The sequence below is a fragment of the Podarcis erhardii genome (genome assembly GCF_964252035.2).
Source record: "Podarcis erhardii genome assembly, chromosome: 2".
Taxonomy (NCBI): Eukaryota; Metazoa; Chordata; class Lepidosauria; order Squamata; family Lacertidae; genus Podarcis; species Podarcis erhardii.
In genome coordinates, this window is record NC_138498.1 from 56,296,666 (window position 1) to 56,368,754 (window position 72,089).

Consider the following 72,089-nt stretch of genomic DNA (forward strand, 5'->3'; position numbering starts at 1 on the left):
AGGGAGTCTGAGGAAGTGAGGTGAACAATGGTGACAAGAAGCTGACCAATCCATAGGTCTGGACAGCAGCCACTTGAGAATTCTAAACCGAGCACTGGAAAGTGGCCAATATAACACCAGTTATTAAAAATGTATTCAGGGGAAATTCTGGAAATTACAGGCCAGTTAGTTTAACATCTGTTCTGGGAAAACTGAAGGAAAGTGGGGGGTTTTAAGGTAGAATTACTAAGAATATAGAAAGACGACTGTCATTTTAAAGCAGAACCAGGATAGCTTGTCTCAGCAAGCTGTACAAGTTCTTTGAGAGTGCCAACAAGCCTATAGGCAGAGGTGATTCAGTTGACATTGTGTGCTTAGACTTCCCAGAAGCTTTTGACAAAAGTCCCTCAGCAAAGGCTCGTAAAAGCAAGGTGAGGTGAGCTCCTCTTGTGGATCAGTAAGTACCGTAAGTGGTGAAGAAACAGGAAGCAGATACTAGTGATAAAAGGACAGTTCTCCCAACAGAGAGAAAGTATAGTCTCCCAAGGATCAATATTGGACATGTGCTTTAAAACCTGTTCACAAATGATCTGTTCTAGACCAGGCTTCCTCAACCTCAGCCCTCCAGATGTTTTTGGCCTACAACTCCCATGATCCCTAGCTAGCAGGACCAGTGGTCAGGGATGATGGGAATTGTAGTCTCAAAACATCTGGAGGGCTGAGGTTGAGGAAGCCTGATCTAGAGCTAGGAGTGAGCAGTGGGGGATCCAGGTTTGCTGATGATACCGGATTGTTTAGGGTGGTTTAACCAGAAGGGATTGTTAAAAGCTCCAAAAGGATCTTGTCAAACTGGGTGAATGGGCAGTAAAATGACCCGCTTGTGGGCTTCCCAACTGGTTGGCCATTGTAGGAGTCTGTGTGGGGCAGTGGTTAGCATGTTAGAGACCAGGGTTCAACTCCCCACATTGCCATGAAGCTCACTGGGTTATCTTGGACCAGTCTCTATCTCTCAGCCTGACCCACCTCACAGGGCTGTTGTGAGGTTAAGATGGGGAGAGGAAATATGCCACTTTGAGCACCTTGGAGGCAAGGTGGGATTTAAATGTAATAGTAATCCCTGAGTCTAAATTTGCCTGACTGTACCACTGGTTCTTTCACAGCATAGCATGGTTAGTTATTATGTGTTCAGCTGCACTTCTTCCATGTAAACAAGAGGGAGTGTGCACAGCAAAATGCTCTGTGACTGACAAGGCTGGATGGCTTGCCTCTCCTACTCTAATGTTGTGAGAACGGCAAAAGTTCAAAATGAAACCTCTAACTTCAGCAAGGCATTTTGGACAGAGGGGTTTTATGGTCCACTGGTAGATAATGAAGAGGAATGGAATCTGTAAAAGGCTGGGCCACACTTATTAGGGAAGGCTTGTCTCAAGCTTTTTCAGCTACATATCCAAAGACAGGCATTTATCACTCTCAAGAACTCCTTGTGTATATGTGAAGGAGGCAAACCAGATGAAATCTTTGTCCTTTCACCTGGGCTTCAGGCCAGCCTTAAAATATCTCTTGTACCACATCCAAAAACAAGGGGGGGGGGGGAATAGAAATGCCAATGATTGCTCTTATTTTCTTAGCTCGTTGAAAGCGGATGTCATTGCAGTGACTTGTGCTTTCAGAAAGACATTTGTTTCAAGGTCTCCATCTCATCCTGCAAACTTTTGATCCTGGTAAGTGATGCTGAATTTTTACTAGGGCTTCTATTCTATTTAATGTGTTAAGTTTATTATTTATTAGATTTAAATCATGTAGAAAGTTGGGGGGGGGAGAGAATCTGCCCCACTTCCCATTCTATTTTCCATAGTCTCCCTTGTTTCTAACTGCACCAATATGTGAAAAGAGGAATGAACCACACATACAACCCTCAACAAATTAATTCCCTGTTTAGCAGTTTGAAGCAAGTCCCTTCCTTCAGGAGTGCCATTTCAGTTTCTGAACTTCTAGCATCCTTTCTTGCATAGACTAGCCAGCCCCCAAATTCCTCAGAGTTTAAAATAATGAGGAACTTTTGCACCTCTCTATTCTTCACTGTGGTCTTTCAAATTTTGCAGAATACTTCTAATTTTTCCTCTTGACTTCCTGCAGTTGAAGGAAGCCTCATAGTGGCTTTTCCATTTGTTTTCCCCACCTCCATCTCAAACAATCTGCAATATGTCTGTGGTTATTAAAGATCACAGCATGGTATACAGATTCAGTTTGGGTGTGTTTGCAGCCTTCTCTCTCTAACCCATGTGCGTCAAGCTTTGAGGCAGACTTCCTCCAGCAAAATGGGGGGGGGGGGGACGGACCTAATCTTTATAAGGCAATAGCTCTGCTTCATATTGGATTATTTTATACCAGATGGAATTTAACTTAATTACACTGTCTGAGCAATGAGAACACAGAACTTTGTGAGTCCCTTTTTGAAAGCTGAGAGAACTGGACTTCAGGCCTTTTATTATTATTATTATATATATCTTTTTTTTCTCATTTGGAATGTAAATTAGAGTTGGGGAGAAGAGCAGACTCACCAGGTGTCCCTACCTTCCAGGGATGTCCCTGATTTAGAGAAGCCATCCCGGTTTCTGATTTGATCCCAGAATGTCCCACTTTACCTTAGGATGTCCGTATTTTCATTGGAGAAATGTTGGAAGGTATGGAGTTATCCAATCCCTAAGCCGTCTGAAGGCAATCCTGTATAGGGAAGTTTTAAAATGTTTAATGTTTATTATTATATTATATATATATTGGAAGTTGCCCGGAGTGGCTGGGGCAACCCAGTAAGATGTGTGTGGTATAAATAGCAAAATTATCATTATGGAATGGGACATCCATAATTTCATCAGAGAAATGTTGGAGGGTACAGGAGAGAAGGGATTCACAGAATTCTGTGAGAATCTCACAAAGGTTTGGCAGCAAAACTAAAAGCCCAGGTTCTTTGACTGATTTTGTCTCCTATGATTTGAGCAAAGAGAAAATTTATCTTCTCTCAAAATGAAGTCACCACTCCAAAGCAAAAACCAAGACCCTGTTCTCTTTCCTTTAGCCTCCTTGCCTCTCTGTAGCTCACATTCCTATTCCACATGGTTTCCACAAGATGAAAAGTGATGGCTTGTTCCCCCTCACCAATCAAAGTCCTTATTCTTTCCAAAGTCACTGACACAATGAAGGGCATTTTGACGCCTATACAAGGATATCTATTGTAGCTTCACAATCACAGCTTTTTCTTCACAGGAGAGCACCTACAAGCTCCTTGTGATACTGGGAAAATATTTACACTGGAACCTACTTGTGAGTCAGACAGAAGGGGGCATCAAACCGCACCCAGATTTTTAGTAACTCATCAATAGACACAACAGCTACTAATCCTCCCTGGGCTTTAATTTTTACCTTGAGAATAGCTTACGGAGCAGTATGATGAACAAAAAGTATTATGTGGGAGAAACCCTGTGACTCTTAAGAAGGGAAGATGGTAGTAAAACTGCTGAGAGCAGAAGCCAGTGAACTACTGGATGGTGAGATGCATATACAGGATGTATTAATCCTCGTAAGCACATTAGCCTGGAAGTGGGTTAAACCACAGAGCCCAGAGCTTGCTGATCAGAAGGTCGGCGGTTTGAATTCCTGTGACGGGGTGTGCTCCTGTTGCTCGGTCCCTGCTCCTGCCAACCGAGCAGTTTGAAAGCACGTCAAAGTGCAAGTAGATAAATAGGTACCGCTCTGACAGGAAGGTAAACGGCGTTTCCGTGCACTACTCTGGTTCGCCAGAAGCGGCTTAGTCATGCTGGCCACATGACCCGGAAGCTGTATGCCGGTTCCCTTGGCCAACAAAGCGAGATGAACGCCGGAACCCCAGAGTCGGCCATGACTGGACCTAATGGTCAGGGGTCCCTTTACCTTTAGTTCCCACTGAAGTCAGTGGGGCTTATTTCTGAGTAGATATGCATGAGGTCACATTACTACTCATCATGTAGTAATAGTGTTGCATGGAGGGGGAATCAATGCACTCTTTTTTCTTTTAGATTTGTTAACTAACTCAGTGGTGCTGTGGGGGCAGGAATTTGGAGCAGACGTCTAGGGGTCACAAGGGGCAGGTGAGCTCCAAAATGCAGCAGGGTTGGATTATCACATTTTGAAGTAAACAAAGAGCAACCCCGCCCAATAAGACCATTAAATCCAGAGTCTGCCCTCTTAACAGCAAACTAGAATAACCTTTTTTAAAAAAAAATTGGGGAAATTTTGAACTAGGCTCATATGCTAGAGAGTATGGTTACTTTACTTGCATTTAATAAGTGTTAGAAAGTTTAAAACTTCCCAAGCTTTACCAATAATGCATTTGTGCTTAGCCTTCTTTCACTGTTATCAATGAACTTATGATGTGGAAATATTTCCATGGAAAAATAAAGCCCTAGTAAAAACTACCACCCCATATCACTGATGCATGCTCATGCACAATCTTGGATTTTTCCACCTCCTCCCCAATCCCATTCCTAACACTTACAGCAGCCTTCTCCAATTTGTTGCCTCTCAGATCTTTGGGGCTACAACTCCCATCAGCCATGCTGGTTGAGGCTAATGGGAGTTGTAGTCCAAAACATGAATACAGCACCAGGTTAGCAAAGGCTAACTTACTGTGAGGACCCTGATGAATGGAATAGAGAACATTCATTTGGAAAGCATTGAAGTAGCATTTCTGCTTTGCCCACCTTATTTCTGATTGCTAGCTGCTTTTTGCAAGTCTGTTCAGCATGTTCTCCACTCCCGAAGTGCTGTACACCACTGCCAATGTACTGGGAAGCAACAGCCCATGTTTTCTGCTCTGTGGGCAAGCACTGCATTTAAGGAAGATAGGGGAAAAAGCTAGCTCTTTATATCGCATACTGGCAAAAGATATCCATGCTACTGAATAAATGGAAAATGTATTCCAGGACAGATTCAAAAACCTAAAATCTTATTCTTCATCAGGCCATTTGAGGACCAGAAAAAACAGACTGTTTCTGGACCTAGGGTTTTTCATTTGCTAACCTGAAAACATTCCTGTGGCTTCTCCCTGATAAAGAGGCAGAATGGGGTTATGAACTGTGGAGTTGAAAGGAAACCAGGACAAGGAGAGGGAGATCCTGGGACACAAGTTCAGTGGAATCTTCTTGGAATGGCATTTCATCTTGAGGGAAGCTTCATTCTGGATTCAAAATGGTGCCCAAAATGGTGCCCAACTGTATCCAAACGGATAAAAACCTCAGAAACCATTGTACCAATTTTCGGTAACTTCAGTAAAGTTTTGAAGGATTCAGTCCACCATCTTGATTCAAAATGTCACCCAATTGTATCCAAACATGGACAAAAAGCTACTCTTTGGTATCAGTAATTATAATGCAAAATCTGGTTATGGTACGTTAAAGGGTGTTCAATTGCATGGCAGAAAAACAACTTTCCAAAATATATAGAAGAAGATACTGGCAGTCTCAAATCACCATATCCTTTCTAACAAGATTTCCATTCATCCTCAGCAACCACTCCCAGTCCCTGCCACCACTGCTCCTTCAGTTCTTTTTCTTTCCCCTCTACTCCTGGCTGGGTTTGCTGCTTCATCCCTCCACCCAACCCATAATCCCTGGTGATTCCAGATGTGGCCCACAGTCTTGGGGCTGTTAGGCAGCAATGGCCACTGCACAAAATCATTATTCTAATCCATTTCTTTTCCTTGAAATATGTTTTCTCCAAACTTCCAATTTAGTACCATAGGTGCTCTAGATGACCCATTTATGGAGCATTCATTCTGATTTTCTTGCACAAAACATATGTGGTGGTTACACTAAGTCCGCTCTTTATTGAGCATTTGTTTTGATTTATTTATGGTACACTTATAGGACAATAAGCACTGTGGTTTTTGGGAGGCTCTTCCTTTTAACAGACACCATAAATAGTTTGTGTTTCCAGGACAGCATCTCATGTTAATTCCTACATCAAATTCTGTTCTGACTACTCCCCCCCCCAATATATTCTGTATGCATTTCTTTTTCCTTTTCTTCTGTTGTACCTTGTCTCTCTCTCTTTTGTAAGCTGCTTTGTGAGCACATAGCTCCGAAAAGTAGCTTTCAATATTTTGAAAAGGCAAATGAACTGGATGAGACAGCTGAAAAACCTGCCTGTTATAAATGAGGATCTGCTCCAATCATGGGCAGGTTCCACATTTTAGCAGGGCCAAATCAGCATCACCAGGTACCTGGCAAAGTCCAAAACCTCTTCAGGGCCCCCACTTCCAGCCCCACAGAACCCATTGGCCTTGCTGCAGCTTTCATTTGTCAATGTCTTCTTGTAACCCTCTCTGGCCCTGGGGCCCAGAGGGAAGGGAAATGAAAGGCCAGGCTTTCTCTCTATGTGGAGATCAGGATTGGGATGTGAGGGAAAGACTGGCTGAGTGAAAGGGGTTGTTGAGGTGGAGAGGGACTCACTGAGGGCATTTTCTCCCAAGGGGTTCCCCAGAAACTGAAGCCAGTAATGTCACTTTTTCCTCAGCTAAGTATATCAGCACCTGGTGGGCAAAATGAGGTGGGGAGTGTTTTCAAGAGAAGAAAGGGCAGCAGGTGGCAAGGGGTACCCGGTGCGCCCCCGCCATCAAACGACCCTTTTCAAAACCAGCCACCACACCAATGCTCCACTTTACATGAGCGTGTCCAGCCTTGGGTGTTTTAAAGAGATGGGCCTGTCACCATCACGTCCAGTTTTGCCTTTATGCCATGAAAAGTAAAGAAGAAGAAGAAGAAGAAGAAGAAGAAGAAGAGGAGGAAATATTTGCCTTCCGCTTGCAAATTTTTACGATCCCGCTCTAGTGCAGTCCACCCTTTCCTTAGCAATGGAAGACTCAAAATAAATACAGATCTCTCTCCGGCTCTGTCGAGTGGGTCCATCTAGTTTAATCATCTGTCTAGAGAGGAAACCCATTAGAAGCATGATTTACTTAAGGGCTGTGTTGTTGCTGCTGCCGCTGCTGCTTCTGCTGCAGTGCCTCCTGCCCGCCAATGACTGTGCTAGCGGATCAGATGAGCCTGTTGTTCTTCTTTACCGGTCCTGCTGTCTGTCAGACGATTGTCTTGGGTTTCCTCCACCCTCCCTCTTCTCCTGCCAGTGTCAACTTGTGGCTATAGATTTAAGGGGTTTGTCTGCCACCGCTCCATCAAACAAGGTCTCTGAGGCAGCTGGAGAGAGCCGGACAGCAGCCAGCACTGAACAGACAGAGCTTTCCCCCCTCTCTGGTAGCAGCACCCTGTTCTGGACGCCGTTTTTGGAAGGCTTGCAATGACCTGATCTGCATGCTGTGACCTGTCACTTCTGTTCTCTGCAGTCGCCGAAGGAAGAGGAGGAAAGCTATATAGCACCCAAGAGAAACTGTACAGGAATCCTGTGGGAGAGGAAAACCGGCATACTGAGCTGGCACACCTCCCTCCCTGTTGTCCAGATTGCTACAGGCAAGGATTCTGCTTCCTGGCAAAAGCTCCCACAGCCGTCAGCAGGTAAGAGGAAAACCATCCGGTGTGAGCCTGGGATAAGGATCCAAGCCAAGAAGGGACTGAGTGAGAGAGGGAAGATAAATGAGGGAAAGCGGCAACTCCAGAAGGAGTTTGTGGTTCTTGCAATGCAGAGGATGCTTCCTGGCTCTAGAAAAGACAGCAGTTGCCAAGATTGTTCTGCATGTTGACATTAAGGCAGTGAATTGGGGCTCTTGGCTGAGCAAGACTTTTATGTGCAAATAGCATGGCCCACAGGTTGGAGGGTGTCAGGGAGTAAGAGTCTTCGGAGGCCAGGAAGTAAAGGCTCCCCTTCCCGTAGCATCAGTCGCGGCAGTGGAAATGATAGGAACTGTACACTGTATATTTGCCTAAGAAAAAGAGGGCTTGCTGGATGAGTTTAGCTTGGATGCTAATTGTCTGCTTAGTGCTTTCCATCGTAGCAGCGGTAGCAATGTAGTTCCCTAGTTGTGTATTTATTTAATTTATTTGAGTAATGCATTTAATAAATATACACTGTTTATTTAGTTCCCTTTGCCCCCATATTACTCTAACTTTTAAGGATACAGATTCTTCCAAGGTAGCTTACAAGTGAAATCAAAACACATTTAAAAAATTGAGCAGACAATACCAAAACATAAAAATCCACCTGGCTTCTTCCCACAGGGCAGTTGATGTCAGTTGGCCCTATGGAGAATGGAGATGGGGTGGGGATGGGGAATCATCCAGCGGAAGCAGAAGAAGACTTGTAACATTACCTTAGCCTGGTCCTCTTTCTCCCACGGGTCAGTTGGTGGTAGGTGGCCCTGTGGGATAGAAGCAACAGTTTAGCTGAAGGAGGCTGGGATGTCTTCACCACCTGCCTCCCACCATCATTCATGCCTCTTCTTTCCTTTCTGCTTGTGACATGCCACAATCTGAGAGTGCTTCCAGACAGGTGTTTATTGTGGGATTGGTGCTGCCCATACATGCAATTTTTTTAAGCACCCAGAAAGCATCATTGGCAGCCTATATCCTCCCTTAACTATTGATTTACCCTTTCTGTGAAAAATCTGGGAAGTTAAAAAGCAAACAAACCTGTTGCCAGTGACCCATTTCTGATATCTGTTTGACCCTTTTGCAATATTAAGCCCTGGTCTGGAAGCACCCTGAGAGATGGGGCTCTAAAGGAGCCTTACGTGTGCTGTTTATGTACTCAACATATCTCCTAAAGCATTGTCTATTTATTTATTTACACAATTTATATAGCACTTAACTACAATCATCTCTACAGGGACGCAGGTGGCCCTGTGGGTTAAACCACAGAGCCTAGGACTTGCCGATCAGAAGGTCGGTGGTTTGAATCCCCGCGACGGGGTGAGCTCCCGTTGCTCGGTCCCTGCTCCTGCCAACCTAGCAGTTCGAAAGCACGTCATTGTGCAAGTAGATAAATACCTTCCAGCAGGAAGGTAAACGGCGTTTCTGTGTGCTGCTCTGGTTTGCCAGAAGCGGCTTAGTCATACTGGCCACATGACCTGGAAGCTGTACGCCGGCTCCCTTAGCCAATAAAGCGAGATGAGCACCGCAACCCCAGAGTCGGCCACGACTGGACCTAATGGTCAGGGGTCCCTTTACCTTTACCTTACAATCATCTCTAGTGCTGTACAAGAAATATTGGATGAGGTGAAGAATTGGGGGGGGGGTTGTTGTTACCGCACTATTTATTGCAGATTCTGGAGTGATTTTATCTGGTCCCCGGTGGCTCTCCATGTTTTAATTGCTGTGTGGTAAAATGTTCGCTCACAGCTTTACACATGTATATAAGGGAGAATGATCTTTCTGGTGTTGTGTGTTTGTGAAGGAAGACCCAACATTTTAATGTTAACTCTCAGTTGGCATTTTTAAAACCAAGACTTACAGACACCAAGACACCACGATGGTGGTGGTGGTGATACCACTTAACGTATGTGCTTCCAAACTGTAAAGCTCTTTACTTCTGAAATGTGACTATTTTATTATAGTGCCTGTCGTCTCACTAGCTTGTTGGCTTGAAAAGCAAAGTGCAATTCTGTCCCCAAGACCATTGCCTGGAAAACATTGCCACTCTGTTGCATCTGACCACATGAGATACAAATGGCTATAGGACAGGGATGTGGAAGCAGATATTTGCCTGACTGCCTGTCTCTCCCTCTGCTTGTTTGTTTTGCTTGTTTGAGATATGATAGCTCCATGATGTGAATTTCCCACATTCACACACACTTGGGGTGGGAGTGGGGAGGATAGATATCTACCATTCCAGCCTACAGAGTACTATACTGTTACAGTCATGATCTTTGATAGACTTTTCTTGCCTTCATATTGCAATCCCGTCACATGCCTATTGTGATGCTCCCCACACTTCACCAACAGAGAGGAGCTCTAAGGGTGTGGTGCTTTGGTTTCCTTTGGAAGGAGGACACCGAAGGCCTATTGGCATTGTGTAATATTTGCACTTCTTTACAAACACACAGATCAAGCATAGGTGGAGGCTTGTGTTAAAAATTCCAAGGTCCATTGCTCCACAGAGGCGGCCAGCACCCTGAGATGTTTACGGAGACCAAACTCAGCTCTCTCTGGGTGCTTCCAGATGATCTCTTTTTAAAAAGAGATTAACCCTCTTCTGAGCAAATATCCAATTTTACAACAATAAACTTTCAGTCAGATTTATGGTGCTATAGCAGAGACGAACTGCTGCAGGTTTTGCTAGTGCGTTTTCACACATTAGCGTAATTCAGACACATCATGCAAATCCAGAGATCAAGTACCCCAATTTGGAACTTCCCTGCTTAGATATTGAAATGAAAGCTATCTGAAATGGAATGCTGTTTAATATGCCATTGGTAGGCCAAAACTAATATTTGATTAAATTGAAATTGACACACCAAGCAGTACTATTGAGTTCAAGGTAAAGGAGCACAGTACGGTCTCTAAAATCTTCTGCCACTATACACCTCAAGCTTTTGTAGTTTATAAAAATAACACCTGTTGAGCTAGTGGCTTATAGGTAGGCAAACATGTTCTACTTGAGGAGGTCTACAAATGTTTCAGATTTCAAACTGATCCAGTAAAAATGGTCACATGAACAGCAAGATTTAAAGTGCTGAATATGGACATGTCTCCTCTTTTTATTCCAATTTTTGAACAACCATACCATATATTGCTTTGCTATTTTGGTAAAAACCACTGATGTGCTTGATTCAGGCTTATCAGGGAAAGCAATCATTCATTGGCCTGGTGAGGTTCTGAACATGTGGATGGAAGAACTGAAAACTGCCCTGTGCTCTCTTGATGAAAACTGAAAACTGCCCTGTGCTCTCTTGATGAAGGGCAATAAAACATTTTTAATTCATAATAAAAACTACAGCCTGTGGCAATAAGACTTGGCCTTATATTAGTTTCTCCTAACTCGTTCTCCGAAGTAACAGCGCTATGTGAAGGGGGATAATTTTCAGTGCCATTGTGATGGCATTCTCCTGGGCCTTTTGGTTGTCAGTGATGTATCCTCACGGCAAATTGCTCTATGAATTAGTTATCACTGAGAGAAGAATTGGCATAGTTCCTACTAGGAAGTGTTTGGGAGCCCCCAACTGGGTCTTCCAAGCCCCCTCTAGGTGACTGTCTGACTCATGAAGATGCTTAAGTTTGGACATATTGAGGTAAATAGTTATTTGGTGCTTGACATCATTCGTGTCTTAATGTCTAGTAAACTTAGTTGAAGGACTGGGTGGTTTTTCCTGAACTTTGGCCCTGTTGTAGTTCTAGTTGTTTCTGCTGAATGGATCTAGTTGCCGGGTGTATGGATGGAGGCTCACTCACAATGGCACATGCATCTATCAATTTTAGTAGAGTCCAGATATGTGATATAAACACACAATAGAAAACAAGCTCAGAAACTACTGACACAATAAATATTTTTTTGCCATTGAAAGCACTATTTTTAAAGGATTAGATCAGTTGTCACTAATGGTATTTGTCAGTGTGAAAGAGGGTGTATTTATCGCCCTGCCATCTGACTACATTTGTATCTTTGTTTGAAATCCCTGGGAGTTAAACTGCTTGCTGAAGTAATGCAGTAATGTTTTGGGTGTCTCAATGCAGCTAAAACCAAGCCCTCTTTCCAGCTCTGCTGAAATCACATTGCTAAAGCCCCCATGGGCATTGCTGCGCTTCCAGTAATGAGTATCATTAGGTCAAGGTGCTTGATTACAGGATATGATCCATCCTATCTGGGAGCTGCCAGACACTGCATACACACTAGATCTTTAAACTGTATCCTTCAAAGCATATTCCTCTCTTATAGAATCCTGGGGAACTGTAGTTTGTTGAGGGTGCTGAGAATTGTAGCTCAGTGGGGGTTAAGCTACAGTTCGTAGGATTCTTTGGTGAGGAGGAGAAATGTGCTTGTGTTCACAGTGAAGAAGTGCGCTTTGATACATGTGTCAGGCAGGACAACAGGGACAGAAAAGCGCAGTCATAATAGATGTAGCGTGATAGACATGTATACACTTCCTTCACTTTTTTTCTAAGAGGAAAAGCAATTTCAGCTGCAACCAGGAGCAGAGAAAGAGTGGAAGGACCAGCTGTGAAAACCTTTCTTCTCCATCTGCTTTCCTGCTCAAAATCAAGCTCTCTCTTCCACCTCCTGGGGGAAATGGGTGGATTGTTTTTGTGTGGGTGGAGAAGCAACTGGGAAGCCATTTTGAGTGTGTGTGATTGGGACGGAATAGTCGCAGGGGACTTAAGCAGCTTCTTCCCCTGCTGCCATTTCTTCACTCCCCATTGTAGCCTTTAGGGCTGTTGTTGTTTAGTCGTTTAGTCGTGTCCGACTCTTCGTGACCCCATGGACCAGAGCACGCCTTTAGGGCTACTTACAGTTTAATACAACAACTGTGAAACTGTTATACGTGTCTACCTTCTAACACCCAGTTTGGCCCTGAGTGGTTCTGTGACTTGTGATAGGGTGGAGGCAAGGCCTCTCCTCTTCCAGGAGGGGAGGGGTTGTGAGTGGGAGCAGCTTCCTGCAGCAGCAGGGAGGTGTATTCGGTTCCCTGCTTCTGATTTGCCCCGCTGCCGCGACCAAGCCCTTCAGCCGGCCAATAGGGCTGGCTGGTGGGCGGGGTTAGCTGCATTTAAGTAGCTGCGGCAGCGCTCTGTCCCCAGTCTGTTCCACAGCAGCAGCAGTGCTGAGCTCATTGAGACAGGAAGGAACATGGGGAGGCAGCAGCGAGGTAGGGGAAGGAACACAGGGTGGATGCTTGGACTGATGGGAACTATATCTCAAAATAGCTAGAGGTACCAGGCTGGCAAAAGCTGCTTCAGGCACACACACCCATCCTGATATTCAAGGTACCTTCCTCATCACCTTTTGTGTTTCCAGAGCCCATTTTGAGCGGTCTGATGATTTCTCCAGAAGGCTTCCAGGTGCAGACTCACGCACGAGATTGCTTTGTCCCTTCTGTGAATGGGGGCAAGCTCAGAAAAGTGCAGGGGAGATCACATTTGAGTTGTTTGCTTCCACATTACTCGGCTCACGAGAGTAGAAAGTTCATGTGAGTAATTATTTCTGGAAGCGAGCAGCTGGCTGATTATTAACATAGACTCACAGAGAAATGTCCGTGCTACCATTCATGCATTATGAGGTAATGCTGCACCCCTCTGACACATAGATTAGTCTTCATTTGAGGTAAGGCAGGATGGGGCGGGGGGAGAACACATTAGAAGTGACCATGTATGGATATGTAGATTCCATATGCTGATCTAATGAACAGATTGCCTAAATTTGGAGGAGTATTCAGGACATGGGGTATATAGAAGTGAGCCAATATTGGCTGAATCATGAAAGGAAAAGTAATAAGAATCTCAGGTGATTGCAAATTAATTCCATGCTGTAATACAAACAACTTTTCAAACTTGAAATCTATGGTATATGTATGTAAGTGTAGTCTTGGGGAAAGGTTTCCTCATTTTACGTGCATGGCTCATTATATTTCCCCAAGATTCTTCCAGGGAGCGTGATTGAGGAGCTGCAATATGTTGTGGACCTTTCTCTCCATGGACAGAGGGGGAGTTCTTGGGGTACAGCCTAGGCCTCAATAGTACTGTACAGTGCCAGAAACCTCCACGGCTAGTGCAGCAGGGGCAGAAATGAGGTATGTTGGGGGCAGATGTCCTGATGTAGCCCAGGAGAAGATAAAAAAACCAGCCAGCCCTGGTCATCTAATCCAAACCCCTCCAGTGCAGGAATCTTTTGCTCAATGTGAGGCTCAAACAACCCATGAGCCTGAGATTAAAAGTCTCATGCTCTACCAACTGAGCCATCTGCCTGCTAGCTTCTAAAACATTATCTGTATGTGTCTCACGTGGAGACCAGAACACTGGGCCTGCCCAGTCTCCTGTTCATTGGACCAGTCCAAATACAGAGCTCTAAGTACAGATGGGAGCACATTATTGCCTTCAATAATATGTGTGAAGGAATGATGCTTCTTGTATGTGTGTGGCATTCACCTAGGTGTGTCATTTCATAGATGCTTAGTTAGTAAGTAACAATGCAAATGATTTTGGATTGACGTGACTCATAATTTTTCCAACATAAAATAATAGGCGATTTATATACTGGTTTTCTTAAGACATTGGTTGGTTTACTAATCTCATGAGACTCTGCTAATCTTATTTTGTGAATAACCAATGTTATATGATCACAGCCTCACTGAGTGAATAAGTGCAGTTTAAAAAATTGTGGAAAAACTAACTGTTCATGTCCCTGCTTTATTATAAGCATCTTATTTTTTAGCTTAAATAGTAAAATTCATTCATTACAGCTGAACCCATTGTTTGATCTGATATCTTTGCAAGCCGGGAATTAGCTACATTGAAAGGGTAGGTATTAGTCTTTTTTGTACTTCATGACAATTCAAGCAATTTCCCCTTAAGTACCTTGTATTTGTGAGCTTGAATCTGGCCCAACATGCTTCATGTTGAATGCCTTGCCTGCTTGCAGGTGTTAAAGTGGAACTGCTCTTAATGATAGCTTAGAGGTTTCGGCCAGCAAGGAATGCGTCAGCCTGCCTCCCCATAGGAGTGAGTCACTGGAAGCTTATTATGTCAGTACTTCATCATCTGCATTGTCTCCTATTGTCTTCCTGGCACAATTCAAAGTTTGAAAAAGAAGGAGGAGGAAAGCCATAGATCCCTTAAAGCCTTTGATCCAACATATCTAAGGGACCACCAACTCTCCATGATGGTCTGGAAAAAGCCATTTTGAACTGGCCATTCACATGGTAGGGCCAGATCGCATCTCTGTGCATTATTCCCGATGCCATGCCCCAACTGCAGGCCCACATGCTGCCTTCCTATAGCACCTCCTGTCTTTTGTACATGTATTGTCCAAGTGGCCCTAATCATGGTTCAGCATTCCAGTGGCACCCATCTAAACAATGGCTAACACTAGCCAGAGTTTTATGTTTTAAGGTTAGAGCTAACCATGATTAAGATAAATGCCAGTGAAAATGGTACCCAATTTTAAAAGGCAGGGAGAGTGTGAGGGAAATTTGTGTGCAAGAACAGAGAAACTTTGAGGAGGGAATGTACATAGGGCATGTACACACTACATGATAGCGTGCATTCAGTGCTGAAGGCAGGTGCCTTTTTGTGGTGCTCTAAACATGATGTCACCCCCATCCCACACTATCTGTCAATCTAAAAATGCATTCTTCTGAAAAGTTTAATGTGTACACAGAGGGCACTTTTTCAGGTCACTTCCCATTGGGCAGACCTTCTGACATTGCAGGGCTGTGGTGTTCTGCCTCGCCATGTTTAAATGGTTTATGAATAAAATAGGCAAAATAGGAGGTGACTGAGCTGCCTCTGTGTACTGATTTACAGTGGTACCTCGGGTTAAGTACTTAATTCGTTCTGGAGGGCTGTTCTTAACCTGAAAATGTTTTTAACCTGAAGCACCACTTTAGCTAATGGGGCCTCCTGCTGCCGCTGCACCGCCACCACACAATTTCTGTTCTCATCCTGAAGCAAAGTTCTTAACCCGAGATAATATTTCTGGGTTAGTGGAGTCTGTAACCTGAAGCGTATGTAACCTGAAGCGTATGTAACCCGAGGTACCACTGTATATCCTCTGTACACCAGTATATCCACACACTCATTTCAAGCCCCTCTTTTGAAAGACTACAGTTTTTAAAAAGACCTGTGGAAACACTAGTTGAGGGGAAGGGAACAGAAAAGACGACTGTGTACTAGTCTGAAATTTTGCCCACCTGTGTATACAGACAACAGGGATAGCAGTTGCAACTTTAAATGACATCATCATGAGAAGGAGTGTACAATTGCAAACTGCTATGTACAAAGTGCACTGTGGAAAAAATGGCTCCATGTGTACACAGGCATAGTATGTTCCCGATCCCGTAATAATTGTTAAAATGTTTTTCAGAGAATTAAATCTGCCCAGGCCCTCAATAGCAGTAGCATAAGTATAGAACTTCCTTCCCATGTGGCAGAGATAGCCACTGTGTTGCTCTCCAGAGGTTTGACTACATTGCCCATCATCCCTGAGGGCTGATGGGACTTGTAGTCCAACATGTGGAAGGCCGCAGGTTCCCCACCTTGCACTACAGAGTGTGTAGATGGCTTTAAAATTAATTTCTTCTATACAGTTTATACACACACACACATATACAGTGCCTTAATGAACAGTAACCTTGATGCAAATCTCAAAGCAGAGCATTTTTCTTTTAGGATGTAAGCAACCCAATTGCACGCCTCCTCAAATGGACATGTTGGTGCAAGCTCACTCTACTCACCAGAAGAGATGCTTCATTCAGAATAGTTTCCTACAAGGAAATAACTTTCTTAGGATGTCATATACTCATCACTTGAGGCAGTGCAAACGTAGTTTTCCAACAGTATAAAAAAGTGATGTTCCTACATAAAATGATATTCTTGTAAGAAATATAAATGTGTGCTGTCGCCCTACGGTTCAGATTTTGACACAAGCTGAAGCTCTCCTTATGCTGGTTGATAAAGTGCCTGTACACCACTTGTCTGTTGTACGCCTTTTGACCAGCATCTGGAAGTCCAAACTGACTTCGCTTAAAAGCATTGGGCTTAAGGTGTGAGGAGAAATACCTGCCATGGCCCATTCACACGTAGAAGGCATCAACTGGCTTGCAGTTATCAAGGGACCAATAAGTAGGGGGTTGTTCCCGGCCTTAGCTATTGCTAAGCATGATGAAAGGTGCACTTTTCTCTCTCTTTTATGCAATCATCCGGACACACATAGTACAAGCAGAATCCAAATACTGGTCGTTTTGTTCATTTTCATGGTGCTTCTCCTGACTAAGTTGTGGGTTCTCTTTTGCAAATAGAAGAGGAAGGGCAAAACAGCAAAGAAGTTGTTCTTACCCTGTTTATAGTCTGGCTAGAAATAGCAGGTATCTTGTTTGAGAGTCTGCCCTACATTTATTTACATTCTCTATCCAGCAGTGAAAAATGGCGCCACATCTATTTACATCACTTAAGGGTCTCACTCTCTGGAGCAGCAGATTGTTTGAGTCTCTCTTTTAGGCGCTTTTCAGAAGTCCAATAAGCTGAATGAGTTTGGTATTTCACTGGTTCAAGTTTAGGCAAGGGCACGAAGAAAAAATGTGTTCTGCATGGTTAGGAAAATTCTACAAATATGTCTTTTCCACTGGATTTTCAACCACTTGAGGTAAAACACCGACACCTTGACTTTCTAGTCTACTGCAATACCTCCAGATCCAAGTGATAACCAACCAGCCAAAAACACCCTGGGTCTGAAGTAATTTGGGTGTACAATATTGCAATGATAATACAGTATAGAAACAGGAAACTTCCGAGAAGGTCATCACTACTTCAGGCCCAGATTCGAAATGTGAACAAGCTGTGCACCTAACTGCAGGAAAGACCATGGGGCATCTCTTCTTCCTCACCTTCCAGAGATTGTACTAGGTAATTGTTAGTTAAACCAGTGACAACAAATAATGAAATCTACTGACAACTGGTCCTGCATAGGTCCTCTTGAAATGAATTCCAAAGGTAGGAGTTTTGTGAATTGCACCTATGTAATAAGAAGAACACTCTAGATCAAACTTCCTAATGTTTAGTTGGAATCTCCTTTCTTGTAATTTGAATCCATTGGCTCAGGTCCTACTCTCTGGAGCAGAAATAAAAAAGCTGGTTCCATCTTCCATGTGGCAGCCCTTCAGATATCTGAAGATGGCTGTCATTAGCGTTGGAATAATAGGCATGCATTTCAACCAAATATAGACTCTTCTTTAGCATTGCTTCATAAGGCCTGTTTTTGTACTTTTCATATACTACTTACCTCTTCATATACTACTTACCTAAGTCCTAAGAGCATCATCAGAGGCCCTTCTCTGAGCTTCCCAGCAAGCTGTGATACAGCGGGTGGTCAAATGAGAAAGGACCTTCTTTGTACTGGCCCTTGGTTGTTGAATGCTCTATCCAGAGAGGCTTGTCTGGCACCTACTTTATTATTATTATTATTATTATTATTATTATTATGCACCAAAGATCTTTGATCTGCTCAGGCCTTTTAAACTCTGTACTTGTCTTATGTTGTATTATGTTGTGGTCATTATAATTCTGTGGAGTTCATAAGTTTTTTTGTTTTTTTTTGTATATTTTAGAGATTGCTATGATTTTTAGACTCCCTGATTTAAAAATAATTGTATTTCCTTTTACCATGTTTTTTAACTGCTGTTGTGCAGAATTTTCTTTCTCTGGAATTTGCATTATTTTTATATGCCACCCAGAGAATAGTTGTTATTGGGCAACTAAGAAATAGAATAAACACAACAGGCTACAGCACACACATGCTGCTGAGCCAAAATGCTGGTTCACACAGTCCGGCTCAATCTACTCTGACTGCAGCAGCGACAGTAGCAGCATTCCAGGGCAAAAGTCCTACCCCATCTCTGCTATGGGAAATTATGTTAACTGGGAATGGAAGGGAATGAGATTGAATCATGCAAAAAATGTAGGGTGTATAATTGAGTTTGGGCCCCTCCCAAAAAGGTGCAGTCCTCTTTTCCTTGGTTTCTCATACTCACTGTGCAAATTTATTTTTTATGGCTTCCTTGTTCATTTCCCTATATGTGAGTCAGTCCTGGGAAAGAATCAGCTTTTTTCTCACATGCATCTTAAAGGGAGAAGCAGTCAAATGCACATGCATGGCACATTTTTGACATAGCACATAAATTTACAAATAAACAAACAACACCAGGTGACATCAGGTGTGGGGCAGGTAGAGGGGCAGCTACCAATGCATGATTGGATGCCCTAAAGTCAGTTTGCCCAGTCATCTGATGTCACTGGGACTTCGGGTGAAGTTGGCCCACAAGACTACTGATAATGATCCGGCACACAGAGCCAAAAGGGCTTTCCACCCACATTCATTAGGGTAACATACTATAACAAATGGGAGGTGGGACATAATTAAATAAATCAATTTAAACTGCAAAAAGGTGTGGAAAGGGCTAAAATGGTGTGAAAAGAGTGGGAAATCAGCTAGCAATCCTGGGAGCCTTTGCGCCAGCCTTTGAGGAATGCGGAGAGCTGGACTGAAAGCCACCATCACCACCATTCACGCCAGTCTGGTAAGTGCTGCTGGCTTTTTTAAAGGGTTTTTTAAAGGTTTTAGAGGGTGTTGACAGGCTTTTTAGCTGGTGTTCCCCAATAAATGCAATTTCACATCTACGCTCGGTACCCGGGAAAATAACTGCCCTTCATCTAAGGATTACACAGTGGTTTATGGTATAAAAACACAAAAATACATAATGTAATAACAAACAAAACAATACCCTACCACAGTTTAAAAGACCATAGATTTTTTTAATTAGCCGAAGACCTGGGAGAAGAGGAATGTTTTTGCCTGGTGCCTGAATATATGCAACGAAGGCACCAGGTGAGACTCCCTGGGGAGAGCATTCCGCAAATGGGAAGCCACCACACAGAAAAAGCACCTGTAATGTTTAATAAAAGAAACACATAATGTGACATCATTGGACCCACCATTTTCCTACCCTCACTCAGATTCATTGAATGCACGCTTGCAGGGAGAGAAGTGCTGGCTACAATCATGCTGTGCGATGCCATTTCTGTTATAGCCCAACACCCTAATATGAACTACAGTGGTACCTCGGGTTAAGGACTTAATTCGTTCCGGAGGTCCGTTCTTAACCTGAAACTGTTCTTAACCTGAAGCACCACTTTAGCTAATGGGGCCTCCCACTGCTGCCGTGCCACCAGAGCACGATTTCTGTTCTCATCCTGAAGCAAAGTTCTTAACCCAAGGTACTATTTCTGGGTTAGTGGAGTCTGTAACCTGAAGTGTATGTATCCCGAGGTACCCCTGTACATCAGAGATATGTCATGAAGATGTGTGTACTCATATATTGAACGTGCTAAGGAGACAGGGGAGTGGTGAGGATCAGCGGCTTCCACCATATGTCTCTATACATGAAGGCCCCTTTAGAAAGATTGTCCTATCTGGTGAAACTTCAGTTGTTTTGGACTACAACTGCCTTCTGCCCCTGTTGCAGCCCCAAACATCTGGAGGGCACCAGGATGGCGGAGGCTACTGTGGAGCCTACAAAATCACAATATCAAACAAATCATTACTTAGAAAATGTAATTTTTATCTGGAAGAAATTCACAGAGAACATACATATTGTAGCAGCTGTGATGACAGTATACTTTCCACTGGGTGGGAAGCAAGCATATCAAGAGGGGAAAAACATCTCCTGGGTCTGTTGTTTCTCTGGCCTGCTATACGTTGTGATATCTTAGGGGTGCTGGAAAGGGTTTTCAGAGAGTGTCCATTTATACCAGATGTAACCACTCCTTAAAGAGACATAAATAGATGAGATATACACCCCGAGGTCTGACTCTTTGTGGCAATAAAGATTTCATCACACATTATAGGGCAGATGGGTGTTAGTTCATTGAGAGTTCTGGCTTGTAGCATAGATTTGTTTAGTTACCATTTTTGACCTCTGCACCATCACTGGAACAAATGGCTTTCTGTAGGCTGATTCTCATGTTACTCCTTAAAGATATTAGCATAGTGTCATAGACTCAGAGGGCACACTCCGGTGTGAAGGTATGTGAGAACCAAGAGTGAGAAGTGCCAAGAGGCAAGCCTGTCTCTGACAGCTGTTGCAAGCATTAATACTTTGGGCTTACTGGACATTTAATTATTCGCACAAGTGGTCTGTTCAGGTCTGTTCACATGAACAGGGGAATATGTTATAGCAGGGGTGCCAGGGTGGTGCTGTCTGTATGGACCCTAATCAGCTGCAGCCAGCATGGTCAATATTCAGGGATGGTGAGATGCTTACTCCTAGGTAAGTGTGTACAATGGGTTGTACAATCGCCATCCTTGAAGACAAAAGCTGCATGCCTGTGTATACTTAAGCTCTGTTAGACTTAAGAACAAACATTTAAAGGATTAAGCTCTTAGGAACCAAAGGAAGCTGTTTTGCATCAAGTTAGATCATTGCTTGATTGAGCTCAGTATTGCCTACACTGACTGACAGAAGCTCCTTCTGGTTTCAGGCTGTGGTCTTTCCCCGTCCTACCAGAAGGGCCAGGGATTGATCCTGGGGCCTTCTGCATGTGCAAAGTGTTCTCTGCCACTGATCTACTGTTCTGCAAGTAGTTGTGAGAAGTTCCCACATAGAGAGAGAACCACAGGCTATGCTAAATGCTCCTTAAATGCATATCTCCTTGGTAGTAAGCTACCATAATAACTATCCCTACATAGAAATGATTATCTTAGGGCAGTTTGTGTTTACTTGGAACCTTCTTCCTTTAGATATAGGAACATATAGGAAAGGGTTCGTCAACTGGTGGCCAGGAGATAGACAGTTCCAATTGCACGACATAAAGCGTCTCCTTCTGAATGTCAGAAGGAGCGACATTTGAGACTTCATTAGTTTCCTTGATTGGTATGTCCTGCGCCTGATAATTAGGTCTGAAGATCTGAACCTCCCCTGGCAGCCTTGGAGAAGTTGCTTGGGAACAGCAGCTTACCGGGAAGCAACATAAGCCTTTCAATATATAAATAGCTTGGGGGCAGCCCTTCTCTGACACGCTGTTGACCGCATTGTGCCAACTGTTTTCTCATCTCAGAGAAATTGCTGATTTACATTATTAAACCAGTTCTCTGGATGCCTCCATCTGCATACTCATCTAGGACTATTGTAGGTTATGGGTTTAAAAGGACATTTTTATTTTGATAACCTTGTGGTCAGTGTTATTCATCATCTATGCGTTCAGCATAGAATCTGTTTCTGGAATCTTAAAAATCTAGGTGAGCCTTATCAAAATAATTCCTTCTAACCCTCCCTGGCCCTTAGGACTAGCCAGCACTTTCTGTAATAAACATAAGTAAATAAAAAAACAACCCCATGCGTTCTTAACCTTGCCAGCTTTCCCAAATGTTTATAACTGGAATAGATAATGCAGGTCAAACATTTGTGCCTATTTTTTTATTTACATGATTTATTCCAAGCACAGAACTTGGAGTTCCCAAGCAGGCATTTGATTTGCTTATTTCCACCTACCCCACCACATTGTTCAGGCCAGTTTAATTGTGATGAAAGACTGAATTTGGAGACTCACTTCTGCTGAGTTGGCATCATTAGGCACCTGCTGAGTCCCATGCCTCAGTAGGGGCCCACTGCCAATCCTGGGTGTCTCCTGTCCCCATGGTCCTCCCTACTTGCTGCTGTCACCTTGTCCATCTGCTCCCTCCAAGGGAACAGAGAGAGGAACAAAAAGAAGCATCACTCACCTCATTCTGCCCTGTCCTCTCCCTTTGGGAGGTGTTGCCTGTGAAGCTCAGAGAAAGGCAAGTGAATGGGCACAGGCAAATTGCAATGGTGGCCTAGCATGGGTTGCCAGCACCCGGAGTTAAACAGAGGGGTGGGTGGGAGAGAAACAGAGAGAGTACACATGTACATTCAATTGCCTAACAGCGTCCAGGTCACCCAGGAGATTGCAGCCGCAAAGATAAGAAAAGAAGAGTCCTTCTGTTGTCTGGAGAGGTCACTTTCTGGTTCACATGGAGAAGCTGTTTTCAATGGAACCCAGCAACAGAAGCTGTATTAAGGCAGTACTGGGTGCTGAAATTTTGCACCTGGGGCAACCTGCTCTGTGGTCCCCATGCTACGCCACTCAATGGTGGCAAGAAGATGGAGGAGGGGGTCCCATTCAGGAAGTGGGGGGAGGGGACGATTAAGAGCCCCTCACCCAAAAAGCCTCCTGTTTCCAAATCTGCTAGTTGTTTCTACGCACTTGTTCATGAACACATATCTTTTATGTGTTCTGGTGAAAAAGCTAGTGTTGGGAAATTGGCCATACTGCTCTTGGACTCTTTACATGAGACAACTGGCCACAAAAGTAGATGCATGGGCTTTGGTAGCCTTGCTTACTTTTGTGAGGGGGTTGGGGTGGGGTGGAATCCAGCACTGACTGTGAGCCAGAGTCTTAAGGTCTGACTTTTACTACTGGGAAAGTGAAAGATTCATGAAGGGTAAGTGGTTACACGCAAAGTAGTCATGTTCTTGCCTCAAGCGAGCTAGAGGTGGGCAGGAAAATACAGGAGGCAGAGAGAAAGTGAATCACAGTGCTTACTTATCCTGGGTGGAAATAGAATGGGTGCTCTGAAGCCAAGCCTTTGGAGTTTCTTCTGCAACTGGCAGGTGCACTGTCATGACTAGGTTTAGAGGCAGCGCTCCCCACCCCCATACATTTTGCAACCTGAGGTAAAGGACAAGAAGTTTGAGTCCACCAACTGGACATACAAATGCCAACCAGACAGATACTTGACTCTTACTTGTGCCTTCCACAGTACCTGAGAGCTACCTTAGAGAGGACAAGGTGGACCACGTGGCACACATAGCTCTGTTTGCTCTGTCTCGTTCCCCGTCCCTCCCAGTATCTATCTGCTGTCTGAAAATGTCAGGCAAGCCATAAAGGTGACTTTGGAGCAGTAACTCTTTCAGCCAAGCTTACCTCACAGGGTTGTTATAAGGACAAAATGCAGGCACAGGAACCATATATGTATGATGTCTTGAGCTTTATTGGAGGAAAGGTGGCTTATGCATTCAGTAACAAATTGAAACAAAATAAGAATCCAAAGAACTGAAGGGTTTACCAAGAAAGATATGAAGAAAACTCTGATTTAAGAGCTGATACTATTTAACACAGTAACTCCTCATACCAGGCAGACTGTGCCAAAGTCAGTAAATTCCAGCAATATCAAGTGAATGCTATAGCCGTTCCTCATCCTTTCTTCCCATGGTGCCTAAACACGGTGAAAAGCTGGGTGGATTCTTATCAGAGCAGCTGGGTATTTGGAATTGTTATACCAACAAACCTTTCCTTCAGCTTCACCTCGAGCACCCTCTGCTGGAGAGCTGTTCATTTTCTGTCAATCAACCGAAGCCCATGCTTCTTTTTGGAATGATACAGTCTCAGCATTCTGTCTTCTGCCACTTCTCAGCTGGCCTATGTGCATAGAAACATTATTTCACTAAAGCTGTTTGTTGTGTCTGTTTAGCTCAGTGCCTATCCAACCTTTTCTGATCCACAAACAATGTGATGTCAAGCTGGCTATGCATATGGTGGGAATGCCATGCTGTGTATATGAAGTGAAATAAAGAACTCATTCAGATATGCATGTCTATTGCTTGAAGAATGCAATATTGAGTGATGACCTGCATGTGTGAATGAGCAATCACGGATCAGACAAAGCTGTTGTATCACCTGACCTCACTCAAGTGGCCAATAGCCAGGTGCAAAATGTGAATTTCAAATGCCATAATCAGGATGAATGCTCAATAAGCAGGTCATCTAGAAGTGCCATGTATTGTTGTTTTAAGCACTGATCATAAGGGAAGAAACTCTTAGGGCCAGTTTTCCATGTTTACTAACATCAGGTGCAAAATGTACTCAAATTAACATATCAAACCACATACAAACACAAACTGAAGTGGCGGAAAATCATGAAACACATACATTTTAAATAGATGGGCAGGTTTCGCTGCAAAACACACAGGAGCAGCAATCAAGTTTAATTTCCATGTGAAATCCAGCCATTTAAATGTTCGTGGTGCTCACTGTGCATATATATCTTACCAGTTAAAAATGGGTCCCTTTTACATTTGAAGTGTGACTTGTCCCTTAAATGCTGTGGGAAGGGCAGGGGTATGAATCAAGTCAGATAGGGATGGGGAGACCCAGCTTTCAGAAATACATATAGGCAATTTTAGTCACCAGGAGTTTGCCACATCATTTGGTATATCTGGCTTCTTGACAAAACCCTCTTGACTGTGACTTTTTGCTGGCATTAAGATAAGTAGGCATGGCACACTGGAGCAGTGTAATATTTTGAGTCTACTTTATATATATATGAAATAGCTTGAGTTTGGCACATACAGACATTTCCGTTGCTATAGTATACTGAAGGAAGAACATACTGGGTTTCTTAGTTAAAATGATAGTCAACTCTGAAACATAGCTGTCAATGTTTCCCTTTTTTTAAGGGAAATTTCCTTATTCCGAACAGGATTCCTCTCAAGAAAAGGGAAAAGTTGACAGCTATGTTCTGAAATATCCCTGATGAGTCTCCCAGGATCCAGTTTTACAAGCTCTCAAATGTTCCAGATTCCCCTCAAATAATCTAAAGGCTCATGGAGACATTTCTACAATTGTACAATGCAAGCTTCGGGAGAACTAGGATTTCTTTAGGAAGAGGGCATATTGCACTGGAGAGAGACAGAAGGGCAATTGAATGTGATCATATTGGCCACCGTAAAAGAAGACGTGGCGGTCTGTGGTTTTAAGTTCACATAGCTTCACACATGTAGCTTAACATGTATCTTTCTTTCCACTAGTAAGTAGAAACTTATGGGCTTGCTGCATATTCCATGCAAACATAAATAGATCCCCTTTTAAAAGGGGGAAAAATACTTTGAGGGAAGATTCTAAACAGAAAAAGGGCACAGGAAGAGTACTTAATATTTTCCTTACTAACTATTTCTGTTTTCGTTTTTATCATTATGACACCCCTCTGTGTGTTTGTGCAGGATAGCTTGAGTATGAGGGAATATAGCACTGTATGTAGTCATGGGACCAGATTTCTATTCCCAGTAAAGTTTCTTTCACAACTGAAAAAGTGCATCTATTCACAGGTTTCAATTACAAAAGCACCTAGACTACTTTTTTATTTTTATTTTATTTTTTGCAGAAAGGCCTGGGCTAAAAGTACTGGCGACTCAAGCTTATAATTTTGTCCGGTGTTATAGCACTGAAAACCCTTCATTTGCTCCTTTGCTTTTTGGTGAGAATTTTTTGTGCTTTGTTTTGTTTTTGTCAAGAGGATCAGGGAAGACCAAGAGGGTCGCTTAGGCGTCTAGAGGGGGGGGAGCAAAACCACCAGCAGAATGGTTTCAAGCAGAGTGGCTCTCAGGTGCTGTGGAGGATATAAGTGAGATTCAACTATGTGTCCAATTGCCTTCTGTATGTAGAATTGGGGGTGTGTGTATACAGTCTTGTCCTTTGCCTCAAACAGCAAAATGTCTTGGGTTGGCCCTGCCTCTAAGCCTGGCCTTAGCCATTAGGTGCACCTGCTGGTTACAGTGAAAACCAGCACATTTTTTCTGGGGGTATTCAAGGGTTTGCAGTACCAGGACCCCCTCTTTTTCTAAATCTGTGTCAGAAATGGACTCCAGGGCTGGATGCTGCATTAGTTTGACTTGGCCTCTCATGGTAGTGCTCAAGGGAAACCGATTGTTTTCAGCTGCCTAAATCTGGACTATTACACAAATAGCGTCATCTCTCAGGTTGTTTTTATGGTGGCTTTATGCTCCTTTTTGTGCTGGTCTGTTTCTGTTTTTCTCTTTGTTCTTCTTTTTTGGAATCGATTGGTTTTTGTGGCATTAATGCCATAAACTGACATAGTGGACTTTAGGATAAAGAAATGCCATAAATAAACGAAACATAACGCCTTCTCCTTGGATGGAGCCTATATGTGCACGCATGACAGCAAAATCCACAAGACGGAGCATGTCCCATATTACGTCAACTCCTGGGGTCAGCGGATAGGGCCTAGCTGTGAGTGGCCGGCCTGCTGACCACAAACAACTGGCCATTTATATTTTCGGACCCCAAAGACACAAATAAAGAGACAGAGGAAAAGGGATAGAATGGTGTCTATAAATGGCATGGTGAAATAAACGTATTAAAGGCCTCGCCTTAGTCCAGGGGAGATTGCTCTGTTTTTCTGAAATACAGAGGAGGAAATGGCTAACTACCTCTGTAGGAGGTGGTTCGGGACAGGATCTTTCTGCTAAGGAAGCCACACCTGCAGCAAGACACCAAACAAACCTCAGCAGTATTGTTTTTGTGGTCTGACATTTAGGCCTGTGTCATACAGAAAAAAGAATGAGGAGGTGGAGAAGGGGAAGGTGGGGTGAATATCTGGCCCCATTTAACCTCACAAGGTTGTCAATAAGGAATAAAGTATTTTGTTTTTCTACAATGGTTTTTATTAAAAAATATCAACCTTTCTCAATGGTTAAACCTGGATCTCAAAACGTATCCAAATCACTTTAACACACCTTCCGTGTGGCATTTGCTGTATCATTAAAAAAACAAAAACTAGCAAGAGAAGGTTATTATGCATTATTCTGCTACCAAAGTAGTAAAGAGGAGAAGAAGAAGAGGAGGAGAAGGAGTTTGGATTTGATATCCTGCTTTATCACTACCCTAAGGAGTCTCAAAGCAGCTAACATTCTCCTTTCCCTTCCTCCCCCACAACAAACACTCTGTGAGGTGAGTGGGGCTGAGAGACTTCAGAGAAGTGTGACTAGCCCAAGGTCACCCAGCAGCTGCATGTGGAGGAGCGGAGACGCAAACCCGGTTCACCAGATTACAAGTCTACCGCTCTTAACCACTGCACCACATTGGCTGGGAAGATCAGTGAATCTCAACACAAACAGCTGAAGTCCTAGCCAAACTCTATTCAGTGATGTGAGGCAACTTGAGGCTGCATTCTGTAAACTGATATTACCACACCTCAGCAGCCGCAATCCCCTCAGGTGAATTCATAGGATAAGCAAGATATGTTAATTATTTTTACATTGATTGGGGTTGAGTGGGATCATTTTGCGACTGTGGTTGAAGATACCCTGGACACTTTACAGGGGAGATACAATACAAGGGTACCACATTGCAAAGACTGGAGAGGCACAGAAGTGGCATGGAGAACAAGGGATGAATGTGAGCAAATAATACAGCCATGCATACTTGGGTGTTGTTTCAGTAGTGGTTGGTTGAGATTGTGGGATGGTTGAAACCAATTATTTGGTTTCTTCCCCACCCTTTCTCCAAAGAACTCAGCATGGCATATATTGTGTGTCTCCTCACAACAACCCTGCAAGTCTAAGGGATAGTGATGAGCCTAAGGTTACAGTCACCCACTTTTCTTTCTCCTCAATTTAAGTCCAGCCTTCTAAGCACTATCTCTTTGAGCTGGCTTAAGCTGGCTCCTTTGAGTGTCAACATTTCTGAATTTTCTTTGGAACGATCAAAACTGATCAATAACAATCCAAGTGACACCTTCTTCATGTTCTCAGGTGCAGAAGCTGTAGTGTGTGTATTTGTGTGTATTTGTGGGTGTGGGTGTTAGAAGAATGGGGTGATTACTTTTGTTGTTGTGTATGGCCTCTGCCTGCATGCTTGATGCCTTCTGTTGACCACAATGACTAATGACACTTTCCATTTTAAACCAAAGAGACTCAAGCAAAGATTATATTGTTTGATGTGGACACAAGATTACTCAGAAAACAGTGAAATGAAGCCAACATTCTTTTGCCTCTGCTTAATAAGCCATAATTTATTTTTCTTCTGGAGTCTACAGATAATGTAAACTTCTCTCCACTAGAACTACTAAATGTTCCCAGTTACTGTATCATGATTAAGTTACTCAACAAACACGAACACCACAGAGACCAGTCGGCCTGCCTCAGGATTTCTTTTTGTTGTCCACGTAGAAGGAAATGGTCAGGCAGCCTTAAGGTTACGCCCCACTGATGCATACAGACAGAACTCTGAAGCAAAAGGTGCATATGGGTCTGATGTTTTCTCTTGATCAACAAATGAATCAATGGATTCATATGACGGTTGCTAGTTCAGCAGGTTGATTGTGAGAGCCTTACCTGTAAAATGCTAAACTCCAGCAGACAATTTCTTTCTGGGAGACCATTGTCACCAGGTGAGCAAATATTTTTTCATGATTTGTGGAATAGATTCTTTGGTTTGATTCCACAGAAGGAGTTCATAGTGGGTGAAATACTCATAGCATGTTTTCACCTAACAAAGGCTAAGAACATTTTAGTTAACTCCTAAAACAGAAGCTAGTTCTCAATGATCATTAATACAGCATGAATTACCTGTACAGATTTGCATCTTTTTATAGCAGAGAGGAAGAGAAGCACATGGAATTAACTGCTCTCTTGACTGCACTCTCTTAAGGTAACATTAGGAACAAAGGAAGGAATAAGCTAGGGATATATGAATTATTCCTGAAGCATACAGATGTGCAAACTGTTTCAAAGTACTTAGCTCTAAATCAGGGATGGCTAACCTGTGGATTTCGACTTCCATCAGCCCTAGTCAGCATGGCTAATGGCCAGGGATTATGGGAGTCTTAGTTAAACAATATCTGGAGGGACACAAATCCATCTATTCCTGTTCTAAATAGGCAGGGCAATATATATATATATATATACACACACACACACACACACACACACACACACACACACACACAGTGGTACCTCAGGTTAAGTACTAAATTCGTTCTGGAGGTCCGTTCTTAATCTGAAACTGTTCTTAACCTGAAGCACCACTTTAGCTAATGGGGCCTCCTGCTACTGCCGCGCTGCCAGAGCATGATTTCTGTTCTCATCCTGAAGCAAAGTTCTTAACCTGAGGTAATATTTCTGGTTTAGCGGAGTGTGTAACCTGAAGCGTATGTAACCTGAAGTGTATGTAACCTGAGATACCACTGTGTGTGTGTGTGTGTCTCTCTCTCTCTCTCTCTCTCTCACACACACACACACACACACACACACACACACACACGGGGCACGGGGATCAGTCTGGATGATACGTATGGATCCCTTCCAAACCATTGATCCTGTATATGTGAGGCTAGAGTCCCTGAGAGAAAGCTTGCTGAACCAGTCAGACTAGCCTTTCTGTTAAGGTAATGGCCTCAGCTGTTCAATTAAGTACCTCCATTTACATGCCCAAAGAGATTTCCATAGAGACAAATGGGTGGGCCTTTTACTGCCTCACCTGGCTAGATGCCACCTCATCCTAAGATGGTGAACAATAGGCCAAGAAAGGAGCTGTGTGTGAGAGTGAAGTTTGGCTGATGTTGGAAGCTGGAGGACAAAGGCATCTCTGCTCTGACCTGGTCCCAAAGCTGTGACTTGGGGCTTCCCTGGAACCCTAATGGGGAAGCAAGGTCTGTTGGGATGGTGATGCTTTGAGGCTCTACGTGATCTGTTCAAGTTGTATAGAAGTGTAAATAATGTGCATGCACTCTTATTTTCTAATATAGATGGATTTTAGGACAGGAGCAGCAGATATTCTGAAACTCCTGTCTACCATAGCAGTAAAATGTCTCTCTCTCATTTTTGCAATCTTGTTTATCTTCCATGGGATAAAATCCTAACGATATAAAATTTTATAATGTTTTCTTTAAGACTGATACAATGATAGGCTTCAAGGGTGGAAACACTTTTCCTTTCCTCCCTTTTATTTATTTCCAGTATGCTATGCTGGTTCCAATAATAGAGAATACATTTTAGGCAACAATTCCTTTGTAATCTTAAAGCTTCTGTGATTGTTTTAAACTTAGATACTTTTTTTAAGGAGTGTTTCTTAAGATGGTTATTATAAAAATCCCTTCACTGGAAATACATTGGTCATTTTTTTATTTTTATGTCTTAGATTATTCAGACCTAAGCACTATTCACCTCGCATCACTTCTTTGCATCCCTTTATGCCATAAATAATCCAGTAATCTATTTTGATTTTATACATAAAGGAAGTGAGCAAGGACACTGCAGAACTTAAGGGCCTTCTTAGTTTATCACAGACAGTTAATGCCAACATATTACAGCCAAAATCTTAAAGCAAGCAGAGGGGTCTTTAGGAAGCTGTCAGGAGCAGTGCCAAGGAAGTTACCTTCAGATTGTCAGTATTCTGTGTGAGGACTTCAGATGCATATTGGAAAATTACATTTGCACAATTAAAGTGGATTAAAGCACTCTGTGACAGAGGACGAGATGGTTGGACAGTGTTCTCGAAGCTACCAGCATGAGTTTGACCAAACTGCGGGTGACAGTGGAAGACAGGAGTGCCTGGCGTGCTCTGGTCCATGGGGTCACGAAGAGTCGGACACGACTAAACGACTAAACAACAACAAAGCACTCTGTTGCCTTAGTGCAACAATTTCACCTAAAAAAGGAAAGATTTTTAATTTTCAAAACTTTATTGAAAAGTTAAATGCTTAATAAACCTGAATAAAAGATCCAGGAGTTAATATGCAGTCACTGCTATGAAAATGTGGCTTGGGGGGCAATTCAATTTGCATCACTTGATATAAGGTTTAAGATTGGTCCGGGGGGTGGGGGGTGGGAGAGAAGCCTTTACATGCTTGAAATATAAGTAACTTTTTAACTTGATGAGTATTGGCACTGCAATAAAGAGCAAGCAACATTAATGCAGATGTTTTAGAATTGCTCTGTATTTGGCAAAAGGTACCATAAGTATTGTGATTTCCTTTTGAGTATAATTCAAACATAGTTTGAATACGGATTGGTTTGCATTTTTGCCTCTAATCATGAGAGTCTTTCTAGCCATTTGGGTATTAATCAGAGAACAGTAATTGTAGTTAGATCACACATTTTTAATTGCAAAAAAGAAATATTTCATATCCTCTTCTATGAATAAAATATTATGGCATGAGACTCTTAATCTCAGGGTCAGGGTTCGAGCCTCACCTTGGGCAAAAGATTCCTGCATTGTAGGGGGCTGTGCTAGATAAACCTCGTAGTCCCTTCCAGCTCTGCAAGTCTATGATTCTATGTTGGCAATGCTAGAAAAGCAGCTTGCCTTAGGCAGAGAAAACAAGAAGTATGTTTTTAATGCAAAACATTTCTCCTCTGTATAGATGTCAGAACTGTTTCTCTGCAATGAACAATTTTCTTATTTGAATATGAATGCAAAAGTAATTCAGAACATAAGGAGAACCCGGCTGGATCAGGCCACAAGCCCATCTCATCCAACACCCTGTGCCTGTGGGACATAGCTGTCAACCTTCCCTTTTTTTGCGGTAAATTCCCTTATTCCAGCGCCGTTTCCCGCTGCTTCCTGCTGCTATCCCAGATTGTTAGATATCCCGTAGACTGTCCCTGGGACAGGTGAGGCTGCTGATCCCTTATTTTTGAGGCTGCTGATCTCTTATTTTCAAATCTGAAAGTTGACAGCTATGCTGTGGGAAGCCTGAAAGCTGGACATGGGGCAGCAGCCCTCGGCCTACCTGTGATTCCCAGCAAATGATATTCAGACGCTTGATGACTCTGACAGTGGAGGTAGACCATAGGCATTGTGACTAGTAATAAAAATAATAATGTAATAATAATAAAAATTTATTATTTCTACCCTGCCCATCTGGCTGGGTTTCCCAAGCCACTCTGGGCTGCTTTCAACAGAACATTAAAAACAGAATAAAACATCAAACATTAAAAACTTCCCTAAACAGGGCTGCCTTCAGATGTCTTCTAAAAGTTGGATAGTTGTTTATTTCCTTGACATCTGATGGGAGGGCATTCCACAGGGCAGGCGCCACTACCAAGAAGGACCTCTGCCTGATTCCCTGTAGCTTCACTTTTCGCAGTGAGGGAACCACTAGTAGCCACTGATAGCCTTATTCTCCATGAATTTGTCTCATCCTCTTTTAAAGCCATCCTGATGTAGATCTTTATCCCCCTCCCCACACTTCTTCCTGATGTAGCTCTTTCCTCATCCCTTCCTTCCTGACTGAGGAGGGATGTCATTTTGTGGTTTGCCTCAGGCGCCGAAATGTCTTTGGTCAGCCTTGCCCATTGGGGAGTGAGGGGATGGGACTTCAACTCACTAGTGGGAGGGGCTGAGCAGGCAGAGGAGGGGTCAAAGGGGCAGGACCCAGGCTCATCACCAGGAGCCAGGTGTCACCTCTGTAGGTGGGATCAGACACACCTACCCAGGCAGAGTGCACATTTGAATACGTAGCGATCTTGGATGTTGAGAGAATCTCATCGCAGCCCATCTTTAAAAGCTTGGGAGCGGGACCGTTGGGACATCTCTGATGCTTGCACTCAATCCTGCATCTCTTGCAGAGGAGCCAACTCCTAGGGGCCATGGGGGCTTGGTCCCCCACAATAAGATATTTGAGGTGGCCACAAAGTTGATGGGCATTCCTATTCAAATGGTGTGTGCGCATTGCGTCATGTGATTGATTATGAGGGGTGGGGCTTACCTGGGCCCCCACAATATTTTATTCAAGTTGGTACCCCTGATCTCTTGCCTTGCTCATGTACTGAGCCCATGCTGTTATGAGCCTGAATAAAGTTCTCTTCCTTACTTGCAATTCATAGTGTTTTGGGGCAGAAGTGCGACAGGTTGCTGAAACACGGCTTTCTCTTCTAAGTTCATGAAGAGGAGATTTTATATATATAATATAGTGTGTGAAAAAGGTAAAGGTAAAGGGACCCCTGACCATTAGGTCCAGTGGTGGCCAACTCTGGGGTTGCAGTGCTCATCTCGCTTTACTGGTACAGCTTCTGCGTCATGTGGCCAGCATGACTAAACAGCTTCTGGTGAACCAGAGCAGTGCACAGAAACGCTGTTTACCTTCCCGCCGGAGTGGTACCTATTTATCTACTTGCACTTTGAAGTGCTTTCGAACTGCTAGGTTGGCAGGAGCAGGGACCGAGCAGCAGGAGCTCACCCCGTTGAAGGGATTCGTACCGCCAACCTTCTGATCGGCAAGTCCTAGGCTCTGTGGTTTAATCCACAGTGCCACCTGCGTCCCAATATAGTGTGTTATGATGCACTTAATTTAGTTTGCTGTTGTGAACAGATGTGGAATTATAAATAGGTAAGGGGATGCTTCTGGTACTGGGATTTTGCATTTGCGATGGTTTGATATTTGTGATAGCTGTGAGATATACCGTAAATGATATCCATTGTTATCCAAGTCACAGTCAGAGCAGAGCTGTTAAAATCAATGAACTGGAGTTGCTTATGTCCACAGATTTCAAAGGGTCACGTGCTATGTGAAGAAATACTTTCTTATGTCTGTCCAGAATCTTTCAAAATTCAGCTTTGTCGACTTTTCATATTATGAGGGGGCGGGTAATCCCTCTACCAGCTTTCTCCGTATCTCGCATAATTTCAAACACCGCTATCATGCCCCTTCTTTCTTGTCTTTCTTTGTAAACGAAAAAGCCTCAAATATTGTCACTTTTCCTCTGAGGGGAGATGCTCCAGCCCTTGAAAAAGTTGCACTTTTCCTCAAATTGCATCTGAGATGATAATAAATAGTAGAAGACACTGCAATGAAGTTTTTAATTCCCCCCCCCCCAATATAACTTTGATATTTTGTTAAATCCAAGTGGTGCAATGATGAGCTTGCTCATACTTTATTATTATTATTATTATTTTTGGTCTTCAAAGCCAGATGTGGCAAAATCAAAATTTAACTCCAAGGCCTATGACACTTTTGTTCAATAGGGAGGGCATGGCCTCAACACAGGGATAGGGAACTTGTGACCCTCCAGACATTGCTATACTACACCTCCGATCACCCCTGGACATGGGCCAAACTGGCTCTTGGGGTTGATATTGAGTCCTGCAATATCTGAAGGGCGGCACTTAAGTAAGTAGGAGGTTTTTTCAAGGGAAGAGAGTGAAGCCACACCAAACGTATCCACCAGGTGTCACTCTTGCAAGCCAATTTTCAGTTGTATTCAAGGGACATGCCAAAACTAAGCGAACCAGTTGTTGATAAATACAGTGAAGCTGAATTCAAATAACACATGGAACTGGCTCGCCAAATTGTTGCAAAGACATCACCAAACAGGCAGAAAGCCCATTTATTTTTCAATTATACTTAGGTTCATTTTTGTTGCCCCTAACTCCACTCCAAGAGGGGCTAAGCATCACAACATAAACTAAACAGGCACAAAGATAAAAAGCTCGATTTTCAGCTGGAAGGTGAAGGTGGTTTTAAGTTCTTACTGTCAACTATTTTACTACAAAGGAAGCCATTGGTTGTGTAGCTGGGCGATAGGGATGTTGCGATAGGGTAATTCCATGTCAGGTGATCCAGGGATTTTTATCTTACTATTTTATAATGGTTTACATCTTCAGTGTAATAGAAGGTCCCAAATCTCAGCTTTTAATTTTTTATCTCATCCAGTTTTTGAGTTATGAAGGTTTGAAATTTCAAAAAATTGACAATTTTGCCCTTGACAGACTACACAAAAACCTTAAAAGCTCAGACCAGAATTAATATATTTCAGAACTAAAAACCCCCCAATCTCTTCAGAACTTCATGGGCTCTAATATGATATGGCACATGATAGACTTACTTTAAATCTTAAAGTTAATTTACATATTTTTTTAAAAAAAGTAAGTGATTAAAAAAAACTAAAATGCTTTAAAAATTCCAAAAAAATATGTATTGATTATTTTATATTTCTAAGAGCTTCCTGCAATTTTTCATCTTGGGATCCCAATGGGATCACTTAAAAAAATTGTACATACATGTTAACCTTATTGGGTTCTATTTAGGATGAATGGGTCTTCCTGGAGTAAAATATAACAGAATAAACAAGACTTCAAACCATAATATCAGTTACTTCAAGTGTTTCCTCAAAATGTTATCCAATTAAAGGGTTTCTGAAAAACTAGTTGGGCTTTTCTTTTAAGCCAGTAGTAGTGCCACTACTGGTTGCAGCTGCTACTTACATTTTCTAAAAGTGTTTAATTCACTTCACATCTGGTTTGGGCCCAAGGCAAGGGAGAAGAGTTAACTTGGACTCTCTAGTGGCCAACCATATATTTTGTACAAATTATACAAAATATAAATAAAACATGTTCTATTTACAAAAAAAACACTTACCGTAAATAGCTACCTTTCTACAGGTAGCACGGTGCGGGGGGGTGGGGGAGCATGGACGTAGCCAGGATTTTTGTTAGGGGGCAGGCTTTTGTTAGGGGGTAGAACCTCTGATTTGTATCGATTTTTACTTATGGAGGGCAGCTGCCCCCCTGCCCCCCCTATGGGCAGGGCCACAGGAAGGAAACAAGGTCAGAAGGGGGCCACAGTTCGAAAAAGGTTGGGAAATACTGATCTAGAAGAAGCAAGTTAGGTGGAAGGAGAGGAAAGGAATAGACAAATATGAAATATGAAATAATTTGCTATTAAAGCATATAGACAAAATTTTCTCCCCGCCCCTAGCTTGTTCTTCCAGCCCACTAGATTTACAATGTACTTTTCATTTCTGTCCGATGTGTTCTCTTGATGCAGAATGAGATGAGTACAAAGAAATCCATCAGATTTTATGATCCCTTTGTATTAAATATTGATAACCTGACAGAATGTCTGAGGCAGCTCTCTGCTTGGCAAGAGGAATCGCTCAGCCACATAAACCAAGGAGTCTGTACATAAGCAATTACTTAAATGTTACTGTAATGCACAGGATAGACACAAAAGTATTGTTTTTACAAGACAACTGAAAGTGGGGGAGAGTGAGGGGGTGGCATTGTTTTTAAGGAAGAACAAGAAAAATATTTCTTTAAAAGTTCCCTCAGGTTTATACCTCATCCCCCCCCCCGAAAGAAGATTTAAAACAGATGAAGAGTGAAATTCAGTGTAGATAAATATGAGGAAACAAGTCTCAGTGGTTTTTAAAATACTATTTATTTAACTAACAAACAAGAAAAACACATATTTAAATCCACAGTACAGTGATACCTCAGGTTAAGAACTTAATCCGTTCTGGAGGTCCGTTCTTAACCTGAAACTGTTTTTAACCTGAAGCACCACTTTAGCTAATGGGGCCTCCTGCGGCTGCTGCTGCGCCGCAGGAGCACGATTTCTGTTCTCATCCTGAAGCAAAGCTGTTAACCTGAAGCAATATTTCTGGGTTAGCGGAGTCTGTAACCTGAAGCGTATGCAACCTGAAGCATATGTAACTTAAGGTACCACAGTATTTGATTATTTAAATTACACGAATATAATTTATTATACAAGTGGATTATTTGTAACCATCTCAACATGCTGTACAGTGGTACCTTGGGTTACATACGCTTCAGGTTACATACGCTTCAGGTAACAGACTCTGCTAACCCAGAAATAGTACCTCAGGTTAAGAACTTTGCTTTAGGATGAGAACAGAAATCGTGCTCCGGCGGTGCAGCAGCAGGAGGAGGCCCCATTAGCTAAAGTGGTGCTTCAGGTTAAGAACAGTTTCAGGTTAAGAACGGACCTCCGGAACGAATTAAGTACTTAACCTGAGGTACTACTGTAACAAAGGACTGAAATTAAATTTGGGGTCAGATCCAAAGTATGCTGTTTGCTCTGATTGAGTACTAAAGAGCGGTTCTCCCCAGTGTGGAGAAGCCCTAAGTTTGCACATTAATTCAGCTATACCTTCTGCAAGGGGTCTTCTTTGTAATCTGACAAGTTCTGCCTAGAGGTTCAAGCTTATTCAGCTAGCCACAGCCAGGGCCAGAACCCTCCAATAAAGTCTGAAAATAGAAAGAGCTCTCCTTGTGGGAATTGACTAGGGCTTTCCTGCAAAGGTCCTGAATAACCTGAAAGAGAGAGAGAGAGAGAGAGAGAGAGAGAGAGAGAGAGAGAGAGAATCAGAAGCAGGGAAATGAGAACAGGAGTCAAAGGTACAGGGACCAGCTCAGAAAAAAGATGTCCTACTCTAATCTGTATCCAGGGGGGAGAGGCAAACTTTGAAATAAGTTATGTGGATCAGGCTGGAGAGTGTCAGACCCAAGAGAATGAACATTTTGGGGACAGGTGCCTAGTTATAGGAAGGAGACTTTCTGACTGGCTGGGCTCAGAAACAAAGGATTATCATGCGAAGGACATTTATCATGTGAAGGATTATCACGTGAAAGACATTGCCATGGAAGGCAATGATTAGTCAGTCAGGAAAAGGTGGAGGACTTTTGCAGGAAATGTAAATTTCGGTTTAATCTAATTACCTGGGGTTGATAGAAGTTGTTGCTTGATTGAAACTGCTCCTTGATAACTGTCAAGAATTAATTAATGCTAAATAAGGATTTCTATTTGCACTAGATATGGCAGAGATTCCGGGGGACTAGGCCTGTATTTAAATAGTTCATTATGCATATCAGTCACCATGGGGAAATTCTCCTATCTTTTTGGCTGGAAGACCTCAGCTTCTCTTGATGGGGGTGTACCCAAGTCTGATTACCTCTAAATACACAGTATTGACTCCTGTGCAAAGGCATCACACTCATTGTTTGAAGCAAAGAGAAAACAAGCGCATCATTTCAGGGCATGTAGAGAGTTCCCCAAAGGCACACCCTTCCATTGTCTCCCAAGACAAAGGGATGCCAACCAGCCAAGGAGAGTTCCAGTGGAACTGAGCTACTGAAGGCTACTGAGCTCAGTGCAAATTATTTCCAGGTAAACATTGTGCTGAATGCCTACCTACAAATGAGACAGTCCACAATGGTTCATTGATGTCTGTTTTTAAACTTTTTATATGGCTTTATGGCATGTTTTATGTATTATTGCTGTAAAGCCCTTGGATGGTTTTTCTTTTTTCTTTTAATGATGTAACAGTATGTAATTATTTTCAAACAAATAAATAAAACTGAAGCTGGGTGCAAGTGACTAAAATCAGTAGACAAAACTCCTGCCCAAATTGCCTGAGATGCCTACGCTTTTGTGCTGCCATTCATTACTTCCCTGGCCAAGCCAAGGCCAAAAGCCTTTCCTTACAGGGTGTCTTAGTCTGGACTATTCCCCCTTTGCTGCAAAGTGCTGAAGGGAGATGTCATCTTGGATGAAGCCTCCTGGCCCTCTCCAAGCTTTTTAATCATTAAGCGGGTTAGGCCTCTAACCAGAAAAATCAGGCCCCTTATGTTGTCTTTGGTTTGCCTCCTCTCCCTCTTGCGTGCGCACGCGCGCACACACACTTTCATTCCCGTAAAACCCAACCTCTCCCTGCCAAAAGTATAATAGCGAGCCCATGAGGAGAGCTGTGTGCAGAATACCAACGACACGGTCATAAAAGTATGAGAACAGCGTTCACGTCTAGCACAGCGGGACAATGGGGGTGGAAAATAGTATTCATTCAACTTCTCTTGTGGAGTCAAAGGCTGCTGGCAAGCAAGGATGGGTTCTAAAAATAGTGCCGAATCTTAAAAGGAGAGAAGCAACGTGGAATTAACTAAATCATTTCCAAATGTCTCATAGAGCTGTTCTGCTAAAACCATCTGGAGAAGCACTTGGGTCCTTAGACCACTGTATATACAGGAAGGAAGCATCATGGTCAAGCCCTCCTTGTTTTAACAAATAAAACAAATGGGTCTGAGCTGGTTTTCTATTTTATTTGTACTAGACGATGGCATATTAGAAAAGAAGCTGCAAGGTGCTTGGAGAGACACCTTCTAGGTTATCTTCTATGACCTGCAATCAGTAGACCGTCTGCTTTGACACAAGAGTTTAAACGGGTCATACAAGAGCTGGAACTGGATCTGTCAATATCTGTCCTACTTTTTGTTTTATATTTTTGTGTCTCTCCATTCAGCAGAGGTCCCTAAGATCAGGCGGTTCGGGACAGAAAGAAAATAAATAAAAAGAAACTAAACAGTTTTGCTACTCAGTTGAATTGTGGGCTTTCAGCTGGATAGCTGCCTCCAGCCCAGCAGTATAAGAGGGTATCTCATCCACTGGGTGAGAAGGAGACTCAAACCCAGTGTTGGCTGCAGCGCTGGCTACTGCTCTTCCATGTGCCCCCCCCCCAAAAAAAATCAGAGAAGTTTTTCAGCAGAGCTTGGCTTGAGGAACACCCTCTGGGTTGCCTCAAGCTGTTCATTTCCTATACCTTGAAAGTAGAACTTCTGTTTAGAAACAGCTTTGTGTCTAACCCAGATCATTCTTCAGAGATGAAAAGGATTCCCGTCCCTCACTTTCTTTTAACCATCCCCTTGGTTTGTGATTGCTTTGGCAGTAGGTGCTGCTATTCAAAAACCTCATCAAAAATAGCAGGCAGCAGAGCACACCCCCCCCCGCCACTGTTTGTTTTGCAGGCGTATCTCAGAAGCAGCAATGAAAACATTTCCCCATATCCCCTCTGCTTCTGGTATCTTCTCATAAGGCAGTGGTGGGCAACCTGTGACCCTTGGTCTCTCATTTCATGCAGGTGAGAAAGGTGGGTGGAAGCAATGGAGGAATGTTGAGAGGGTGAGGGAGAAAATGGGGTGGGGGAACAATTGCTATTATCTATGAGCCTGTAGAAATTCTCTTTCAGGACTGAAACCCAGACACCCAGACGGTTCAAGAAATGGCTGAAGGGGAAATCACGACATTCACAGCTCTGACAGAGAAGTTTGATCTCCCGATGGGGAATTACAAGAAGCCCAAACTCCTTTACTGCAGCAACGGGGGCCATTTCTTGAGGATACTTCCCGATGGCAAAGTGGATGGTACAATGGATCGAAATGACCAACACAGTAAGCTTTTACTTGCTTTTTATCAGTGGGTCTCAAACTGAAAGAAACCCTTATTGTGGTGGCCTATTAGGGTGGTCTTTGGTAATATGGTGCCCTGAGCGAGGCCCCCAAATGTATCTTCTCAATTATGAATCTTCTCTGTTTTGCACCCCCTGGGCTTTGTTCTCTGTGCAGGGGAACCACTCACACCACCCTATATCCAGCACTGGACCTCTCCACTATGGAACCTTTGATCATTTGCCATGGAACTTGACTGTTTGGCAAAGGATCCTGGTGGCACATTCTAGAGTGCACTGTTGTGGGGGGTTTCTGCTTGACCAATGAGAGCTGAGTGTAGCCTAGGACATGCCGAACACCAAATCTCTTTCTCCTCTACATGACAATGTAGCAAGCACTGATGTTTAAAGCATGCCAAAGGCTTCCCATCTATATGTGTGTGTTTTTAATGTTTGTGTCTGTGATAATTCAACATTAAATATGTACCCATGTGTAAGTTAAACCATTAAATATAAACCACCACCCCTAAAACACAAATCATAGCCGAAACCACAGACACAGGTAGCTGAAAAAAAAAAAGAACTGCAAGCCAGGAGATAATGGTTCGATTTGTGTGATCAACGGACATGTGTGCGGGACGTCTGAACAGAGTCCCTGCAATGCGCAGAATGATCCTTCCAGGTGACAGGGAATCTTACACTTGGAGATAGAGGCCGCTGTGGGTCCAGCCACATATCCAGAGGCTTCATCCTGCTGCATTTCCCTTACATGTGTTTACTGATCCCACAGCCTGAATGCCTGAGATTTAACAAGAAGCTGGTTAGGAGGATGTCTGCATTGTGCATCATAGTCTGTAGGGCATCCCCTGGCTCTTTCCATAGAACTCAGTCAGAAGCTAGTGTCCTGCATGTTGCTCTGTAACAACCATTCAACATCTCTCCCCTCCATTCTCCCAGACAGTATCTAGTCAGAGAAATATGTGGAGTGAGATCTCCTTGTTCAGCATTTCCCAACCCACTGCAAGTGGAGAAAATTTGACGGGATACTGTTACACTGAACATGCCTTTTACAAGAAATTTTACTAGGCAAGGTGCAGATCTATGGCAGCGATATGTCCCTTATAAAGTCGAGCTCAGCCCTTAGCCTGCTTCAGCCAGCAGCATTACCACAGCAATCTCCTGCATGTACTGTTGGTCTTGATTGTATAGCCTTATCCCTGCTCATTTTAATCAAACCTATTGAATAATTGCCCTCATTGGCCCTGTGTATATTATTACATATAAATTCCAAAGCACAGGGAACATGGTGCTCTAAACCTCGGAAAAAATGATGCCCTGTATCCCAGAACACCGAGGAAATCAGGCTCAAAATCATTAATTAGCATGAGTGATGGAATATGGGAAAGAATAAATAAAAGTGTCTCTGATCATGTACAGACTGCCTCCAACGCATTCTCCCCCAGCCCCCAAAACTAAATATATACACTCTTAGAATTATGGAGGAGTACTTTAGAGTCGTTCACGACTGGACGTAACTGTCAGGGGTCCTTTACCTTTACCTTTTACTTTATGCATAGAAGCCAGCACCCTTGCCCAGTTTTCAGCTGACTGGCTTTGCAAGAGGTTCAATTACATGACTCCTTGTGATCCCTTCCAACTCTACAATTCTATGATTTGATGACCTTCAGGATGGGTCAAGCACAGTGATGAAAAGCAGCAGTCGTGGCACTGGTGCCAACAATATTATAAAACACTTAAATCCTACCTGCCCATATTTCCTACTTGACCATATCAATTTACTTTCCATGTTTGGGGACCGTATGCAGTACCCTACAGTAACTGAAGGTCCTATGGATAAGGAATGTGTTTTATCGCTGTTTTGTATAGGATGTGTTCTCAACACAAGATCCATTTTCCTCTCCCCCTACACAGCACTTCATAATGGATTCCTGAGGGAACAGAATCTGCTGAAATGCTTATTCTGTGCTTTAACATGATGGAGAGAGGAAGTGGGAAGGACGAAGAATGCATGGGAGCCAATAGTTTCCTCCTTAGGACAAGAACACTTTATTCCCTTACTGGGATTCAGTGCTTGCTCCTTGCGCCGTGTGTTCTGAAGAATGTCCTAAACTGACTAAACGGGGCTTTGAGAGAGACTTTATCCTTGATCAGTTAAGAGCAGCAGTTTCCCAAACTTTTGCCTTTCATGCATGTCCAAACTACAATGTTAGGAGCAAATGCATTGCTTCCAGTTTCATCGTGGACGGTGTCACATGACTATTTCATAAAGTACTTGTTTCCTACCCATAACACTGCAAAGCAGGAAAAAAATGGGTCTTGCCAGTGCTTTTTTTCTGGGGGTACTCAAGGGTACACAGTGCCAGCACCATTTTTTTCCTAGAAGAAAAGCACTGGGTGTTGCCCTGTAATGTGAATCAGTTTTCCCATGCTGCCTGATGAATATGGCCTAGTGTTTAGCATCCTTCCTCAGCAGCTGTGGCAGCTGTGGAACTCTACCTGTATCTATGTCATTAAGAAATGGCTTTTTTCTTTACAAAATCATACATACAGATGTATGGCTTACGGCTCCACCCATGCGAATCTGCGTTTTGAAGTTCCAACGCTATTACAGTCACAAAATGCTTGGGAGGCTTGTTGAACTCCTTTGTCCCAGGAAGCTGGCGGGTGAGATTGGCAGCTTGATACTGGAAGATGAGACAGGACAATAAGCTCAACTGTTGTGATGGTCCAGCAGCTCTGACATGCATCGTGCTCCACTGTGCACTGGAACACACACTTGCAATGCACTGATTTCACAGGAGGAGCCTCTTCCTGCCCTGTGTGTGTACTCTGTGCTGCTGTGCACTTACTGGAATACAGCTGGGCTCCCTGCTGCAGGATGTGCTGACAGGAGGCAGTCAGACGCGCTCTCCAAATTCTAAGAAAAGCACCTTCTTCTTTTTTCTTCTTTTTTAAAGGAAAGCCACAGGAATATGTGGTTTCCCTCCCCTGCCCCAACTTTGCTCTCTGGTTTGTTTCTGAAGTCAGTTTATGGCAGAGGTTTAATTATAAATGCCATTTACACACTCACACTCTCACACACACGCTCAACAGTGGACTGAGCGAAGATGATCTCATCCTGAGTAAACATAGCAAAGGACAGACGGGAAGTCTCTAACCCAGAGTAAACTGGCATGCAACCTTTCAGAAACCCTGTTCAAGCAACGGAGGTAGGAAAGCAAACAAGGAGGGAAATCTGCAGAAGGCACACAAGCCTGCCTGCCGTTTGCAAGGAACAAGCTGGGCAAGATGCAGGAGGAGAGACATGCTCTGAAACACAGAGGCCCACCCCTCCCGACAAGTGTATTTGCCAACACCTCTCTCTTCTGTAATACATAGGCAGCACCAGCTCTAGAGCTATTTTTTTTGGGAGGGGGCGTCAGGCAAGATGCCCTTTCTGAGTGGCCCCACTGCACTGAACGGCCCCTGCCTGGTGTCCACTGATGCTGACCTTTGGTGTCAGCCCTGTGTAGCTAGCTCAGCATGCAGTATGGGGTCTGGGCTTGCACTGTTTGAAAAGAGAGCCCCCTCATCCCACAGGGAATCCTTGAGGTCAACCAGTTCCAACTCCCTGCTCAGAACATGGTCTTCATAAGGGCATAACGTCTTCCAAACTTAGCACTCAGAAGCAGTTACATGGCACAGGGGAAATATGTTTTGTTGTTCAAAGTAAAGCCATCAGTCAGTCCCACTGCCTTCAGGGAGTTCTGTGGACCTCAGAAAAGGTTTGCTTTTCACAGCAGAACATAAAGAATCTGGCAGGAACTCCTCTACCATTAATTGCAGAGATATCAAGAACAGGCTCCAGAGGGGATGCAGTGCTAGTCAAATTTCTTATGTTGAGAGTTCACTTCATCAGATGCATTGAATGCCATCCTGAGTTGGCAAGTATACACACATAGATAGATAAATATTTTAAGCTGAGATCTTCCCCACTTCACAACAATATTGTTTTTATGCACTGGAACACACACTCATAATGCATTGGTTTCACAGATTGGTGTGTGTGTAGAGAACATTGTTCAGAACAAAGGAAAACAGAATCCACTCCAGGCTTATGTGTTTTACAAGAACTCCAAGAGTTGCCGTGAAAGCAGGTGCAAAAGACCTGCACTTAGATTTTAAGAACATGGTGCTGACAATATTCTGTCCCAGTGAGTAGTACAGCCGTCACATTTTCCACTAGCTGCAGCTTCCTGACCTACCACAAGGGCAGCCCCACATGGAGTGCATTGCAGTAGTCCAATTAGCTACCAGCCCATAGTCAGTCTACTGTGGTCCAGAAATGGCTTTACCTATCTTATGTACCCTAGCTGGTAGAAGGCATTCCTAGCCACTGAGATCACTTGGGTCTCTAGCAACAAAGATGGATATAGAGGCACCCCCAGTCAACAAACTTTGTTTTTCAGAGGAAATACAACCCTATGAAAAGCAAGCAATTGATAAATTATCTGGACTTGGGAACCACCCACCCACAGTGCCTCTGTCTTGCCAAGATTCAGAGTCAGTTTATTGGTCCTCATCTAGCACACCGCCAAGACTAAATTGTGCACAGCCTCTCCTGATTCAGATGTTAAAGAGAAGGAGAGTTGGGTATCATCAGCATACTTGTAACACCTTGCTCTAAATCTCCCGATGACTGTTCCCAACTTCATATAGATGTTAAACAGCATTGGGGACCAGATGATACCCTATGATACCCCACAGCACAACTGCCGGTGGGCCAAAAGTCAACCACCCAATGCTGTTCTCTGAAACTGACCCTGAAGATAGAGTCAGCTGGCAGTGTTTATTTTTCTCTTGCTTTCTATTATATTGGCAAATTTTTTTTGTTTTAAAAATGGAGTGGGGAGAAAAGTGGGGCCTTATTCTATTACAGTGGTGAGAAACTTGTGGTCCTACAGATGTTGTTCAGCTCCAATCAGCTCTGACCATTGGCCATGCTGGCTGGGGCTGATGGAAGCTGGAGTCCCGCAACATCTGGAGGGCCAAAGGTTCCCTGCTCTATTGTGTATTCTGATCATCTGGTATTGAGGGGGATGCTGCTTATGTACACAGAGGTCCCATTTAGCCACCACCACCAGATCCTGGAGGTCCTCTCCTCCATGAATTTGTCTAATCCTTTTGAAAAGGCCATATAACACAGTAGCCATTGCTTCATTTTTGTGGTAGCAAAAGATTTTCCAGGCCTTCCCAGTGTCCAGCTGTGTTGTAACAAGGATGGATTCCTACTCCCTAATAGGTCAGCAAGCTGTAAGAGGAAGAACAGCTATGAGCTAGGAAAAGCATTAGCTCCATGTGAAAACACACACACACACACACACACACACCCCTCCCTCCATGCATCACTGGCGCACTATAGTCTTCTCAATGATTTCTCCCCCCCCCCCTCGGAAAAATGTTGCGTGTAGCCAGTGTTGCTTTCTAAAGGGTGTATGTTTGCTAGCCTGTGCCAGAAATGAGCTTAGCGTAAATGAGCTATTAAACTTGGACATCCTGATGAAAAAATATTTACAGAGGAAACTCCTTAAACGGGTATGTGCCAGCGGAATAACCCTAGTTACAGAGGACAAGTCTTGGGCTGACGACGTAAGTAAACTTGGGTGGTGCCCTCACTTTCCACAACCTATTGAACTAATCTTTGTAATGACATTTGTACAGGGCCAGAGCCCCGACTCTGTTGAAGTGAACAGAGCCCATTTACATGGAAGGATGTGTACAAACAGAAATCTCCTTTCTTTTAGTGATAAGCAGTCCATCCTCTCACTCACACCACAAAACAGCCACAAAAGTAGGAAGAGGTCTTCTTTAATGAGGCATGGGCTGCTTCTAGGGGAAATATAATCTTCTCTTTCACCCCTTCCTCTCATGCACTCTCTCTCTCTCCCTCTGTATGTCTGTGTTTGCACACATGCAAATCCTGAACACACTTGCCTCAGAAAAAGTCATGCTGAATTGAATGGGCAGACATGAACAGGGCTGCTGTACAGGGTGGTGGATTGGAACCAGTGGCACCACTGCCAGATTGTTGCTAAGTGTCCCTTTTAAAGCAAAGTAAAGAAAAAATGAGAGACAGAGAAAGGAAGCAAGAAGATCATGGGAGACAGAGAGAGAAGGTGGCAAATGGATATCCAAGGCAAAAAACCCCCACCTCATTGTTACTGACCCCAAATTACCCACTGGAGTTTATTATATAAAATAAAGGATTGGTTTAACAATTGTAATATAAATAAAGTCAGTTTTCCTCTGGCTATATTATGTAATTTCCTCTCTCTTTCTCTGTTTGGTGTTTGTTATGAGTTGTCCATGAGCAGCCAACTTTTTCTCAAAGACAAAGTCATTAGAGGATTCAGCACCATCTTTTATCTTGCAAGATCACATTTCTTAAAACAACAACAGCAACATGAATATGAATTAAGAATCGTTGCCCCAACCTCCCATAGGAAGCAGTTCTTTTTTTCATAAATGGCTGTTGGCTGCAATTTTCACATCTACTTGTAGCTGTGCATTCAGAGCTACTGCAGAGCCCAAGTGATCCTGGAGGGTTGTCAAATTCTCCTTCAGCAGGGAATGGCTCATCTGATTGAGTCATCTGAATGTGACTTAACAAAATAATTCCCTGCCACTGGAAGAACCTCTGGCATGGGTGCATATTCCCCTTCATAACTTTTGTTCTGGCACACTGGGCTAGTCATTCTAACTTACTTTTTTCTGTGAGATGGTTCATATTTAAGGGGAGGCATTAAATGCTGATGACTGGTCCAGAAAGGTGAAAGGAGTCATACCAAAAGACTAAATGATCCCCTCAGATTTGGATTTTATGCAACCATGGAGAAGAAGGAAACAGAGATATTTGTAATGAATGACTTTACAAAAGACTAGAAAGCTGAGCAAGGAACAGCCCACACACCGCAATATTTTGCTGCAGGTCTCAGTTGCTACACCCATGCCACATTTTCTCCCTCCAAAGAGCTTAGAGAAGCTAGCACATCCTTTCCTACATCTCTGGGCCACTGCTTTACCTTCCTGCTGCTGTTCTTACTATTATTTTCTATTGCAGTTCAACTGCTGCTAAGTGCGGAAAATTTGGGTGAGGTGTACATAAAGAGCACAGAGTCTGGGCACTACTTGGCCATGGATGCCAATGGCCGTTTATATGGCTCGGTAAGTATGAGGTTTCTGTGGGACTGGGACTGGGGGAGGTTTTGAGGTTTGCAGATATACTGTAGCCCACGAGCAGCAAATAGACATTGTTTGTTGTTTTTGCAGCTGGGTTGCCACATTTTGCCCAGCTTTATTTCTGGAAAAATAAATAAAATAATGAGAAGCGATGTTCCAAAATACTTCCAGATACTGGATTTCGTATTTGGAAGGAGCAATGCTGCTTCTTCCTCCAGCTGCCAAATCACAGAGGGTGATGCCATTAGGGACACTGAGCCAAATTTAACCCTAGGATAAACAAGCGTCAGAGATGTTGTATGTGCTGTTCACTCAGCAGGCTGGAGTGGCGGAAGGATAGAGAAGGGCTGAAAAGAAACAACCCTGCAGAACAACAGATAGGTGGAGCCAAAAAGTTAGTGCTGCCTTCTTGGCTGTTGCTCAGTGGCAGAGCATCATAGTGGCAGGCAGAAGGTTCAAAGTTCATTCTCAGCATCTCCAGTTAGGGCTAGGCTGACAAAATCCTGGAGCACCACTGCAAGACAGCCTAGATGGACCAACACTGAGCTAGATGGACCAATGGTCTGACTTCCTATAAGGCAGCTTCCTATGTTCCATCGAGGTTTCCCAAACACATGGATCAACACAAAATCACAGAATTGTAGAGTTGGAAGGGACCCTGAGGGTCATCTAGTCCAACCCCCTGCGATGCAGGAATCTCAGCTAAAGCATCCATGACAGATGGCCATCCAATCTATGCTTAGAAACCTCAAAGGAAGGAGAGTCCGCAACATTCTGAGGGAGTCTGTCCTGCTGTTGGACAGCTCTTACCATCAGAAAGTTTAGTTGGAATCTCCTTTCTTGCAACTTGAAGTGACTGGTTTGGATGCTACCCTCTGGAGTAGGAGAAAACAAGCTTGTTCCCTCTTCCATATGACAACCTGTTAGATATCTGAATATGGCTGTCATGCCTCCTCTCAGTCTCCTCTTTTCCAGGAGAAACATTCCCAGCTCCTTCAAGCTCTCCTCATAAGGCTTAGTTTCCAGACCCTTGATCATCTTGGTTGCCCTCCTCTGTACACGTTCCAGCTTGTCAACTTCCTTATTAAATTGCAGCGCCCAGAACTGGACACAGTATTCCAGGTGTGATCTGACCAAGACAGAATAGAGCAGTACTATTACTTCCCTTGATTGGGACACTATACTTCTGTTGATGCAGCCTAGAATAGCATTAGCTTCTTTTGCTGCTGCACCACACTGTTGACTCAGAAGGGCACTTCCAGACTCTCACTATCTCTGGGTGGGATTCAGTCACACTGCAGCAAATGTAGGCTGCACAATTAACACACCTGTTTCCCTCAAAGACCAGACTTTTCCCAATGAAAAAAGTGATGGGGAAATGCACCAAAAAGTGTGAGATAGCACTTGCTTGATACAGAAGCCAGCACCATCCTTCATTGCTGATGGAGAACTCAGCTGCTTCATTTGCTTTCCATTATGAATGCACCTCTCTCTTTCTCTTTTCTTCAGCAGTTGCCAACGGAAGAGTGTTTGTTCCTGGAGAGAATGGAAGAAAACCATTACAATACCTACACATCAAAGATGCACGCAGATAAAAACTGGTTTGTTGGCTTGAAGAAGAATGGGAAAAGCAAACTGGGACCGCGGACTCATTATGGCCAAAAGGCAATCCTCTTCCTTCCCCTGCCAGTTTCACCCGATTAGATAGTTTCCCCACGTAGCAAAATACGTTCCTTAGAACGAAGCAGCCAGTAGACTTTTCCCTTTCCTTTCCTTTCCTTCGATTCTCCCTCCTGCTGGGGAACATGAAAAAGATGTGGGAGATGGGGAAAAATGCAAAGCAATTCCATAAAACATGCATGTATACAAGCAGAGTGCACAGGCATCTCAGATGCACTGCCTCCAAAATGAACCAGGTCACTTAATAGTCATACAACAGAACGTACCTTGGTGTTCAGCTTCTACGGTCATATATGTAGCAAAGCTCCCCTTTTTCTGAAACCCGCATTTAAACAATATGATCTAACTTCCAGACAGCTTTTTCATAATCCTTGTGTATCACACGGAATCATAACCAACAATGCTGAAGCTATCCAATTATTTAAAACAAATTTAACTGTGTGCTTATAGTACCAGGATCCTTGCTTCTTAAAAAGTAACATTGCTCTGGTTCTTGGTAATATTTCTGTAATATATATTTATTTATTAATAAGACTGTATACAATCTACATTGTTAGGCCATTTTAACTGTAGACAATCAATATTGTGTATATTACATAAGACCAGTGCTTTTTTTCTGGGAGGGACGCAGGAGTACGCATACCCCTAAACATTTTGTGAATCTAAGTTTGGCCTCATTGAGGGGCAGTATTTCAATATGAGCAGGAAAATGAAAGTACCTCTAAACATTTTTTTTAGAAAAAAAGCACTGCATAAGACAAGATCTTGAATACTTTGGGCAAGGAAAATGAGAAAGCACCGAACAAATATAAAAACACGGTGGATCATTTATATACAAATGTAACTCCAGTTGGAAGCAATGAAAGTTTAACCATGAGCCAAAATCCTGCTGATTTCAATGTGGCATTAAAGATGTGGTCTGCACTGTGCTGATGGTGACACTTAGCCCCACCTCTCAAGACCAGCACAGTCTATTGAGCCCCAGAAAACCCCAGGCAAACCAGAGATCTGGAGCTGGCAAGGCCCACAGGCCATGTGATAAAGGCCAGCACTGCTTATGGGTAGGTGCAGCCATCATAACAGCGCCCAGTTAGGATGAGTGTTGCAGCTAGGTTTGGTGCTCCAGGCTGATGGGGCTTTATTCCACCAGTCACCTATGATGATCAGCTATGTCAGAACCAATGAACCACGTGCTCTCTGGTTGCCTGATGTTTTGGGGGAGTGGTGGGGGCAAGGAGCTCTGGTAAAAAGCAGATTTCCCTAGGGAACAGACTTAGAGAAGTGTGATAGGAATTCATTGTTCATCTGTAATCATATTTTGCCACATATTTCATATTTCATTTACTTGCCGCAGACATAAAAACAACCAGCTTAACTGTATACAATGACTGTGTGGTTAAATAACCGAATTTCCAACAACCTTCGAAGAGAACTTGTACTTTTCTCTATCCTTGCAAGATACATGGAACCTTGTTGTGATTTGCAGGTCATATCCCAGGTTTCTCAACCTCTTTAAATTCCATTGATTTCCATGATTTTGAAGGAGGGTGGGCCTGTTTGCGTGACATTACTCTAGAATCTAGATCATTATAGGGGCTGCAGAGATGCTGCATTCAATGTTGACTAAACACACAAAAGTGGGAGCAAATAACGCACTTTGGCCCTGACCTAACCTCCCCCCCCCCCCCGGCACCATCCCCAGCTACATGCATTCAGCATCATTTCTCAAAAGAGCCTATTTATCTGCCTACAATACAGGCATAAGCTCTATGCTGAAGGAGAGGACAAGACTAATAGACATAACATCTGAATGTAACATCTGCACATTCTAGAGTGGTTTGGGGATACAATTGCAAATTGACCAGTTGCAAAATGACAGATGAATCACTTTCTTCCCTAGGTATTAGTAATCTGTATTATTTTACTGAATTTCAAAGCTGCTTGATCAGCCATATATTTGGCATGCCACAGTTTTTAGTTCCAAGGGAGGCAAACTATTCTATCTTGCTGTTCTTATTTCCGGATTTCCCAGTGTGTTTTCCACAGCAGCAAAGCATGCAGATTAACTTCTGATTAAACATTCTGCCTTTCCTGAGTTTTATTTTTATCATTACTAATTACATTAATTGCCGCTTACTACAAATATGTCTCAAAGTGGCATGCAGTTATAAAAATTGGCTAAAAGTGCTCAAATCAAAGCTTTTGTGATACACTAATTTGCTGGCAATCTGTTTTCTGTTGTACCTCAACATATCTGGCACTACCAAAGGACACCCTCAGTCCTTCCCCACTGTCAGTTCCTACATCTCACACCAGTAAGGGTTGTTCATGTCATTACTTGAGTGTTTCCAAAAAGTCACACTTGGTTCCAGAACAAACCCAAACATAGGACACTCTGTGTTACCCATTAGACCATCTGCTCCCAAACCATCACTGCAGGTTTCTGAAATCCTTTAGGCCCACTTGCTAATAACATTCCTCAATAGATGAAATAGTGGCCTTTTTGCAGGGATGCGTTCTTGAGTCTCATTATTTTCTTGCTTTGGTTTGGGACAGGCCTGGGATCCTATAACAACCATAGGTGCAAGGGGTGGAGAGAGATAGCCAGATTTGGCTTAGACAAATGCATAGAGGGCAGGTCTATCCCTCAGCAGCTTGTTGTTGTTTAGTAGTTCAGTTGTGTCCAACTCTTCGTGACCCCATGGACCAGAGCACGCCAGGCACTCCTGTCTTCCACTGCCTCCAGCAGTTTGGTCAAACTCATGCTGGTAGCTTCAAGAACACTGTCCAACCATCTCGTCCTCTGTCGTCCCCTTCTCCTTGTGCCCTCAGAGGTACCACTACATTCAGTGCCAAGGTGCTGGAGAAAAAAACAGAAAACCGTCTTCCATTGCAATACTCACATTTTTAATGGGAGAAAAGTGACAGCCACCTGTGCCAATAAGCCCACCCAAAACAACTTGGAATAATTGCCCCAGTCCTGGGTCCCTCGCATTCCAAGCACTGGCTCCAGGTGTCGCAAGGCTAAGCTGCATGCGACAAGGAAAAGCTTCCCAGCATCACTAGCCTGGTATTTGTGAACAGGAAGGATTTCAGATCAGACTATGGTGATCATAGTCTGGGCCATGGCTCAGTGGTGATCTGCTCTGCATGCAGAAAGTTGCAGGCTCAATCCCCAGGCAGGGCTGGGAGAGATTTCCTGCCCAAAACCCTGGAGAGCTTCTGCCAATCTGGTTCTCAACCTGTGGGTACCCAGGTGTGTTGGACTACAACTCCCATCATCCCTGAGCCCTGGCCTTGCTAGCTAGGCGTGATGGGAGTTGTACTTCAACAACATCTGGGGACCCACAGGTTGAGGAAGGCTGGTTTAGACAGTCCTGAACAAGATGGGTCAGGGGTCTGACTGAGCATAAGGCAGTTCCCTGTGTTCCTATCCTGAGCTTGAGCAAAGCCTACCCACCAAGTATTTCCAAAAGGAAAAAAACAAAACGTGTCAGGGTGCAAGTCCAGTTTACCTAACATCCTGTCTCTAGTCCTAGCATGTGGGAGGTATTTCCAGGATAGCAGCTAAAGGAAGGGTATGTTGTTATTTCTTGGACAGAGGACAATTCAGGAAATCCGTTCCTGTCCCAAGATAGAAACTTTTCCTCAGCAAAGGAACAGAGTTCCACAGAACCAGAGTCTGCAAGAAATATGCCTCTGATTCACAAGGCGCTTTTCTTATTTGCTGGAAACTTCTTTTCTCCAGTGTGTGCGTGCAGGGTTTTCTTTCTTTTCTATAAGATACAATTCAACAGTACTACATTGCAGCAAGCACTTCGTTTGTCAAATGAGATCAGTGTTTCTTTCCCACCATTCTGTTTTTCTTCTGTTTGTAAACTCCTGCCAAATTTTCTTCTCGCTTACTCCTTCTCTATAAGACCCCCCTCCCTGTTCCCAGTCATCATCCTCTCCGGGGATTAAGCGTTTCTGTTGAAATGCCCAGCTGTCTTTTCTATCTATGTGCATTTGCTCCACCTGGCCTGCTGGAGACTCTCATCTGATGTAATCCAACCATGAGGAGCTTCCCTGCTCTGTTTATGCTCCTCCATACAGTCTTATACAAACTGCTGGGACAGGAACTGACCATGAGCTTGTCCGTGTTTCCACTTGTGGACTGCCTAGAAAACGCGGATCCGAGCAATTTTCTCCTTGTCCTGCTCCTTTCCGAGGGAAAACCTGCTCTTTTGCGATAGATTGGAACAAATGGCAATCCCAAATCAACAGTGTTGCACTATAATTATGCAATAAAACAGTGTTGTACTATAATTATACAAAAAAAATTAATACAATATTTATACAATAAAAGGATGGGGAACCTCTGGCCACAGATGAAAACTTCACTATGACAATACATCCTTAAACAAAGAAAATGGTTTGTCAGGAGAAGGCTAGATAAGAACCCTTGCCCCTGACCTCTACTTTTCTGTATGCCCATTTTTGCTTTGTTTATGTAGAGGAATAGTCAATAAAACCCATGGTTTGAAATGGTGCAGAATGCATCCTACAACCTGATCTGTCCTTTCCTTGAGCTGAGACTTTATTCTGAGTAGATCAAAGCAATACATGTATGCAGACTGTAGGCATGTTTTGAAAATGCTTAAGCAGCAAAAACATGGATCACTTCATTCAACAGTGCAGTTATTTTTTGGCTAGAAGACTTACATCATGACACTTGTGATTGTATGAATATGCACCTGTCGGTTCTGCAGTGCAGTTAGAAAGCAGGTATCCAAATATCTTAGCCCTCTTGGATATGAGCCATCCTTCACATAAATGACTTAGCATTTAACTCCATAATTCATTCACCTTGATAAGGTTCATGTCCATTAACCTGATGCCGGAACAGCTTAATTTTGATGGATAATAGCTGGAAGCCCTGGGATTAAAAGAAGTGCAAGGACACAGCGGCAGCAACTTTCGCAAAGGACCAAAACTGTGCACTAAAATGCAAATGGAATGCTTGGTGCCACAGGGAAAAGGCAAAGGAAAGTGCAAGGAAGTCTTTATGAAAGGAAGATACAGTAGTAGTACAGAGGTTAACAGATTTGGAACACAGCACGAGAAACTGCTAGAACTAGTTTATGGGCCATCTACAGCTAACCAGCATATATAGTCAGGTTTTGCTACCATCACACACACACACACACACACACACACACACACACACACACCTCTTTCAAAGAACCAGGTTGCCAATTGGGTGCAAACAGAAATGTCTGTGTGCACAGGTGATTGGAACTTCTAATTAAATCCGAAAGCTGGAAAACGGTAATATCGGATTTAGTTCTGCTGTTTCCCAGCACCTCATTAACCTCAGGGCATTCCTTTCATTAGACATCTGAAGCCTGGCTATTGCTAACCTCACGTGTATACTTGACACCCAACTGGGGGGAAATGTCAACACTTCTGCCTGAAAAATAATCCCCAGTAATTGCTCCAGATGGATGAACAGGAGAGAACAGCACTGCCAGCTAAAGCTATAGGCCACAAATTATCCAAAACGGACTTAAGCCTGCCTAAGCCCATCAATTTCAATGGGTTTAAGGCTGCTTAAATCTGAACTGGAATATGGCCATACACGGTTTTAAGGAGTTTATCCCTCCTCCAGCTCAGATGAAGAGATGAAAGATGACAAAACCTTCCTTTTAAAAAAATGATTTAATAGATTATTGGAACTAAATATCTTAACGATGGAAAATGGGGGTGGGGGGGCAGGATAGTTCTCAAGCTGCTGGGCTGAAGGGGGAGGTAAGAAAGTGAGTATATTTTGTATGAATGGGGCACAGGAGGAGGGTGTTGGAGGGTAGAGGATCTTCAAGCACCTGAAGGGGAAAAACTGAACAGGACTGCAGCAGCACAGGATGTTTGGAATGTAAAAGCTCTTGCAGAGAGGTTAACACATCCTCCCACAGCCCCAGGATAGAGAGGGCCCCTCGGTGTAATAAAGAAAAAGCTGGCTGGACATATAAATTGCAGCTCTAAAGCCCATGACAAGCTGGTAACTGAATAATGAGGATGAAGAAACAATCTGTAGAAAAGGAACACAGAGACAGAATTACTTGGTCCTATACACAGAGAACTTCAAGCGGATTGGCATGCCCTGCATGGGGGGGGGGGAGGTGGGATTTTTTACAGGTCAGCTTTCTGCAGTCGGATGCACACAAAACATCCACATAAATGGAGCTGGTCCAGATATCTGTTCAGCCTATATATGGGAGGCTATCTAGGGGCAATTAAAAAAGAGGCCTCTCTTTCTCCCGCTAAGCCTTAGGAGTTGCATTAACCCTAAGCTTGGAATGGGTGTGTTTCCCTTACCTGCCCTTGAGGTAAGGTTACCAGACATCCCTGTTTCCCGGGCACAGTCCTCAGATTTACAAATCAGTCCACTGACAAAATCATATCATTCCAACTTATTTCAATGACGTGTTCCCAGATTAATTGAAAGAAATCTGGTAATCTTACCTTGAGGACCAGTTGCAATGAAAGATACGGGTTGCTGACTTTTTTCTTTCAGGGCTCCCATGCCTTTAGCAGCTGCTTGGCAAACAGAAAACCAATACCTGAACCCCCCTCCTCCCCCCCACTGGAAACTGTAGCAGCTGAATTGTTCTGTGTCTCATGTACCTGTTAAAGGCACAGGAGCCATTTTAGAAAACAGCTGGCAACTCACAGGGCTACTCAGTGAATGTGCACATAGGAAAACTGAATTACCTTCACATGCTATGCCTAGGTAGCCAAGTGTTTGAACTCATGTGGATGTGTAATGAGTCTTCCTGCTCTTGTGAAAGTGCCTAACATGTGTACATGCGTAGGTCCCTTTTCACAAGAGTAAAAAAGCATGAATGGGTGGGTGCATTCATACTGAAGGGGCAATCCATGAATGTACTTGTACCTTACATGTGTAAACATATGTTGAACTAATCATGGTTTCACAAGCAAGTTACCAACTAGTTTATGCCTTTAAGCACATATTTTGCCACGATAAAGTACAATAATAATAGTTGCATCTCAACCAATGACAGCATTAATTATTTTCTACGCTGAAAAATTCCACGTTACCTTTTCATTCCTAGCAAATCAGACCTTCAAATAGTCCACAAATAATTCCGGTGGTCTGTCAAGAGAAAATTTTGTCAGGCGATGTATGCCGGCTGATAGACAAGCAGGTGAAGAGAAAATGCATTTTAAGCTTCCCGATAAAACATTTTGAGGGTGGGAAGAGAGATGACTGATCATTACTGGTGACAACACCTCCACCTACGAGGTGATTCTCAGTCCAAGGAAGACACAATCTGAGGTATGGTGGTCCACATTGCTACACTGAGATGCTGCCTGCACAGTGGCTACTTCATTACAGTGGTACCTTGGGTTACATATGCTTCAGCTTACATACGCTTCAGGTTACAGACTCCGCTAACCCAGAAATAGTACCTCGGGCTAAGAACTTTGCTTCAGGATGAGAACAGAAATTGCGCGGCAGCACAGCAGCAGCGGGAGGCCCCATTAGCTAAAGTGGTGCTTCAGATTAAGAACAGTTTCAGGTTAAGAACGGAGCTCCGGAACGAATTAAGTACGTAACCAGAGGTACCACTGTATGTGGAAAGCATCAAGCAGTGCATGCAACAACTGTAACACCCAGGTCAGTTCCAGGAGGAACTAGAAAGGGGCTCCCTCTACTTTCCCTAGAGAAGCCCTCTATGTTTTTTTTAGGGAAATGAAGGGGAGTTCCTCATTCAATTCCAAAGCTTCTGTTTTCTGTCACACACAATAGAAAGCTGAGGAACTAGCAAGAGTCCACTCCCACCCACTTCATCACACCTTTTTACATTCACAGCCTACTGCCTCCCCAAAGCAGGAAGCAAGAATCTTCACATTTCTTTTTCAAGTCTTCCAGGTTATAAGCAGACTTTGGAAGGGATGGAAACCAGTATACAGTCTCCGCTGTCAGGAGGAAAGAAAATTAAACAGGCCCAAAGACCACATGCAGAAAATCTTGGGAAGAGACAGAGTGTTGGGTCAGTGCTTGCATTCATTTTTCCTTCACACACATTTCCTGTGGCTTGTAATATTCCCCTAATGCTACTTCTACCAGGCCAGCAATCTCCTACCACAATCTCCCAGGTTTCCTCTCATAATATCCACACTCTCCTCCCAGTACTTTTCTCAATGCCTGTCCACCTTATCCCTCCAATCTGTCTTTTCTACCTGGACTCCCATGAGCTTCTTTCACTCCATCCTTCCCAACCCATCTCGTTTCCCCCCAGCCTCCCTTCTCCTCGGGGCCCTTTGCCTAAGATCCTGTTGCTCTTGCATCTGTTGATAGTCAGACCTTTATTTTCAGCCTTCCCTTCTCCATATCCATGCCTCTCCAGTGGGAACAGGCTGCAATCTGAGAAGCAACACCCACATTGTTTCAATGTAGGGTAACCACACCACCAGAAAAACAGAAAGTATCTTCCAGATCTGAAAATAAAAGCAGTGATGAGCTTGGGGTTAGAGCAATGGAGGCTGGCTGGAGGGCTATGCATCAAATACACAAAATGTAATTCCCCACATCAAATAAGGACCTATGGTTCTTTTCTAATATTTCTTGATTTCTTTATTTTAGTTTTATTGTTGTTATTGTTATTTGGATGCTCTGCCACTGAGCTACAGCTCTTCTCCTGCTAGTGTAGAATCCTCTCTCTCTCTCTCTCTCTCTCTCTCTCTCTCTCTTTAAAGATCACATTTCCTCTCCCAGTCTTTGCTGAAGGTGGTCCAGTCACCATTCCACTTGCAGGACAGATAGATGCATAAGAATATGGTGAAGGCAAGCATTACATTAATCAAACAAATATGTTGTGACCCCTTTTTATTTACCAAACCCATCTACCAAATCTAAACAAGGAGCCTAACATAGAAAGAGGGTTTTAAGACATTTTTAAGACAGCTATGGGATTTCAGTTCTTTGGAGAACTAAATCTATGTTGCTGAATTGAGTTAGTTGATCATCTAGGAGCAGAGGCTGACTTGGGCATTATGGTACCCTGTGTGATCCCAAAACTTGGCATGCGCCCCCCTGTCCCAGCTCTTGCACTGCCTTCCCTGAAGGCAGGTAAGGAGGCCCCTGGCTTCGGGGAGGAGATATGAGGGCTCTAGGACCCTGCCAGAGCCCTCATGCCTCCTTCCCAAAGCCCAGCACCCTCTGCTCAGTGCCAGTGCATGCACACCTATCACACAGCCCTAAATCTGTCCCTGCTAAGAGGATGGCCATGTTTTCTACTTTACAGAGGACAGTCCTCTGTTTGAAGTTGTCCCCTATCTGAAGGGCTGCTCTATTTAAGGAAGCCTTCTATTTTAAGGACTGTCTGCTTCAGTTTAAAGATAAAGAACCACAAGAAAGGAGGGCAGCAGCCTTGACGTTGCTCACCCAGTTAGCAACTGGGGAGGTGACTAAGCAGCCACACAAGTCATCTCTACTCTTACCCACTATGGTGAGATGTATTGTATTTCTGTTTAAATTATAGGAATTATTTCTCTTGTTTGGTGAGACATTTCCTCTCTTTTTTTGCAATGTATAATTGACCAGCTGTCCTCTGATCTGAGGAAGAACACACAACTGATTCCTCTCTCCCACCCTAATCATGAAGACCTTTTCATTGTGTTTGTGTGCGTGTGTGTGTGTGTGTACATATGAGTGTTTGTGTACATATAACACTCTCCAATATGTGTCTGTGTGTGCGCATGTGCGCATGTGTTATTACACAAATGCTGCCGCTAGTTAGAGAAGAATGTAAATTTGGAGATAATAGCTTCCATGTGCCCATGTTACCGATATACAGGGAATGACATGTTGAATAGTAGACTGCAGGTCAACTTCTTTGGATTCACAGCTTTTGCCATGACATGGTTTCTGCAAAGGGAGTGATCCCTGGATGCCACAACGTTGCTCTAACAAATGCATCCCTTGTTGTGGGTAGATGAAGGTCTCTCAGGATTCGACCTACAAAACTGAACTGATAGATTTTGCAATCCCTCCATATTAGCTTCTCTGTGCTGCATGGAAAGTGGTCAGGGGAGTGTTGCGGACATCATCATCATCATAATTTTATTATTTGTACCCCGCCCATCTGACTGGGTTGCCCCAGCCACTCTTGGTTGATGCTGATGATTTCATTATGGCAAGTAAAAAAAGCCATGAAATTTAGCAACCTGTAACCACCCGCCAACTCCCTCTTCTCTCTCTCTCTCTCTCTCTCTCTCTCTCTCTGTGTGTGTGTGTGTGTGTGTGTGTGTCTGAGGGCTTGAAGCAGCTTTTTTGATTCTTAGTGGGGTGGGGGGAGCTGAAACACAGACCCATCACAGCATTAAAACTGGACTGGCGTCCGCAGGCAAAAGGACTCCATGCAACAACAATAACAACAACACAGAGACACATTCAAATCCCTCATCACCATAAACCTCCTAACAAAACATAAGACCCTTGTCAAAAGCAAAGCAAATGTTGCAAGGAGCTGGTGGTAAGTGGGGGGCAGGGGGGAGGAAAGGAAAGTAGTTTGTTCAGCAGATAAAATAGTATGATTGTCTCTGGACTGGGTTTATTTGACCTTCTAACTTTCAGCCAAACAACATTTTCCTATTAAAGCCTTCCTGCTCAGCAGGATTAGGGGGCCCTGAAGCCCACCCTCAGTGCCAGGGCTTGAAATCAATTCAAAGTGATTTAGGAAGCTGCTGCTGCTGCCTGAGGCTGCCATCAGGGGCAGGAAAGGGCCTATTAAGCGCAAGGGAGGGAAGAATTGCTTCCTCTCAAATGAGAACACTGGGAGGCAGGGCAGGAATGCAAGCAGGATGCTACTTAACAAAGCCGGCTGATGGGCCTGTGTCAGTCTGACAAGGGCATGGGAGTGACACCGCTCCTTCCTATCGCAGAGGAAGAAGCCTGTGATCCTGCAATTGATTATCTCAAATGGTTCCGGCAAACCAAAGCAGGAAGCTGCCTTTCTCTTTCTAGTCATTATGCTTTATTCACGGCTCTCCTTGCTGGGAATCCCATACGCAGCAATGGGGGGCAAAGGGAGATCTAAATCTTAAACAGATAAAGCTAGAGTAGACCAAGCTGTGTGTTGCTTGTGTGCATGTGTTGGATGTTCTTTTGCTTTGTAGTTCAGAATATTAGGAAATATAGGAATCCTAGGAAGCTACCTTGTACCACTGTTAACACCTTGGTCCATCTAGCTCAGAATTGTCTGCTCTGACTTGGCAGCTGCTCTCCAGGATTTGAGAAAGGGGTTTCTTCCTAGTCCTGCCTGGAGACACCAGAGACTGAACCTTCTGCATGCAAAGCAGATGCTCTACCTCTGAGCTATGCCTCTATGCTTCCAGAAAGACTGTGATAAACAGGTAATAAACTCTCTGACCAGATTAGGGAGAAAATTGGTTTGTAGGCAGCTCAGAAAGAAGGTTTCCCAAAAGCTGAGGAGAAAGGAGGTTTGGACCTCCCCAAGGGAAGAAGAAACAGAAGACTCTAAGGTTGCCATGTGTTCTGTACAGTGGTACCTCGGGATGCAAATGGGATCTGTTCTGGAGCCCCGTTCGCATCCAGAAGCAAACGCAACCCGTGTCTGTGTGTCTGTGCGTGCGCAGGCTACGATTTGGTGCTTCAGCGTCATTTTGTGCATGCGTCTGTGCATGCACAAGTGGCGAAACCCAGAAGTAATGTGCTCCGTTACTTCTGGGTCGCTGCAGCACACAACCCAAAAACACTTATCCCGAAGCTATACCAACCCGAGGTATGACTGTATAATGCAGGATTGTCCCGTATTTCAATGTCAAGTGCTACATCCTGTATTGATAACAGTTTTGTCCTGGCTTTCAGGTCTTCTCTCTCCCCCTCCCCAGTTAGGGACACCCTGTTAGGCTGCAATGGATTGTAATGGATTGCTTTGAAGTCACTTCGGCACCAGATGAAGAAGAGGAAAATCTGGTATTAGTACTGGTGTGGCTTTTCTTGTGAGATCTTACCCTTCTCTCACAGTTTGCATAACTGGAGTGATGTGGGATGCCTAGCACCATCTCCCATGAGCATGAGAAATGAAATGGGATGTTAACAGCATACTCATGGTACCTTAGCCCAAATCCCCATGACCTCATCCAGCAGTTTCAAGGGAAGAAAATAGGACCCTGCGCAAACTCCATGGCACAAAGGTTAAGACGCAGAGCGGCAGTCCCTAAGCAGGACCTTTTGGGGCCAGCTGCCAGAGCACAGTGCCTCCAGTTCCCATTCCAGGCCATTGGCCCAGAAGGATGGTCAGTAGTGAAGAAAGGCGCTGAGAGACGCAGGGGAATTAGCAGGATTGCACTCCCTCCTATCCTTCTCCTAGTTAGAGTGACCAAGGTGGTTTCAGTGCCGGACTCAGACATAAAGCCAGATTAAAACTAATCCAGATACCAATGCCAGTTAAGAATGTCTGGACTTGTATATATATATATATATATATATATATATATATATATTTTGTCCAGTAGCACCTTAGAGACCAACTAAGTTTGTTCTGGGTATAAGCTTTCGTGTGCATGCACACTTCAATCGCTCACTTGAACACCAGCTCAACAACAGAAGATTTCCAAAAGATAAGATGGCAAAACGAGTCTCCAACACACATCCAGAGTCAGTTTGCAAATGCAAACAACTTTTCTGAATGAAACGAAGCTGGTTGTGTTTGACCATGTAGTTCTAGCTGTGTATATTTCATAATGCAACATGATATCATTGATCGAGATAGTGTTAACATCCATTAATATTTGATATGCTCTCTTTGTGAGGACTCTATTTTCTATAGTATTATTATCACTTTACAAGAGGCCTACAGTCAAATGCATGCATTTTGTGCATTAGCAACATCATCATCATTGCATATTATATTTTACTAGAGTCCCACAGAAGAAACAAGCTTATTTCAGCTCAGCATGTGACTATCCCATCTCAACTGCCGTTCCTAACTCTATATGCCCTTCTTGCACTTTTCCTCCCCCTCTCAGACATCTAACTCTTGACCTTCATTTCTCCCTTTCATTTTTCTGATCAAGTTCTCTTCCTTCCCACACTTCCCACTTTCCCTGGCCTACTAACTTCTTAGAATGGTGAGTCCCGTCCCCCTATTCTCAAGTCTGAATGGGTTTGTAGCAAAACCCTGGCAGACCCACAATTCACAATCCAGGACCCTGTGAGCTGCAGAGCATTTTGATGTGCCACAATCCAATGATGTAGCATTGCTCTAAGGTAGGCATAGCCAAAGTAGTGTTCTCTGGGTGTGGATGGACTCCAACTCCCATCAGCCCCAGCCAGCATGGCCAATGTCCAGGGATGATAGGAACTGTGCTCCAATGGCATCTGTAGGACACTACTTTCACTATCCCTGCTCTGGTGCTTTTTTGGGAATGCCAGAATTGCAGCTTCCTACCTAACCACGGAGGGACGTGGGTGGCGCTGTGGGTTAAACCACAGAGCCTAGGACTTGCTGATCAGAAGGTCCGCGGTTCAAATCCCCGCGACGAGGTGATCTCCCGTTGCTCAGTCCCTGTTCCTACCAACCTAGCAGTTCGAAAGCACGTCAAAGTGCAAGTAGATAAATAGGTACCACAATGGCGGAAAGGTAAACGGCATTTCCGTGCACTGCTCTGGTTCGCCAGAAGCGGCTTATTCATGCTGGCCACATGACCCGGGGTGCTGCAGTTCCTTTCCTGGTGGGATGGGGACGGGTTCATTATTGATGTCCTCTTTTTCTTTTGAAAGTACTATTTTGCTATTGCTAGAGTTAAATTTTGCCATTAAAACGGGGGAGAGGGGGAGAGAACAAACAATGAAGCTAAAGTCAGTAGTTAAAGCTTCCCTCCACCCACTCAGCAACACAGGAAGAGAAAATGACACGGGGCAATTTAGAGAGGCCATTCAAGGGCCAAACTGGGGTGGGGAATTCATCACTATTTCCCCAGCTGGATCCACACAAAAAAGAAGAAAGTACTAAGCAGCAGCTGGATTTATAAACAGGAGGCTTGGCATTAAGAAGGACATTGGCTGAATTGGACTTACGTATGAGGAGACCTTACTGAAAGACGCACCCATGGGGGAAGGACATTGCGGTGTGCTATTAAGTCATGTGCAGGACATCCACTTTTTTCATTCCGCTTCCAGCTAAATGGAGAAAAGCAATGTCTCAGCAGCACTAAATGGATTCTGCCCTGGAATCGCCCTAGGACAACATAGCCAGGGGCTCAATTACTACCATTAGGATGAATTCCCACAGTACATTGATGCATAAGCCCTTTTTTGGGCAATGGGAACTGCTCCCAACTTCGAGTGCATCCAAATAATATATCTGTAAGCTTAGGGCTTGCCGATCAGAAGGTCAGCGGTTCGAATCCCCGCGACGGGGTGAGTTTCCGTTGTATGGTCCCAGTTCCTGCCAACCTAGCAGTTCAAAAGCACGCCAAACTGCAAGTAGATAAATAGGTGGGAAGGTAAACGGCGTTTCCATGCTCTGCTCTGGTTCTCCAGAAGCAGCTTAGTCATGCTGGTCACATGACCCGGAAGCTGTACGCCGGCTCCCTTGGCCAATAAAGTGAGATGAGCGCCGCAACCCAAGAGTTGTCCGCAACTGGACCTAACAGTCAGGGGTCCCTTTACCTTTACCTTTAAGCACACATCAATAATGGTGGTAATGTACATTTTTACATGTACACATGAAACATTTTAAAGGCCTACCTTTATGTTGTAAGGTGCAAAGGGACACAGAGTCACAGTAGCTTCCTAGCATTTGCTGGAGTGGAAAATAATTTATATTTTTGAAGTAAAGCAAGGATGGAGATCCAGAAGGGGGCAGTACAGAGGCAGTCACCAGCCTTGAAAAAGACATTTAGATTTTTTTAATATATATATTTTTTGGTACTGTCATGCTTAACATCTCAGTAAGTCAGAAGCCTTTGGATTAAGCCCAGAAGAGGGTGCTGCCGACCTCTAAGATGTTACAGCAGGGGAAAATTTATACGCTGTAAGGTTTACCACCTGCAGTACAGCTAGCTGGTACATAAATAGAAGGCTTCCTTCTCAACACCCTTTCTAAAGGAAATGCTCCACGCCCCCAGGCAAACAGCAAATCCACTAAGCAAATCTCACCAGCAAGGAAGCTAAACAGTTCTCCCATCCGATTTGGACGGCAAAGACGCAGCCCCGGAGAACTGGAAGAGGAAATGACACATGTACTTACATTTGCTGTGACAGCTTTTGCTGTAGCCTGGATGCAAACAAATCACAAGAAAAGCCATGTTTAAAAATAGCCAGCATGGGATGCCATCGCAATCAAAAGATGCTAGGTGACAGTTACTGGAAATGGACAAATAAAGCAGAAGGGGGACACTTAAGCGGGGGAGGGGGAGAGTGGAAAACAGAAGCGGGAGTCAGTGCCAGTGGAAGACAGAGTAGAAAAACTCTACCCATAATTCTGAGTTAGGGGCAACCATGAGACTGAGGAGGAGGAGGAGGAGGAAGAAAACTCTAAGTAAGAAGCAGGTAGGTGGGGGCTGGCTGGGCACACAGTTGAGGCAGTACCTCATTTGCCCCACTAGACCAGCCCCCACGATGGGCTCCAGATGTTGTGGCAATTCCCATCTGCCCCAGCCAGCATAGCCAATGGTCAGGAACCACAAGACATTTCCAAGATAGGGATGAGAAGGATGAAAAGCTGGTAGCCTTGCATAGAACAGAGTTTCCTCTCTGCCACCGGCAGCAAATCAATACACTGGAGAAAAGCAAAGGCATGTTGCACACTATTTCAAAAACAGCATGTTCTCCCGTTTCCCAAACGATGAGCCAGACATGACTGTAGCTTTATACTTCAGTAGTCCCAGTCAAATCTGCCCCTTCTTCCCAGTCCACTGTGCTTCTGTAACGATAAGGGCAATGGCAAGAAGCATACCCTTCTCTGATGCAGCAGAAACCTCATTTCTCTGGGACTTCTTATTGACACACACTGTTTTGTCAGGACTGTGGTGGCCTCTCAGTGGCTTAGTCCCAAGTACATGTGCATAGCTATATTGATCAGTTGCTTCAGCGGATGAAATGGAAGGGGGAATTTTTTAGACTTTCAGAGGAGAGCTCACAATGAGTGGGGCACAGGAACCAGCCTTGTGCCCAGTCTAGCTTGCTCAGTGCTACTGTAGGCTCTACTTTGACTGGCAATGGGTTTCTCCAAAGTTTCAGGCAGGGGATGTTCCCAGGCTTCCCTGGAGATGCCAGGTGTTCTACTGCCACTGTCAGAGGCATCATGCCACTGAATACCATTTGCTGGGAATCACAGTTGGGCAGAGTGCTCTTGTGCTCAGGTTGCAGGTTCGAGCTCCGTAAGGAACAACTGCATATTCCTGCATTGTAGGGGGTTACACTAGATGATCCTCAGGGTCCCTTTCAATTCTATGATTCTATGATTTAAAGCATATGTTCTGCCTCGGAGTGCTAAACCTTTGTTTATGAAACAATACGCCCTTTCACGCTTCCTTCAACAACAGCACAAACTTATGCAAGTCTTCAAAAGCATGAGTACAATGAGAATTATTCCCATGTAACTGGTTATAGGAGTGTAGCCTATGGATGATTTACTGCGGGAATGGGCAAATTTATTTAAATGCAAATTAACATAGATGGTTAAAAAGATAAAGGACCCCTGACAGTTAAGTCCAGTTGCAAAAGACTCTGGGGTTGTGGTGCTCATCTCGCTTCACTAGCCGAGGGAGCTGGCGTTTGTCTGCAGACAGTTTTTCCGGGTCATGTGGCCAGCATGACTAAGTCGCTTCTGGTGAAACCAGAGTCGTGCACAGAAATGCCATTTACCTTACTGCTGGAATGGTACCTATTTATCTACTTGCACTTTGACATGCTTTCGAACTGCTAGGTTGGCAGGAGCTGGGACCGAACAACGGGAACTCACCCCGCTGTGGGGATTCGAACCACCAACCTTCTGATCGGCAAGCCCAAGGTTCTGTGGTTTAGACCACAGCGCCACCCACGTCCCAGTAATGTAGATGGTTAGTCAGTTATAATTAATCAGCTGTCAACTCTTAAAAACTGCTTCATTTCAGCAAGAGGGTGAGTAGACTTCTGAACTTAATAGGTATGTACCCACAACTTAGAAGGTTGGGGGCACATGCACACTCAAATACAGAGACACACGTCAAAATGTGTCATTGGCCCAGCTGATTTGCCCCCTTCTCCTACACATCATTTTTTCATAAAACATATCCAGTTCTCAGTCCAACTTCTTCTCATAAGAGCAGTGGGGTTGTGTGAACAATGTATTTATTTCCTTGTTTGTTCCATTAATTAGCTGTTCTTCATCAGCCAGGATTGGAGAATGACATACTACATCTAAAAAAACATTTTTTGGGGGGCGGGATCCTGATCCCTATGAATATCTCAGTTAGGCTGCAATCCCATACACAGCTGTGAAAAATCCCCACCGAATTCAGCGAGGTATTGCTTCTCAGTAGCCACACGTAAGATTCTGCTGTGAATGTCTAATTCAGAAACACCACCAGCTTATATTCTCTTTTATTTTAATAAGACATTTCAATTGTGCCTCATGGTCTACAGCAAATCTTCCTATAATACCTTTTCTGTTCGTAGCTAGATATTATCTGTCTTAAACTCCACAGGCCAAAGTTTTCCTGAATGTCTTCAATCCCAAACATTTCCCATTTTGGTAATCCTTAGTTACACTGCTCAGGATATTATTCAACACAATGAGAGTCTCACAGGAGTGTCATTCCAGCTATGATTGATAATTACAGATGTAAAATTTTGCAAAACTTGTTTTCAGCTGAATTTGATTTATTTGAATGCAGCTACATACCAGGGAGAGAAAATAAATGTCAAACCTCAAGTTGCTAAGATCTGAGATATGAGGCAGACCTTGCATTACATCTGTGTAGCACCAGACTCTGTGAGAAATATATAGCACTGAATCTCTCAGGAGTCAGTTGGACTTTGGATGTTTTCTCTAACAAATGTCACTGGCAAAGGAATGTCCCACTCCACCTGGAATATTAAAATGTGTGGCTAAAGAGAGGAAGGTTTCATTCAAACCAAACACAAAACCATAGTTTAGCATTATGGGAATGAGAATGAATGAGCCTTGGGTTTATGCATTCTCCCTTCCCCTCTCTCCAGTACAGTTGCGAAGAGGAATCTAGAGGCATTTGCTCCCCAAAACTAACTTGGGACAAACTGTAGATAGCTTTTAAAACTGTGGTCCAATGTCAAACCATGATTTACAGTCCTGGTTTGTTTGGGTAAATTATCATTAAAACAAACTAAGGTCCCTGGGGTGGTATTCAGCTACGTTTTACTCACAACATACCGATTGAAATTAGTCATATTCATTCATTTCAACGTTTCTACTCTCAATAAAACCTAGTTGGAAATAATTACAAACTGCAGGTAGCTGAAAACAGAATTAGATGCTTTCAATTTCCTTCTGACAGCTGTGCTGGAAAAAGAGATGGTATGAGGAACATGCAAGACCAAGGTTCACCCAGGCCTGTTCCCATAGCAGGAAATTTTGATTTACTGTTATGGTTAAACTCAGCCTAAATGGCTGGCTTGTGTTTTTGTACAGTATGCACTAGAGAGACAGCTAGCAAAAACCAGTGCTACTCAAAGTGGAGGTCCAAGGACCAAGGTGCTGGTCCACAAGCCATTAGCTGTGAGTCCACAGCAACTCCACCAGGACCAAATATGGTTCTGTTCCCTGGCACATTGGGGAAAGTGAATTGCTGGGCCACCACATCAGATAGTTTGAGAAGCACTGGCATAAATGATAATACTTCTGTATTGGTTCTAATTGTTCAGGGTGTGAGGAGGAAGAATCCTGTGACAACTACATGTTCATCTGGCCTTTCCAGCCCTCAGGGAGATGCCATACAAGCAGACGAACTGCCAGTCACAGCCATTACTCTCCTCAAAAGAAACTTGGGGGTAAAGCAAGAGAGAGCAACTGCCCACGTAATCCCAACAGAGTGGGGTGGCTTTATATAATGAGTTTACCTGCTTATGACTTAATGACCGTTCCTGCAGCTCTCACTGCTTAGGGGTTTTTGTGACAGCTTGTGACAGGAAATCCTGTTTTCCGCATTAGTTGGGATATATATATACAAATAAGACATACATGCACACACTTATATGGTACCAAACACCCCAAGCATTATACACTGGAATTTCCAAGGATATGAATCTTCTGATAGCCACATCCTCTCTGACTGTGTTTCCTGATTGGGAATCTATGCAACTGGTCCTCTGGGAACAGGGCATTGACCTTCTTTCCTCCCCTCACCCTGGCTTCTCTGTAGACATCCCATGCCCATCACTGTCCAAGGAAGCAATCCACATTGGCATTCTTTACACATACTTGCCCTAAGCCCCATTTTAAAAAATACAGTTTTAAATCATCGTCACCATCCATATTTACATAATATTTAGAAGGCATATGGAGAGCCCAGCTGGATCAGACCAAAGTCCAGATCCATGCTCTTGGGACATGAAGGCAATAACACTCTCCTATTGTTTCCCTCCCCATGCCCTGCCCCACTGAATACCTCCAAAACTTACACCTGGGGGGAAACCACCAGAACATAGGGAGCATCTAGCTCAAAAAGAATAATATAATGGTGAATCTGTACACCCCTGAACCTGGGGCAATTTGAGGAAATGCTTCATATACATTACATTGTTGAAATCCTTAAAACAATTGTGTGAGGTTGTAAGTATTAACGTTTTAAGTATTATCGGCTGATGGAGGGAATAGGATGCAGAGATTGAGAGAAAGCAGTTGGCCTATGGTCACCAGGTGAGATCAAAACAGATGCATGCAATATCTCAACTGGGAACCTCCTGATTTATAGCACAATCTCATAGTCACTGAGTTACAGCCATGCTTGAAAGACACTCTTGTGTCTAAAAAATGTAACACAGGAAGGATTCGGTCTCAATGAATCAATGAATTTTTAGCTGATCAGCCATCTGCCTTTAAACTGATTAATTCATCCATCAATTAACTTTAATTAAATGTGTATATTACCGAAACTTCAGCATGGGAGACTTTTTGAGATTTTAGAAAAATATAACTTTATCATTTAATAAACAAAATCTACCACTCTTTTTTAGGAGGAAAAGTCATTATTACTATTTTAAACTTTACATCCAGGTTTTCTGAACACGCAAGGGCAACATTAGCCTCAAAAATAAGTGAGGGGACCTTTAACATGCATGCTCTCCAATTAAAAATGCCCCCAAGCTTTAGGTGACTCATCTATCGATTGAACTGATAAAAGCTTGCAGCCCTGCCTGCCTTGCTTGTAGACATCCATCCTTTTAAGCCAACACAGAAAATTGGATGCAGAAAATCGGAACTAGTTCCAAAAACCCAGCCAGGCTTTTCTTGTCTGGCTCCTTTTGTTATGTACTATGGTTATTATTAAAACATATTTTATTTGTAAGCTTTATATAACACCCTTCAGCAAAGCTTCCGGGGCAGCACACCAAAAAGATAAAATGCATAGATGAAATACAATAAATGGCAGCATATTTTTAGAAATAAAGGATTGGACAAATCTGGGAAAGGGAAGGCTGTCAGTGCTTACTAATCCTGATGCCTATGTTCTACCTCCACTGTCAAGAGGCAAAATGCCTCTGAGTACCAGTTGCTCGAAATCACCAGGGTTGTGTGTGAGAGAGAATGCTGCTGCTCTCAGGTCTTGCCTGTGGGCTTCCCACTAGCATCTGGTTGGCCAGTGAGAGAACAGGATGCTGGACTAGATGGGCCACTAGCCTGATACAACAGGCTTTTCTTACCTACTTATATACCGTATTTTTCCGTGTATAAGACTACGGTTTTTCCTAAGAAATAATGTCAAAAATTGGGGGGCATCTTATACACGGATACATCACTCCCCCCATTTTCTTAAATCGGGTCCCAAAAAATAGGGGGTGTCTTATACATGGGGACGACTTATAGACGGGGAAATACAGTAATTTACTATGTTAAAAGCATCTTTGCTTAGTGCTGAAAGGATAGCAATGCTGGTGCCAGGCAGATCTCTTTGGGGACAGAATTCTGCAAATGGGGTACTACTACTGAGGAAACACACACTCTCACTCTCTCTGCTTGCCACTAATCTCAAATGGTGTGGCGCTTGAGTACCTCAAAGAGGGCAGGTTGGTATGGGAGCTCTCAGGTGGCTTATGGTATAGGGCTTTAAAGCCAAGAACTAGTGCTTTAAATTAGCTTTGGAAACAGACTAGAAGCCAGTGAAATTATTTAAATACCAATGAGGTATGTTTTCACTGACTAGTTCCTGTAAGCAAGTCCCGTGGCTGAAGTTTGAACTAACTGCGTTTTCTAAACACTGCTCAGCTTTGTACAAAGTGTTAACAATAGCCAGCCCTAAATGTAACCAGAACATACCGGTAAATAACTGTACTTGCCCTTAGATGCATTTGATTCTGGTTGGAGCACTCCTATGCCTTAAAAGCAAATGGTTTTCAGACCGTCTACCATCAGGGAATTCTCCAAACATCCACAGGTCTGTGGAGGAGCCCCCTCAACTTTGTGGTGGACACGTCGAGGAGGGCAGATTCTTAGGCCTCACCATCACCCAGCATTGAAGTAGACGGTACATTTGCCAAACTCTGTTAAATGTACCAAGAGGAACAAGCTGTGCCAATATACTTTTTGAATTCAGGCTTCCAGGCCTCACAAGCCCCCTTTCCTCTCCCCTCCGCCTGCCTTTCTCCCATTTTGATTTACAGCGCAGAAAACTCAGCATTTTCAGACTAGCAAAGTTAGTCCCATTTCCTTTCTTTTGCGGGTAAGGGGGAGGGGGAAGTCATATATCCCCAGATACCCAAGCAGTGTAAGAGGGAGGCCGCTTCTAAAAGCAGGCTCATAAATAAAACAGGATTTCAAATCCAGATCAAATTAGTGAGCTCTGTGCAAACATAAGAGGTAGTGGCTCTGTCAAATCGCTCCTAGTGCATGCAAGCTGTCATTCCCCAATGCAACAGCCTGCCGGGCCTCTGCACTGCCTCCCTTCCAAGTTTTCATAGGAAGCACTACTCCCACCACAGCGTTTTGTATTTCAGACATATCCTAGGTCTCTTGGGGATCACAGCACTAGAGCTCTCCTCCAATTTGCCCTTCCTAAACCACTTGAATCTCATTTATCCTGCAACTGAATTAGGGTTGGGGGGGGTGGGGAGCTAACAATTTCTGTGGATCCATCTGGATATTATTAAAAATATGTTTTCAATGCACTGAGGCTGCTGGCAAGAGACTCGCTCCTCGCTTCCTCTGTCCTGGACATCTGAGGCTTAGGAGCTGACTCTCGCAAGGAATTTGGAATATTAGTTTATTTTTCAAAAGCAACAGTCAGTATTTTTCAGGTGTTGAGGCCTTGTGGGTTCTGTTCATCTGCCCTCCAAGGACTTCACATTTGGAGTTGCCATCTCCTGTTCTTTACCTTGCTTGGGCAGACAGCCATCTGTAACATACGCGGGTCACTAAGAACGAACGGCTACATGACACAAGGCCTAATTTGTTGCACAGGGCCATTCATTACATTCAAGTGTGCTCTTGCGGCGGCCATTTATGCATTGCCAATAAAAGAG

The 72,089-nt window shown here is 43.6% G+C and overlaps 1 protein-coding gene across 6 annotated transcripts; it reads left to right on the top strand.

The window, feature by feature from the left end:
• The first annotated feature begins 1,609 nt into the window (after window positions 1-1,609).
• FGF1 (fibroblast growth factor 1) lies at window positions 1,610-51,462 on the top strand. Of its 6 annotated transcripts, none has more exons than XM_081852194.1 (5): window positions 1,610-1,700; window positions 7,355-7,523; window positions 40,241-40,442; window positions 47,559-47,662; window positions 49,187-51,462. In XM_081852194.1, exons 3-5 carry the CDS (start codon window positions 40,274-40,276, stop codon window positions 49,379-49,381), a joined length of 468 nt encoding a protein of 155 aa, XP_081708320.1. In that variant the 5' UTR covers window positions 1,610-1,700; window positions 7,355-7,523; window positions 40,241-40,273; the 3' UTR covers window positions 49,382-51,462. The 6 variants fall into 6 exon arrangements, with proteins under 6 accessions (XP_081708320.1, XP_081708321.1, XP_081708323.1 ...); XM_081852195.1 differs by having other exon boundaries at window positions 1,642-1,704; window positions 7,373-7,523; XM_081852197.1 differs by lacking the exon at window positions 1,610-1,700 and adding an exon at window positions 14,354-14,411 and having other exon boundaries at window positions 7,062-7,523; window positions 40,227-40,442.
• The last annotated feature ends 20,627 nt before the right edge of the window (window positions 51,463-72,089 follow it).

Coding starts and splice junctions, on each gene's coding strand:
- FGF1 (XM_081852194.1), top strand. CDS start 40,274: ATGGCTGAAGGGGAAATCACGACATTCACAGCTCTGACAGAGAAGTTT. Junction 40,443..47,558: donor GGATCGAAATGACCAACACA/GTAAGCTTTTAC, acceptor TTTCTATTGCAG/TTCAACTGCTGCTAAGTGCG. Junction 47,663..49,186: donor ATGGCCGTTTATATGGCTCG/GTAAGTATGAGG, acceptor TCTTTTCTTCAG/CAGTTGCCAACGGAAGAGTG.